Source organism: Chionomys nivalis, chromosome 20, assembly GCF_950005125.1.
Source record: "Chionomys nivalis chromosome 20, mChiNiv1.1, whole genome shotgun sequence".
NCBI classification, from domain to species: domain Eukaryota; kingdom Metazoa; phylum Chordata; class Mammalia; order Rodentia; family Cricetidae; genus Chionomys; species Chionomys nivalis.
The window spans coordinates 6,222,368-6,273,948 of NC_080105.1; the positions used below are offsets into that span (position 1 = coordinate 6,222,368).

A 51,581-nucleotide genomic window follows, 5' to 3' on the forward strand; every position below is an offset into this window, starting at 1 on the left:
CAGCGCAGGGAGACAGACTCACTGCTGTCCAGTCATCCCCAGGGCTGGGTCCGGTGAATGCTGGAGTTGGTCGGAGGGTTGGGCAAGGGCAAAGGCAGCTAGGGCTCGGGAGATCTGCAGGACAGCTGCTGTATACCCCGGGGGAAGCACTGACCCTCTCTGAACTTTGTGGGGTTTTTGTTATTTTGTCATAGACCAGGTTTCTCTGTGTAACAGCCCTGCTGCCCTGAAACTCAGTCTGTAGACCAGGCTGGCTTCAGACTCACAGAGATCCACCTGTCTCTGCCTCCCGAGTGCTGGAATTAAAGGTATGCGCCACTACCGCCTGGCCCTCTCTGAATTCTTAAGGAACTTTGAGAAACAGGTCTTTTGTTTCATAGCCAGCACCTCTAAACATTTTTTTAAAATAAAACCAAAAAAAGTAAGTCCCAGATAAGTCATATACCTGAGACACCTGCCATCCCAACATTGAGAGCTGGATGCAGGAGAATGCGGAGTTGCAGACCAGCTTCAGCTACACGAGCCCCTCCCTCAAAATCCCCCAGTGAGGCACTACATGGGCCATCCCCGCTCTGCTGGCCATGACAGGTGTGTGAGGGCACAGGCCAGCACTATAGGGCAGCCTGCAGGCCCAGCTTTCCTGCCAACTCCTCTTCCACCAGCTCTGAACTCAGCTGTGATGTGCAGAGCTGGCAGTCGGCTGCCGTTGGGAAGCACAGCATGCACTGCCTTGGACACAGGGACCCTACCTGGATCTGTCCTCAGCATCAGCTGCCCCACACCCGTCTCTCCTCGACCAGGGCTGCCAAAGTCCTCCACCTCTTCCCTGTAGAGCCCAGTGCCTCATACATGCCAGACCAGTGACTCCAATGCCTCATACATACTAGACCAGTGACTTTTGAAATCACAGCACCAACCAAGTAAGTGACCCCAGAATCCACACAACCCCAAAAGTACCCAACTTCAGGTAGAGAATGGCCACAATTGAACGCATAGAGCGGGGCTGCGCAGAAGTCCTCTGAAGTGCAGCCTGCACAGCCCTCTGTAAGGCGGCTGTTGTGCTGGGCTGGCTCAGCTGTGACTCACAGGCCTTCTCTGGTCCAGCCTCAGCAGAAGGAGGCTCGGGAAGCAATGGGGTGCGGGGTGAGGCTTTATTTCATTCACTGTGGGGGAGCCTGGACAGGGGGCAGGTAGGCAGGACTAGTAGTAAGGGCTGCCCCAGGCGTAATGAGAGGGAAAAACTGAGGCCAGAGCCCAGAGGGCAGGGATGTGGAACAGAGACAGTTGGGTCTGGAGCAACGGGGCCCCTCCACCTGGGCTGTACCCTATGTACCCCTTCAGGGCCTCAGTCCTTCCTGCTTGTTGGGGTGTGTGACCCGCAATCCTTGCTCCCCCAACCCAGAGGAGGTGGCTCGGCCAGGGAGGGCAGTGGACAGGGAGCCTGGGGGGAGTTGGGGAGCACAGGTCGGGTTCCAGGTGTGCAGGGGGGCAGTCAGTTCCTGGCAGCAATGACCACAGAGAGAGCCACGCCCCCCAGGGCCACAGCAGTCGCCCCAAACAGCCACTTCCATGGGATGGACTGTGGATAAAGGGAGGGGTAAGGAAGGCAGGTTGCACACCAAAGCAACCACCATGACCAACACAGGCCTCCTAGCCAGTGTTTTACCATGTCTAAGATACTCCTACACACGCCCAAACCCAACACCCACTCCTCCAATGTATTTTCTTCCTCTGCATGAGCCTCCAACCCTCACCAAGAGCCTGCAGCTCCAAAGTCCCTCCCTTCTGCCTAGGCAGAAGCCTGTATCCCCAGCACTGCCCTCAGCCCAGCCACACCCTAGCTCACCCAGGCCCCCTTGCCCGGACACTTGGCGGGCAGCCGGCTGGGGTTGCCCAGCATCTTTCGGTACAGGGCGGTCTCTGTGCTCCGCTGTGCAGCACGCTTCTTCACCAGCTTTGAGAGCTCCGCATGGATCGTCTGTGGGAGGCGGGGAGGACTGGCGAACACATGCAGAAGGCGGCAGACCTGCCTGTCATTACTACTGCTGCCTTCTTCTGGTCCCCAGGCTTGTCAGGTGTGGGGGCTCCTGGGACTTGGGGGTTCTAACTGCTCCCATCAGCTCTAACAAAGAGGGAGCTGCTGCCCCAACCCAAAGGCAAGCCAGCAGATATAACAGCAATAATAACTAGAGGCAGACAAATAGGGGGACTTACCAGACAAACCCACCAGAGTTCTGCTTACCTTGTTGGAAGGTTCCAGCTTCAGGGCAGCCCTCAGGATGGGGATGGCCTCACTATATTCTCCTTGCTGAGCCAGCACCTGTGGGATGGGGCATCCACTCTCGGTATTCACCAGAGCCTTGCTGTCCTCAGCCTTGCACTAAGTCCCTGCTCTCGCACATTTGGTGCAGAGACTGACCAAGGTGAGGCACAGCTGGGCAACGGCATCCCTGCTGGGCTGGAACAGGGGACTTGGGGATGTGTACCCTCAGAGTGCAGGGGCCTCAAGTCAGACTCAGCACCCTATAGCCCTAGAAACCCCACCGGACCTGGGGGGAGTTGGAGAGCAGTCCCCCCGATGGGGCAGTTCTTTCTGGCTTTCTCTGCTGTAGCCCAGATGGCCTAGACCTTGTGACAGTCTCCTGGGTGTGGGACTGCTGGCCTATGCTGCCATGCTTGCCTACGATCCCTCTTTAGGCTCTGGCTGTGTGACCACAGGGCCTGACTTCTACACGGCAGGCCCCTAAAACACACACAGCCAGCGCTTCATAAGCAGCAGGTGGCGAGTTTCTCAGATACCCGATGTGTCCCTGCTTTACCTCTGGCCTGTGGGAGGCCCCAGAATTGTACCCTCAACACCATCACAAAACAGAACCAACCGCACTACACCCAAACCCAGGCAGAGGGGACAGCCTGTGCTGAGGAGCTGGCCCAGAAACTAGTGGGGAAAAGAGGCTGTGATCCCAGTGCCACCAGCCCAGGGTGGAGAATCACACAGCCTGGCCACACCACGGCACGGGCTGGCTGCAGCGCACCTTGCCCTTGCGGAACAGTGCCTTGATGTTGTCGGGCTGGTGCTCTAGCACCTGGCTGCAGGAGCGCAGTGCCGCACGGTAGTGGTCCAGCTTCAGCTGCGACGCCGCGAGGTTGTTCAGACACTTGACCTTCAGTTGTAGCAGCTGCTCCTCTTCCTCACAGGTCATGTCCACTGTGGGGGGAGTGGTCACTTCGAGGGAGCCCCACCCTCTTCCCCACATCAGTACTTCAGGATGGCCTCGAACTCATGCCGAGCTGACAGATGCATGCCACTGAGGGTCGTGTGCAAGCACGAGACTGTGATCCCAGGGCTCACTTAGGAGCCAAGGGCAATATGCACGCCTGTGATCTCAGCATGGCGCAGAGGCAGGCTTGACCACCCAACTCTCCCCAAGTCACATGTTCAACGATAGACTGTGTCAGAAAGGAAGGTGGGCAGAGGGTGGGGAAACCCCAGGTGTCCACCTCTGATCTGAACTGGAAGTGAACATACCACTGTGTCTGGTCACTACAGGTCTGGAAAGAGCCACTGACCTGAAGGCTATGGCTAGTAAGGAATCTGTCTATATTCTGGAATATTCTAGAATGTTCTATGACCCCAATGACAGTCAGATGTCTGTCCACCCTGCAGGCTAGCAAGATGGTTCAGTGGGTGAAGTGCTCGCTGCAAAGCCTAAGGAATAGAGTCTGAGTCCCTTCCACACATGGGAGAGCACAACAGCCTCCCTCAATTGTCCTCTGACTTTGACGCACACACACACCCTGGCTGGCCGGTCACCTTTAGCACTGGAGGTGATGGCCTTGATGGCCAAGTCATAGGAGTTGGCAGCCAGCACAAAGTCAGCACGCTGGTAGTGGGCATTGCCACACTCCCGCTTGCGGTTTGCCAGAGCCACACGCTCTTGCCCACTCAGCATCTCTAGGTCAGGTCCATCCTCTGCCATCTTCAGGGTGACTTCCAGACACAGGGCCGCGTGGGGGGGGATGTACGGGCTCCTGCTGGGGAGTTAGCCAACAGGAGACACTCAGACCCAGCCACCCAGCTGCACCCGCCACCGCACCCTCCTTGCCAACCACCACATCCTCCCTACAAGGCCAGGTCTCAGGTCCTGGTGTGCCCCATATCAATCACCCACAGCAATCTGCATCTTGTGAATTCGCCAGCCCAAACCTCGGTTTCCCTTTCTGTGAAACAGGAAGGGTGGTAGGGACAGGTGAATGTGCAGGCCATCTCTCACCTGCCTTGGGGACCGTAGCAGTACTTGGAGTCAGCGGTGACCATGGCTGTCTCGCCCACATCCATGAGCGGGACACTGAGGTCCAAGGCCTGGAGGACAGGCCAGTAAGGGTCACGTGAACCCAGACCCTGTGAGGTGCCACCCACCTGCCCACCCAGTTCCCACCTGGATGACATCACAGTCTCCCAGCGTGAAGGTCAGTTCAGGCTCTTCCTGTACGTGGGTGCCATTTTCTAGGGACATCTGCAGGTGCACGGTCACCACCTGGCCCTTGAGAGGGCGGCTAGAGCCTGGCGGGCCAGGGACCAGTGTCTTCTTCCGCAGCAGTCCGTTCCCTGCAGGGGCCAGGATGTGCTCTGTAGTCTGGTGGCCAGCATGGCTCTCTGCACTGCCAGCCACCCCTCAGGTGCAGTGAACAGCCTATGTTGCTGCTGTCGTGGTGACCTGCACGTTCTAGCCCAGGGCTCGATCACTAGGCTGGGCCCCCCCAACAGCACAGCATTAGGGATATCTGGCCAACGTCTGTCCTGCTTTTTTTTTAAGTTTTTTTTTTTTTTTTTTTTTTTTAATTCCTGTGTCTGGGAATTTTGCCTGCATATACATTTGTGCACTACAGGAACAAAGTGCTAGGAAAGTCCAGGTGAGGGTGTCAGATCCCCAGAAACTGGACTGCAGACACTTAGCAGCCATGTAGGCGCTGAGACTTGAGCCCATGTCCTCCAGGAGAGCAGCCAATACTCTAAATCAGCTCTCCAGTTCCCAAGGTCTGGATTCTAAGAACCCCTTCCTAGAATCTCACAGGGAGCCAGGTAGTGCTGACACACGCCCTTAATCCCCGGGAAGCAGAGGCAGGTGGATCTCTGTGAGTCTGAGGTCAGCCTGGTCTACAGAGAGACAGGACAGCTACAGCTGTTACACAGAAAAACCCTGTCTCAAAAAAACAAAAAAACAAACACACACAGTGGGGACTGGGAGTGAATCCCAGTGGTAGAGTCTTTGCCTGGCATGCAGGGGACCATGGGTTCTATTCCCTAGCACCACTCGTACCAAAAAAAAAAAAAAAAAAAAAAAAACAACCAAAAACTTCTCAAAACATAAAATTCCTCAAGGCACTATCCTGAGACGACGGCATTTTAGGAGAGAGTGCTAAAAGCTGAAAAGGACTGGACACCTCTACTGAGTGTGGCAGTTTCAGAACCTGTCACGTGTCTAGACAAATGCTTAGGAAAGATGCAGTGGGGGTTGGCTTGGAGCTCCTGCACCCAGTGCTAGGGCTGTGTGGCTCCAGAAAGGTGACTCAGCCCCTTGGAGCTGCTGTTACCAGCACGGGGGTAAAAAGCAACCTGTTAAAAATTGTGGGTGCATGCCAAGGTGTGAGCCAACGAACAGAGTTCAAAAACACGCCTGTCTCAAGCAGTCTGGGAAGGCTGCCACAGAGCACAGGCCTGTGAGACCAGCACTCAAGAGGAGGATCCAAAGTTCAAGGCTAGCCTCGGCTTCACAGTAAGTTATCTCAAAATCAATAAATAAAAAACAGCCAGTGAAGTCCTAAAGTCACTTCAGGTACGAATAGAAGGGAAATGAAACTCAGGAGAGGAGACATCCCCAGGTCAGGTGGCCCCCAGCCCTGTACTCTGCTCCCACTCACCCAGGATGTCCAGCCACTCTTCAGGGGCTGGGGCTGGGGCTGGCTCAGGTTCTGTGGCTGCCAGGAACTCCCGAGCCAGGGCTCCTGGCTGCTCAGTCTCCTCCACTGTCAGCTGTCCCATATCCTCTAGTGGCGGCAGCCCACTGAGGTCATCTTCCTCCTCTTCTTCCTCTTCCCCATCTGCATCTTCTACCCCATCAAGCACCTCAAAGTCCTCCAATGGTGGGACCCCAGCAGGTGGCCGAGCAGCGGGCTCAGAGGGCTCGGCCCAGGACGCCATGCTGCTGGGGGGACCAGGAACTGACCCTAGGGGACAGACAGTCAAGCACTACAGTGACAACCCCATCTAGGCAGCCCCTTTAATGCCCTCAGCAACAGTTCTTCCTGCGGGACACCACCACCAGGGCTTGCATTTCTCCTCTACACATTGGGCACCCTACCAACACACAGACCTCAAGTTCCGAGCCACAGGCTGCAGCTGGGCTGGCTGTTATTAGAACTAATTACCATATAATCTTTAAGCCGGGCGGGGTGGCGCACGCCTTTAATCCCAGCACTCGGGAGGCAGAGGCAGGCGGATCTCTGGGAGTTTGAGACCAGCCTGGTCTACAAGAGCTAGTTCCAGGACAGACTCCAAAGCTACAGAGAAACCCTGTCTCGAAAAACCAAAAAAAAAAAAAAAAAAAAAAAAAACAAAAAAAAAACAAAAAAAAAAAAACATATAATCTTTATAAACACCCAAAAAGTAGGGAAAACCTAGCTTACATACTTATACACGCACACACACAGAACAGGTACAGAAAGGCAAAGTCACTTGGCCAAGGTCACACAAGCCAAGACTGAAAAGTAAGGTTATTGGAATGAATAACAAGAAAAAGTTGCTAGGGTTTGGGGATGGTGGGGATACAGCTTCCGGGTCACTTGAGAAAGGTGACTCTTTTAGAGGTTCTTGCCTCTGGCTACCTTGTCTGCTAAAGGCTCCAGGATAAAAGGATCAATGCCAGATGCCGGATGTCTTTGCTCTGTACCCTGTGGATACCTCTAGCAACATCAGGGACCCTGGTTCCAATCTGCCTCTATCATCAAGTCTGCTTCCAGGTTTTAATCACGGTAGGGTACTGGGGAGGTAGGTTAGCCTATAGGGCACTTGTCTATCAAGCACAAAACCCCGAGTTCTATCCCCAGGCACCACAGAAGCCACGCATCAACAAAGGCCTATCATCCCATTGGGAGGCAGAAGCGGGGTGGTCAGAATTCAAGGCCAAAGAATTCAATGACTACGAGAAGCCCCGCCTCGAGAAATCTAAAACGTGCGCTAGGGTGGTAATTCGTTGATAGAGCGCTCTACTATCTACAGGGCACGCTTTAGGCTCAGCACCCCATAAACCTGGTGTGGCAATGCATGCCTGTCACCCCAATTCTTGAAAGGTACAGACAAAAGATCTAGAGTTCAAGGCCAGCCTGAGATACACTGCCACTTTGGAGTCTAGCGTAGAATACGTGAGACTGTCTCAAAAAAATAAAAGCAAGAGTAGTGGGGACCCCAATACGGAATCTTGCAGCGTCTCCCTGGCCCCAGGCCTCTCTCTACGGAGCCCCTCAGCCCGGCAGCAGCACCGACTTACAATCAGGCCCGCTCCCTAAGCCCCAGGAAGCCCCGGAGCCCCGCGGCCCTGCCCAGCGACCCTCACCTGCGGGGCTCCTTCCGGGATCCGGCCGCGACCGGAGACCCTCCCGCCCCGAGCCCCCACAATGCCCCGCGCGCCCCGCACCCCAACGCCGTCCCGCGCCCAGCCGACACCACCGCCCCGTGATGCCGCGGCCCCCGCAGCCCTGGAAGGCCCCGGCCGCAGCCTCGGCTTCCGCGCTGCGCCCCGCCACACGTGCCTGCGGCTCGGGGACCCCGCTTGGGGTCCTGCGCCCCCTCCCCGCCCCCAGCCGCGGCCGCCGCGCCTCGGGAAGCAGCTTCAGACGCGCCGCCCCGCCCCCGGCGCGCCCATTGGCTGGTCACGCCGAGGCCGCCCCGCCCATTGGGTTGTGCGCACATCCGTCTTGCCCTAGTTGCCGCCTCCTTCCTGCTAGGCTCAGCTGGCTGTTGTTTTTGTTGTTGTTTTTTGTTTTGTTTTTTTCCACGAGACAGGATTTCTCTGTGCCCTAGCTGGCCTGGAACTCACAGAGATCTGCCTGCCTATGGGTTAAGGGTGTGCGCCACCACCGCCTGCCTCGGCTGGCTGTTCTTAAAGGGACTCTCAGACTGGGGGTGTTTTGTGCGGAATGGGAGGTTGGGAGCACTCTGACCTCGGTAGGGGAGGGTGGCGGCACTGCCTGGTGAGAGGCCAGTTTGGGAGCTCTCAGGGAGAGTGTTCACTCAATTATACTTATTTCATTTCCTCTCCCTCATTTTCTCCTCTCTCTCTCTCTCTCTCTCTCTCTCTCTCTCTCTCTCTCTCTCTCTCTCTCTCTCTCTCCCCCCTCCTCCCTCCTCCCCCTTCCCCTTTCTCTCCCCCCTCCCTTTCGGTGGGGGGGCCGTGTCTCAGCATATAGACCAGACCAGGCCAGCCTTCTGTTTACAGAGATCCTCCTGCTTAGTGCTGAGATGAAAGTTGTGCACTACCACACCCGGCTCAACTCATTCTTTAGTTTTAGTATTGTGTTTTCTTTCATGTTTTATACTGTATTTTTTATTTTTTTTATTTTTATTTTTTTTTATTTTTTTTTTTTGGTTTTTCGAGACAGGGTTTCTCTGTGGTTTTGGAGCCTGTCCTGGAACTAGTTCTTGTAGACCAGGCTGGTCTCGAACTCACAGAGATCCGTCTGCCTCTGCCTCCCAAGTGCTGGGATTAAAGGCGTGCGCCACCACCGCCCGGCTATACTGTATTTTTTTAATTAGTCAAGGTCTGACCAAGCTGGCAGCAATCATGCTGCCTGGAACTCCATCTGTAGACCAGGCTGGCATCAACACAGAGATCTGCCTGTCTCTACCTTCCGAGTGTTGGGATTAAAAGTGTGCACCGCAGCCGGGCGGTGGTGGCGCACGCCTTTAATCCCAGCACTTGGGAGGCAGAGGCAGGCGGATCTCTGTGAGTTCGAGACCAGCCTGGTCTACAAGAGCTAGTTCCAGGACAGGCTCCAAAACGACAGAGAAACCCTGTCTCGAAAAACCAAAAAAAAAAAAAAGTGTGCACCGCTACTGCCCGGCAGGACTTTTTGTTAAATATTGGAGCAAGGAACATGTACTCTGGCACATATGTGAATGCAAAAGGACAATTTGCAGGAATGAGTTCTTTCATAACTCTCTGGTCCAGGGATTGAACTTAGATTGTCAGACTTGGTGGCAAGCCCTTTCCTTGGTACTCATGTCATTGGCCCAGCACCCAATGCTCTTAGCTGTGCCTTGAGCCCTGGCTTTGGCCCCGCCCTGCTGTGTGCCTCTTTATTGGTGCTCATCTCCTTCACACGTAGTTTCATGATACCATAAAGTCCTTTCTCTTGGATAATTTATTTTTGATTTTTTTTTTCTGACACAGGATTTCTCTGTGTAACAGCCCTCACTGTCGTGGAACTCCCTCTGTAGACCAGGCTGGTCTTGAACTCACAGAGATTACCTGCCTCTGCCTCCCAAGTGCTGGGATCAAAGGTTTATGCTACCACCGCCTGGCTTATGGGAAAGTCTCACTATGTACACAGCCCAGGCTGGCCTTAGGTTTGTGGTGACACCTACCTCGGCCTCTCAGTAGCCAGTAGTGGGTCCCAGGGGTGCTACCACAGTCAGTGCGAAGGCAGCTAGAGCTGACGAAGTCTAGGAACATGACTTGAGCAGCTTTCACACTTGATATTCATCGCTTTGGAGCAGGTCTTTCACACCTAACAACAGAGTGCAGAGTTCAGGGTTAGTGCTCTGCCATACAGACACAGCAACCAGAATCAGGACTCTTTCTAAACAACAAACAGAGGAAGCACACTGCTTGTGGGCTAGAGGTAAAGAGACAGAATGAGAAAGGCAAGGACCAAGAAAAAAGAAAGGGGCTGAAGGGATGGCGCAGAAATTAAGAGCACTGACTGCTCTTGCAGAGGACCAGGGTTTAATTTCCAGTGCCGTGTGGCTGCTCACAACCTGTAACTCCAGTTGGTAAGGTTCTGACCTCCACAGGCACCAGGCACATATATGGTTCATATATGTAGGCAAAACAAATACGATAACAAAAGCATTAAAAACAGACAAAATGCAGGTTACTTGAGAAAGCTAAATTTTCAGGCATCCCGTGCCTCATGGAACTCCTGTGGTACTTGAACTGCAGAAGTATCCAAAAGATAGCTACAGAGCTGCAGGCCTTCACTGCCAGCACCTGCAGGCTGGGGCAGGAGGATGGCCACGAGATCAAGGCCAGCCCTCTACCTATAGTGTAAGAAATTATTTGCATTTTCAGTGTCAGATGAGCTTAGAGACTGTCAGAGTCATGGAGAGCACGAGGCGCTAGGACTAGGACCCTCTTGCCCCAAGCTGGCAGCTTCAGTCTGAGCTTTCTAAATTCAGGATGGTTGAAAAGTTGTAAGCACTCCGCTGTGTAACACATGTCAGAGAAGGGATAGTCAGGCTCAAGCTGCAGAAGATTCATTTGATAAGGCTTTGAGTCACCTGAATAGAATGGGGATTTAAAGGGGATAATGCTAAGAGTATACAAAGACTTAACTCTCTGAGTATCTGGCTGTAGGAAAAAGGAGAGGCTTCTTATGTTCTTATAATCAGGACTTTGAAAACTACTACTTTTGCCAGGCTGTGGTGGCACACACCTTTTATCTCAGCACTCAGGAGGCAAAAGCAAACAGATCTTTTAGTTCCAGGCCAGCCTCGTCTACATAGTGAGTTCCAAGAAAGCCAGGGCTATCAAGAGAAACCCTGTCTGGAGAAACAAACAAAACAAAAAAATAAAACTAAATCAAAACTGCTTCTCTTTCACTAGCTTGTCTTTTTTATTAGAGAGTGGGGTTTGTTTCTCACAATAGTGTGCACCAGGGCAGCCTGTGCTAGAGATGTCTCAAAAACCTGAAAGTCACACATGGGTGCCATACATCTGTCATATCAGGAAGTAGAAGCAGGAGAAGCACAAGTTTAACGGTGACCTTAGCTATATGAAAAGTTGGAAACCAGTCTGGGCTGCATGTCACCTTGTCTTTGAAACAAAAAAACAAAAAGACAAGGAAAAAATTAGGTGCTGGAAGTTGACTCAGTGGTTAAGAGCGCTTGTTCTTGCAGAGAACATGGTTTGATTCCTAGCACCCATAAGGAGACTCCCAATCATTCAGTTCCAGGGAAACCGACTCCCTCTTCGGGACTTCACAGGCACCACTCATGCACCTGGGGCTAAAAGCAAAAGTGGGGCGAATAAGCTCAAAATATTTTATATACACGTGCGAAATTTTAAAAGGATTAATAAAACTTAATAAAAATTAACTCCCCACGTCCAGAAGGCTTAGGAAACCAAGTTCCGAACACTGCGCGTGCACATAAATCATCCTGTGATTGGTTACTCTTTTGACGTTCTGGTAAGCGCCTCTTACCGAGTGGTCCCACCCCTTCCTGCTGCGGGGTCACGCACTCTCGTTGGCGCCTTGACGGAAGGCGCGGAGGACGGCGCGTAGTGACGTAACGCGGCGCAGCGCCATCCCGGAAGCGCGAGCCAGGCCGCCAGATGTGCAGGTGCCGAGGCCGGCGACGCCGGGGCGGGCTAGGGCGGGATTGCGGGGCGGCGGGAGACCGCGGGCTGTGCCGCAGCGGCAAAGGACGGCTATTGTGACTCTGCGGCCGAGCCGGCCTCAGTTTCCTTGACTGCGCAGCGCCGGCACGGGCGGATCCGGATGGGAACCAGGCTGTGTGACCGTCCACAGCCCGGGTCCTGAGCGGCTCGGCGTCCGCGCGTGCCTCAGTTTCCCCTCTTGAAGGGGCGAGGCTTCAATGCATGTTTGAGTGTCACCTTATCCGGTTTGGTTTTCTTTGTTTTTGTTTTTTTCCCCTCTTCGAGTTTGGTTTGCCGAGTCGAGTTCGGTTAGGACTAGGGCGCGAGGGCGCCTTGTGCTCCTTGTTTGTGACCTTGAAGCGCAGAGCCCTTGCTGTCAGCCTTGCATTCCTGGGGGAGATTTGATGTTTTGAGATAATAGTTCAAATTAGCCTCCAATTCCTGGTAATCCTGCTTCAGCCACCCAAGTATTAGGGGAAGTCATTAGTTTTTTTAAGATAGTAACCCAGATTGGCCTTCAGCCCGTTAAAGTGCGCCTCTCGAGAGTGCTGGGATTTACAAACATTGAGTTGCCATGCCTGGCCTGTGTTGTCTTGCTTTAGGTCAGGGACTCATTTGTCCCATGCTGGCCTGGAACTCAAAAAGCAACTTTGATCTTTTGCCTTCCTTACCGCCATACACAGGCATTTCCACACCTGTCTTATTTTTTGAGGCAGTCTTAAGTATCCCAAGCTGGTGTGGAGCTCACTGTGTAGCCCAGATTAGCCTTGAATTTACAACAATCCTTTAGCCACCGAGTGCTAGAGTGACAAACTTGAGCTGTCACGCCAGGCCTGTGGTGTTTTGGTTTTTTTTAAGTTATTATGTATGCAGTGTTCTGCCTGTATGTCTGCCTACAGGCCAGAAGAGGGCACCACATCTCAATTCAGTTGGTTGTGAGCTATCATATGGTTGCTGGAAGTTGAACTCGGGACCTCCAGAAGAGCAGCCAGTATTCTTAATGCTGAGCCATCTCTCCAGCTCCAGGCCTGTGTTTTAAGTTAGGGTTTCATACATCTTAGGGTAACCTAGATCTCAATATGTATAGCCAAAGCTGGCCCTCTGTGTGCCACCATTTCAGCTCCAGCCCAAGACTAATAATTTAAAACAAAATCTCGAATCAAAATTCTGCATCTGAGAGATGCCATTAACTTGTCTGACTCCACCCTTTAACCACAAGTCTTTTTCTTCTGTTTTGGAAATATGTACATATGCCAGGCAGTGGTGGTGTGCGCCTTTAATCCCAGCACTGGCAAGGCAGAGGCAGGTGGATCTCTGGCAGGTCAAGGTCAGCCTGGTCTACAAGAGCTAGTTCCAGGACAAGCTTTGAAACCACACAGAAACCCTGTCTTGAAAAACAAAAAACAATACGTGTGCATGTATGTATATATGTGTATGAATATATATGTGTGTGTGTGTGTATTCTATTTATGGGGAGGGGCATGCACCTTCATGCCTGGAAGTCCGGGACAACTTGCAGGAGTTGGGTTTCCTACTTGAACTGGAACCGTCTGGCTTGATGGCAAGCACCTTTTAGTCACTGCGCCATGTCACAGGCCGTTTTCCACTAGAAACAGGGTCTTCTCGATTGTCCAGTGTGCCTGGGAAGATCTATGAAGTCCTGGTTGGTGTTGAAGGTTGAATCCTTCTGCCTTTACTCTTCTCACCGTGTGTTGGGGTCTACCACCATCTATCTGTCGTAATCCACCTTGGGTGAATAGCAGAGGCCATGCCCTGCCCATAGCTAGTTTCTTCTTTTTCTTTTTTCCCTGAAACCAGGTTTCTCTGTGTGGCCCTGGCTGTCCTGGAACTCTCTGTAGACCAGGCTGTCCTCAGACTCAGAGATCTCCCTGCCTCTGCTACTGTGCCTGGCTTAAATCTGTATATTTTGTTTCTGGTGGAGGTCAGAGAACACCGTTAGGCACCACACTGCTTACCTTCTATTGTATTTGAGACAGCATCTCTTATTCACCTTTCTGTGTGCCAGGCTAACTGGCCTTGGGGCTTCCAGCTGCTTTGTCTCTGCCTCCTGTCTCCCCACAATTGTAGATGGATGCCCGGCTGTGTCTGGCGACCTCACGGCAAGTCATCAGCTCCCCGGGCCAAGTACTTTACATACCCTAACCTCCTCCCCACCATTCCTGTTCCCCCTGCAGCTGGCTGCCACTGTGCCTGGCTGCCTCCCATCATCGTTTGAGACGGCGTCTCCAGGCTGACCTACTCATCTAACAGTCCCTCGTGACTCGTCCATGTAGCTGGGATGGGGCTTGACCTCTTCAGCTCCCGTGTGTGAATCTTGCCTAGTGCTGTGTTGGCCTCTCTCAACGAAGTCTTGTGAGGATCCTAGGCTTTTCCTGAACACCAGAGAAGGGTGGGTGCGGTGACTCCCTCTCTTGGTCTGCTCACTGGGGCACTGCAGAGGTGATCACCTGCCTGCCAGATGCTAAGAGCCGCAGCCACCCAGGTGCCAGGCCAGCAGACCGCTTGTGCTTAGAATGCTTAGCTGTAAGTTGCTGATAAAAATGTAGCCAGCTTTAAAGCTGAATATTGTGTTTCATTTTTGAGGACAAGTCCCACAGCGTAGCCCAGGCTGGCTTGGAACTCACTGGGCTGTTGACTAGGGTGGCCTAGAGCGTGAAGGAATCCTCCTGCTGCCGTCTCCTAAGTGAGTCACCTGGAGCTCAAGAGATCAGGAATTCAAGCTTGTCTTCAGCTGTTCACAAGTCTTAAGCCACCACGGACTTACCTCAGAAACACAAGAAGGGCCGGGCGGTGGTGGTGCACGCCTTTAATCCCAGCACTCGGGATGCAGAGGCAGGCGGATCTCTGTGAGTTCGAGACCAGCCTGGTCTACAAGAGCTAGTTCCAGGACAGGCTCCACAACCACAGAGAAACCCTGTCTCGAAAAAAAAAAAAAAAAAAAAAGAAAGAAAGAAACATAAGAAGGGTGTGGTGGCAAGCAGTCTTTTTTTTTTTTTTTTTTTTTTTTTTTTTTGGTTTTTCGAGACAGGGTTTCTCTGTAGGGTGGCAAGCAGTCTTGACCCCAACACTCAAGAGGCAGAGGCAAGCAGATCTCTGTGAGTTTACTGACAGCCTGGTCTACATAGGGTATTCCAGGACACCCAGGGATATATAGTAAGACCCTGTCTTGAAGGGGGTGTACTTGATGTGATAATGGAGGTGATAATATATTTATGGACCCAGGTTCAGTCCTCTGATTGAACACAAAATGGGAAGCAGATAAGTGTGTAAGCTAGCTGGCCTAGCCACTGAAAGACTGAAGAGATGGCTGAGTTCTGCCATCCCCATCCTCTCTGTCTGGGGGAGAAGAGGTACCTGCAGTCTGTCCCCTACCATCATGCCCACAAACACCAGATACAAAACCCTAACCTGAGCAAACAGGAGCAAATTTGGCGGGAGGTGGGTTGAGGCTTTGCAAAGTCTAGTGAGGACAGTGGGTATTGCCCAGCCTGTCCTGTGAAAAGGTCAGAGTTTTGGGACAGAATGAGCTGTGGAGAATGATGGTCTAACTCTTTAACCCTGGGTATCTTATAACTCTCCATCCTGCCTCAGCTTCCTGAATGTTGGAATCACAGGCATGTTCAGCTCTTCTGGCTTACCTGTTCGTTTGTTTTTCTTTTGATTTTTGTTTTTTTTTTTTTTTTTTTTTGGTTTTTCGAGACAAGGTTTCTCTGTGGTTTTGGAGCCTGTCCTGGAACTAGCTCTTGTAGACCAGGCTGGTCTCGAACTCACAGAGATTCGCCTGCCTCTGCCTCCCGAGTGCTGGGATTAAAGGCGTGCGCCACCACCACCCGGCTTTCTTTTGATTTTTTGAGACAGGGTTTTCCGGTAGCTATGGAACCTGTCCTGGAACTCACTCTGTAGACCAGGCTGGCCTCAAACTCACAGAGATCCACCTGCCTCTGCCTCCTGAGTGCTGGGATTAAAGGTGTGCACCGCCACTGCCTGGTAGATGGCTTACCTGTTTCTTAGGGATGAATCTCTGTTATGGCTCCAAACACCCCAAGTTCCAACCTAAGTATTCTGATGCTTGGATGGTAGCTCTTAGGGCCATGATGGGCTCTTGATATCCTCACCAGCCCTAGTGCGGACTTCACATCCTGTTCTGATCATTTCAGGCATCGGAGGCGGAGGAGAAAGAGATGGACCCCCCAGACTCAGCCTCGAGGGTCTTCTGTGGACGCTTCCTCAGCATGGTGAACACTGATGATGTCAATGCCATAATCCTCGCCCAGAAGAACATGTGAGCAGGCCATGGCAGTATGGGAAGGGACCCCCACCCACCCCCCAGCAAACAGTTGTGATATTTAAAGAAAATGAGCTCCTGGCCCCAGAGCCAGTTCCATCCTGACCTGAAAAATCAGGCCTTGGTATTGGGGTCAGGCCCTGCAGCTGTGCATTGCTGGACAGTGGCCAAAGGGCTCCTGTCCCCAGGCCGGAGGAGTGCAAAGAGCTTCTTCTTTTTGTTTTCTTTTTGTTTTGTTTTTTTGTTTTCTGTTTTCCGAGACAGGGTTTCTCGGTGTAACAGTCCTGACTGTCTTAGAACTTGCTTTGTAGACCAAGGTGGCCTCAAACTCACTGAGATCCGCCTGCCTCTGTCTCCCAAGTGCTGGGGTTAAAGGCGTGTGCTACCAACAACCGGCGCAGGACCTGGAGCCCAGTCTCGTGCGCAAAGTCCCTCACTGGGACAAGCTCACCCTGATTGCAACTGGGCTTGGGGTGAAAGGCAGGTATGGGACTGAATGTGACTTGGCGGATCGGCCTGCCAAGCATGCGGAGGCCTCAGGTTCATAGTGGACAGCCCTCCCAGCAGAGGCCAGAGGCTGTTGGCTGCTGTCTTCCCTTGGGGCTCTCCACCTCATATTATTTACTTAGTTATTTTTTGAGACAGGGTCTCAATATGTAGCCCTTGCAGTCCTGGAACTCACTATGTAGACCAGGCTAGCGTCAGACTCACAGAGACCCACCTGCCTCCCCAGTGCTAGGATTAAAGGTGTGTACCACCAACCAGCTAGCACTGGCTACTCTTTTTTTTTTCTCCCTTCATAGAACTTACTTTGTAGGCTAGGGTGGCCTTGAACTCAGAGAGATCAACCTGCCTCTGCCTCCCCAGTGCTGGGATTAGAGGTGTCTGGCCCGCACTGGCTACTCTTGAGGAGGGCCAAGGTTTTGTTCCCAGCAGCTCACAACTTTAATTCAAGTTCCTGGACACTTGAACCCTGTTGACCTCCACAGGCCCTGCATCCACATTATGCACACGGTATACAGACATACACAGAGGCAAGACACCTGTGTACATGATAAAAATAGTTGTGGGTCTGGCATGGTGGCACACACCTTTAATCCCTGCACTCTTTGAGTTCCAGGCCAGCCGAGACTACATAGCCAGACAACTGTGTCTCAAATCCAAAACAACAAAAAGCCCAAAATTTAAAAGAATGTCAGCCAAGCCAGGTGGTGGTGGTGCATGCCTTTAGTCCCAGCACTCAGGAAACAGTGGCAGGTGGATCTCTGCGTTCAAGGCCAGGTTGGTCTACAGAGTGAGTTCCTGGTCAACTAGGGCTGTTACACAGAGAAACCCTGTCTCAGGGAAAAATAAAATCTCAGCCAAAAATAATAAATAAGTCAATTAAATGAGTAAATAAATAACAAACATGTCAGCCTTGTGTCTGGATATAGTGGCACATGCCTGTAATCCCAGCATTTTTTTTTTTTTTTTTTTTTTTTTTTTGGTTTTGGTTTTTTCAAGACAGGGTTTCTCTGTGGTTTTGGAGCCTGTCCTGGAACTAGCTCTTGTAGACCAGGCTGGTCTCGAACTCACAGAGATCCGACTGCCTCTGCCTCCCAAGTGCTGGGATTAAAGGCGTGCGCCACCACCGCCCGGCCCAGCATTTGTGAGACAGGCAGGCAGCTCTATGGCCAGCGTGGACTACAATAGTGAGTTCTAGGTCAGCCAGGGCTACACAGAGCAACCCTGTCTCAAAAACAAAAAACAAACACAAGGACATGGAATGGGTCACTGGCCAGGCTGTGTAGCAGGAACCTGTCAGAAGAAACTCAGGCACAGAAAAACTCCATGGAAGATTCAGGCTGCAGCAGAAGGGTACCTTTGAATGGGTTTTCAAGGATGAGTAGGAGTTGGGTGACCGGTACAGCCAACAGAAATCTTCAGACTATGGCTCTGTAACTGAATGCAGGGGCTGTGACTCACGGGGCTCCTAGGCCTGATGCAGGGGTTCTGACCCTCTTCCCCCAGGCTGGACCGCTTTGAGAAAACCAATGAGATGCTTCTGAACTTCAACAATCTGTCCAGCGTGCGGCTGCAGCAGATGAGTGAGCGCTTCATGCACCATACTCGCACCTTGGTGGACATGAAACGGGACCTGGACAGCATCTTCCGAAGGATCAGGTGGTCCCGTCCCCCAGAGCTCCCCTGTGGCCCTTCTCATCCTGAGAACATGCCCTGTCTTAGAGCACATCTCCAACCCTTTATCTGGACCCCCACAGTATTGGCCCCTTCCTTGGTCTGTTATCTAGCTCTGCAGATCCCCTGCTCCTCCACTCTGAAGCTCCCCCATTGCCCAGACCCTGTCCCAGAGACTTAGCCGGCCTCTGCACCCTCAGTCCCTTCCTCTCCAAGGTCCCTTCTCTCGCTGTCTGAAGCACCTTGCCTTCCCTCTAATGCCCCTCCCTTCTGCACCTCTTCATTTCCTTCATGATTCTCTCTTCTCCAAAGCCCATGTCTGGGTCCCTCTTTTTTAAGGCCCTCCCCTCCTCTTTCCTTCTCCCCACTAGGACCCTGCACTCTGCCCTCTCCAGCCCTGGGTATTCTGGATGTTTTTACAAGGCGGTTCCGATCTCTGAGGGAGCTATAAGGCAGGAGGGTGACAGCTAGGCCAGGCTCCTGGTGCCGAAGGCCTTCTGGCTGGCTGATGGAGACCAGTCAGGGTTCAGTTTGCTGCTTCTCACAATGGTACAGGCTCCTGCCTCAGGACAAGACAAGAGTACCTGACAGCCTCAGCCATCACGGCAGGTGACAGGACGCTAGAGCACACAGGTAGCCTTTCCTTCAGCCCAAGCCTCTGGCCTGGGGAGCCTCGTGAGAGCCAAGGGGACAAATGAGCTCTACCTACAGTTGAGCTCTAGGTGTTCTGGATCTGTCTTCAAATCCTAAGACTCCCTCTGTAGACCAGACTGGCATGGAACTCAGATCCTGCCTCAAGTGCTGGGATTAAAGGCGTGCACCACCATGCCTGGCTTTAATGCTTTTTATCAATATTCTTTGTTATTTTTGTTTTGCTTTTGAGGCAAGGTCTCACTATATAGGTCTGGCTGTCTTGGAATTCACTCTAGGCCAGGCTGTCCTTGAACTCACAGAGATCTACCTGCCTCTGCCTCCCGAGTGCTGGGATTAAAGGTGTGTGTGACCACACATGGTCTTTTTATTTTTTTATTACAGTCTTGATATTGTTTGAGACAAGGTCTCTTGTAGCCCAAGCTGACTTCAGATTCATCATATAGATGAGGATGACCCTGGACCTCTTATCCTCCTGCCTGCCCCGCTCCCGGTACTTAGTTGTCCTGCTACTCTAGGCTCCTAAGTTTTCCTCTAAGCACACATTTCTAGTAACACCAGGCTGACTCTGCAGGTGGTTTCCCCAGGACATGACATTCAGCTCCGTGCTCGTCCTGACAGCAGAGTGGTTGCTGTGTGCTCTGAAGCCTGGACTGCAGGACTTCAGGGCACAGTGACCAACAACCTCTTCCTAGAGTAGAGCCAGCTGGGTGGCCACACACACCTAACACACAGGAACATGACCCAGAAGGATCTTGAATTCCAGGTCAGTGGGTTACTTGGTGAGTTCAAGGCCAGCCTGAGCTACACAGCAAGACTTTGTCTCAAGAAAGCAAAAAGAGAGGTGACTCAGCAGGTTGAGTACATGCTGAGCAATCATGAGGACCTGAGTTCAAATCCTCAGAACATACTAAACAATCAGGCATAGAGGCTGAGGGATACACAGTGGGAAAGACTGTGTTGTTCCTGGAAGGGATTGGTGCTTGGTTCTGTCAGGTGGCTCTCAACTGCCCATCACTCCGGCTCTGGAGAACTGGAGCCAGCCTTCAGCGCTGCCTGTGTGCTCACCCACACACAGAAGCACATACATACACTAAAGGTAAAATGAGTTTAAGAACATCAGGTGTAGTAGCATCCTCTGGTGCTGGGTGCTGGGGAGGCGGAGACAGACAGCCCAGCTGACACTGTCCAAATAAACAAGGTGGGCGTGGACAGAGCTCTGACCCCAACACCTGGGAGTCAGAAGAGAAAGCAAGATGGTGGTCACCTCCTATCATCTCAGTCCCCGCCTCCCCCAGGGTGCTGCTGGAACCAAGCCTAGAGACAGGAGAGCTATGGGTGCAGCATAGCGGGAGACAGTGAGGTGACTGCTGATGGCTCATCCCTGTCTGTCCCCTTCCCCACAGGACACTGAAGGGGAAGCTGGCCCGGCAGCACCCAGAGGCTTTCAGTCGTAAGTGTGCCCCATCCCACCCTGCTGCTACCAGCACCTTCTGCCTAGGGCTGGCTTCTGAAGGCTGCCTGGACAGCTGTGCCCACCCAGGGCCCCATGAGTGGTGGGTGGAGATGCCTATGCTCTCTCATCTCAAACCCAGGAGCGTGTTTTGTGAGATTTTTTTGTAAAGATTTATTTATTATTTGTGTGGTTTTCTGCCTGCATAAATGTCTGCAGGTCAGAAGAGGACCCCAGATCCCATTGTAGATGGTTGTGAGTCACCATCTGGTTGCTGGGAATTGAACTCAGGACTCCGGAAGAGCAGCCAGTGCTCTTAACCACTGTGCCATCTCTCCAGCCCTGCTTTGTGTTTTTGAGACATGGTCTCATGTAGCCCAAGCTGGCCTCAAATTCTTCATGTAGCTAAAGATGACACTGAGCTCCTGACCCTCCTGTCTCCGCCATAGACTGCTGAGATGAGGCAGGGCAGATGCGGTACATGGCCCAGGGGGCACCTTTTAAATTTTCAGGTCAGCGGGATGGCCTCAAATTCTTTGTATTCCAGAGCTCTGCCTCAGTCTGCCATACCGGATGACAGATGGGCATGCTCATTCTGAGTCGGCCTCACTCTGGAGCATCGATGCCTTCCACCTTCCCGGGCCTGGGCTGAGTCATGCCCCCATGGGTGGGAAAGCGTTTTAGGGGCCACCCTTATAGGAAGACTTGACCAGCATGGGGGTCCCTTCCCCAGACATCCCGGAGGGCTCATTCCTAGAGGATGAAGATGAAGACCCCATCCCACCCAGTATCACCACGACCATTGCCACCTCGGAGCAGAGCTCAGGCTCCTGTGGCTCCAGCCCTGGTACTGTCTCGGCGTCTCTCAGTCCCGGCTTTGAGGACCTGGCACGTACTCCACCTGGGTCTCCTGCCATCAACGGCCACAGCCAGACAGATGACGAGGAAGAGACGCATGGAGAATAGCCCCCTTCCCACCATCCCAGAGCAGCAGTGGTCCTCCTGGGGTCACAGTCGGTCAGCTCTGCTGCTCCTTTTGGTCATAGGCAGGGTCCCTAATTCCTGCGCCTCCTCCTAAGAGCACCCAGCTGGGGCAGTGGGGCTGGCTACAGGTGTATCCTTGAACTCAGCCTGGGCAAGTCCCCAGAGACCAAAGCTAGATGTCCCCGACACCATAGTGGGGCCCCCTGGAGGTAGAAGGTGCCTGCAGGGCTGAGCTTGTCCTATCCTCTGGCAGCTGCTGACTTGACTCTGGTCTCCCTGTCCTTTGTGGAGTACTTTTTTCCCTGTTGTGTTGAATTCTGGGCGAGGAAGAAGGTTCAAGAGAAGCAGCCTTCCCTCTGTGGGCCGCTGTTTCTCAGAACTAGCAGCCATCTTCGGGAGCTGGCCAGTCACCCTGGAAAACAGCTGATTGAATATTTTTGTATTGATGTTTCAGATGCTGTTGGGAAGTTACCAGTAAAGGCTTACTAAATAGGATCATGCACAGCTGTGGTTTGCTTCTGTCTAGGGGTTCACACCCCAGTACTTGGGCAGATTCTGAATGTCACAAGGGAGCCCTGCTGGAGGGGGCTGTCCAAACACCAAAACCTGTGGGGTCTGGTGCGCAGATCCTGGGCCAGCTTTTCTCAGACCACCTTTTCTGAGACATCACTCTCCCTGGCAAGGATACCTGCTTGCTGGGGGAGGGGGGGGTGGGGGGGTCTGTGGAAAGTTGTATCTGATGGCTACTTTGACACCTGCTTGCTGGGGGGGGGTCTGTGGAAAGCTGTATCTGATGGCTACTTGGACACCCGCTTCCACATGCCATGCAGGGTTTTTGTTATTTTTGTTTTGGTTTGGTCTTTCTTTTTTTGAGACAGGATTTCCTCTGTGTAACAGCCCTGGCTGTCCTGAAATTTGCTTTATGTACCAGGCTGAACTCCCACTCACAGAGACCCACCTGCCTCTGCTTCCCAAGTGCTTGGATTAAAGGTGTGTGCCATCACCGCCCGGCTCCTTGGATAGTCTTCCAGGAGATAAACCCTGGTGGTCCTGACAGCAGGCACTAGGTCCCAGGGTCCAGCTCCAGCACTGCCAGATAGCGTTAGTGAGCCTTAGTGGAAGGGAGGAAGGGAGGAAGGGCGGGCCAGGCTGGACCCCCTGAACTGGAGTTGGTTCCAGGGGATCCAGTGCCCTCTGCTGGCCTTTGCAGGTATTGCACACGGGGTACACTACTAGGGAAAAAATTCAAAATTAACTTATTAATTAAAAGCATGACTGGCCCAGAGAGGTGAAGAGGCCAGGCGGTGGTGGCGCACGCCTTTAATCCCAGGAAGGCAGAGGCAGGCGGTTCTCTGTGAGTTCAAGGCCACCAGTCTCTTCCCAGGAGCTAGTCTAGCTGACTGGGAATCCGACCTCAGCAGGTGGGAATGAACAGAAAACCACAGCACAGCAGGACGGAGTGCAGAGTGAAAGACCCTGGGACCCTCAGCCCTCCCCTCAGAACTCAGGGAACCCTTACGAAGAGTGTAAAAATCCTGGAGGACACCAAGGCCGCAAGGTCTCCAAACACAGCGGCGGCGGCATGCACGGGGCCTGCTGGGCCTCAGCTAAGGGGAAGTGGACATCCGCTCCATCCCTACCCCAGAACCATCTCCAGCTGATAATCACTCACAAATGAACAATTAGTTCTCTCTCCTGGAGTCTTGCTGGCATACAAACCACATTTTAAGAGCAAGTCACATAATAAAAATTGTGGTTTTAGAGGTCTTTCTATTAAGTTTTGTCTGTGCATTTTGGCCTTTTAGTTGTATGCTGTGGTTTCCAACTTCGTGTTTTTATGGGATCTCTGTGTGTATGAATGTGTGTGTCTATGTCTGCGATTCTTTGGTTCTTTATTATATGTCTATTTTCTAATGAGAGAGAGGAAAAGAAAGGCTGTGGATTTGGGTGGGTAGGGAGAATCTGGGAGGGCCCGGAGGAGGGAAACCCTGATCAGACTACATTGTACGGGGAAAATGTATTTTCAAAAGGTATCTTCCCAGGTAGTTCCGCATACAGTTGCTTTTTGTCTGATGCCCTGTAGGAACATTCAAGAAAGAAGAGCCACACCACCAAGCTCACAAGAAATTTAAACCCCTCTTTCCAGGGTCTAGTGGTGTATAGTTTTTGAGACAATCTCATTAGGGAGCTCTGGCTGGCTTTGAACTCCCAGAAATGCTCCAGCCTCTGTCTTCCATCTGCTAGCATTAAAGGCGAGGGCCAGCGCAGCTTGGCTCTTGACATTTTTTTCTGTTCTGCCAGGCTGTGGTGGTACCGCATGCAGAAACAGGCAGCTCTCTGAGTTCGAGGCCAACCTGGTCTAGAGAGTGACACCCTGTCTCAAAAAAAAATTTTTTTTTCTTCATTACATTCATTTCTTTTGCATGCGTGCGCGCCTGTCAAAGTCTGAGAACAGTTCAGGAGGGGTTCCCTCCCTCCACCATATGATGGTAAATGCCTTTCCCACTGAGCCCGGCTTTTGACAGTGGCATATTCTGCAACTCTGCTGGCTTGGTAGGTAGCCCAGGCCGCTCGGCTGCAGTGACAGGCGAGCATCACCACGCTGACCACACCTCCTTAAAGAAACAAAAAACGTATCCCGGATGGCTGGGGAACGCGGGCAGGCAGCTCTGGAAGCTCCCTCAGGGGCGTCAATCACTCACGCGTTGGTGGCGCAGCTCCACCCGGAAGCGTCGCCTACCAGTCATGCCGCCGTTCGGCTTCTCTTGCCAGCACCCAACATGGCGCCGGGCGAAGCCTGGGGCGGGAACGACGCGTGGTGTGGATTGTGACGTCGACGCGCAGCGTGCTCAGTGCGCAGGCGCTCTGAGAGGAGATTCGGGGATTTCCGCTTCCGCCGTCCTCTTTCTTTTCAACGCGGCGACCGAGCGGGTTGGTGTGTGAGGCTGCGTCGCTGACGGGCTGATGGTGGCTGGGCCGGGGCGGGGACGCGGCGGGAACCGGCGAGAGGAATGTAGTGGCCCGTGGGCGCCGCTCTGGCCTTGTGCATGCCCGCCGGGGTTCGGCCGGGGGACCTGGGCACGCGGAGACACAGGCTGAAAGTCCAAGAACCGCGGCCTGGGTTTATCCAGAGATATGCTGGGAGTTTGGTTCCACAGGGCTAGCCTGTGCCATGGGTTGGGGGTCTCCCAGGGTACAAAAACTGCCTGGGCTCGCACGCCTTTAAGCCCAGCACTCGGGAGGCAGAGGCAGGAGGATCTCTGTGAGTTCACGGCCAGCCTGGTCTACAAGAGCTAGTTCCAGGACAGGAAAAATAAAACAAAAAATATCGGCGTGATTGTGCATAACTCACGTCAGCGCTTGAGAAGTAGGTTATTGTGATTTGATGTTCGGTCCCTGAGATGGCGGACCGTGGAGAGGCACGTCTATAGGGTGGGATGCTGTTGAGCTGGGCGTCCCGGCCCACCTGGTAGTGGTGACTGGGACAGTTGAGACAGAATGCACGGGGAATACTGACCTTCGGTCCCCAGGATGTTTGGGCTTTGGGGACGCACTTCGGGCAGCTAGACAAGAAATAACCAGCTTCCCGGGGGAAGTGGAAGACTGGTCGGGGCCTGCTCGGGCAGATGCCCCCACACAAGCAACATGTCACACTCCTTCCTCTGCTTAGCAGACGCCAACATGCAGATCTTTGTGAAGACCCTGACGGGCAAGACCATCACTCTTGAGGTCGAGCCCAGTGACACCATCGAGAATGTCAAGGCCAAGATCCAAGACAAGGAAGGTGGGCTGGGCTGCTCGGGGCTCTGTCTTGTGGATAGGGGTGGTGTTGATTGTAGTCCTTACCGGTCTTTGGAAGGTCTTTGGAGTCCTCAGCCTCATTCCTCTGTGATTGTGGTGGTCCCAGCTCATCCAAGAAGGAGCTGCGGCCAGCCTAGTTTCTCCTGTGTGCAGGCATCCCACCTGACCAGCAGAGGCTGATATTTGCCGGCAAGCAGCTGGAGGATGGCCGGACCCTGTCGGACTACAACATCCAGAAAGGTAAGGGGCAGCAACCTGGCTATTTGGCTTTTGGGCGGAGGACTTGACTTGCATTGTAGATGGGCCTTTTTACTGGTAGCACAAGAAAAAGTGTTAGGGGTAGGCTCCAGAAGCGGTGTTGGCGGTCACTTGGCTGTGGAAGTCAGAAGGCAGCTTGATGGAGTCGGTTACGGAGTCGGTTACGTTCCACCTGTGTGCGCTTCAGACTTGAACCCATGTCACCAGGCCCTTCTGTTTTGTGTGCCTTTTCTTGCCAGCCGTTTACTTCTATTTTTATTGGGTTTTTTTTTCCTGTTTTGTTTTGTCTTTAAGCCAAGTCTCAACTTTAGCCCTCGCTGGTCCCACAGTGTTGCCCCAAGAACTGGCGTTGCAGGTGTGACCCATGGTGCCTGTTTACTTTAGTGTTTGATGCAGGGTTTCTCTGTAGCTTTGGAGCCTGTCCAGGAACCCACTCTGTTGACCATGCTGGCCTCAAACTCAGACCATGCTGCCTCTGCCTCTCTAGTGTTGGGATAAAAGGCGTGTGCCGCCACCACCACCCATCCCTGTTGACTTTTTTTTATTACATATAGTCTTCTACCTGCATGTGCACCTGCAGGCCAGTAGAGGGCACCAAATCTCATTACAGATGGTTGTGAGCCATCTTGTGGTTGCTGGGAATTGAACTCAGGACCTTTGGAAAAGCAGGCAAAGGGCCCCTGTTCACTTTTTAAATGATCAAATCTTAATTTGTGTGTTGGTGTATATGTGCCATCATCAGCTCTTTTTCCCTTTGTGTGTATGTTTGAAACAGGGTTTCACAGTGTGGCCCTGGCCTTGAACTCAGAGATCTGCCTCTGTCTCCTGAGTGCTGGCAGCTCTTTTTTTTAATGATTCATTAATTTGTATTTTATGTATTTTCCGTGTTTTGCCTGCTTGTGTGTCAATGCGAGGGTGTCAAGATTCCCGGGAACAGGAATTACAATAGACAGTTGTGAGCTGAACTCTGGTCCTCTGTGAGAGCAGCCATCTCTTCAGGCCGGGAGCTTCTTTTTTCCCCCTCCTTTTTGCTAAGCCTCTGCCTGCCTAGGATTAGGGTGTGTCAGCAGGATTCCGGCTGGCAGAAGGACCTGGCTCTGGTGTCTGCCTCACCATGCTGTTGCTTTGTTGCCTGTGCTCCCGCATGGTGACTCTGCTGCCTGCCGTGTAGTGAGGCCTCTGGACATTACAAAAGTGGTAGAGCTTGGTTCAGTCTTGAGTTTGTTTTTTTTTTTTTTTTTTTTTTTTTTTAATGCACATTGGTATTTTGCCATGGGTGTTAGGTTCCCTGGAAGCGGAATTAAAGACAGTTGTGAGCTATCACATGGGTACTGGGAATTGAATTCAGGTCCTCAAGAGCTCTTAACCACTGAGCCATCTCTCCAGCCCCAGTCCTTTACTAATTAAGGGCAGTCTGGCCTATGGCAGCAATGCCAGAAAACCTCTTTAGAGAATCCCTTGAGATTCTGCGGAGGCCTTCCCTGAGCTCTAGGGGCAGGGCTCAGCTTCTGTCCTTCTCACCAGAGTCCACTTTGCACCTGGTGCTTCGTCTGCGTGGTGGCATCATCGAGCCGTCCCTTCGTCAGCTTGCCCAGAAGTACAACTGTGACAAGATGATCTGCCGCAAGTGCTATGCACGCCTGCACCCCCGTGCAGTCAACTGCCGCAAGAAGAAGTGCGGCCACACCAACAACCTGCGCCCCAAGAAGAAGGTCAAATAAAGCTGGGGCCATAACTGGCCCATGACCTTGGGACCAAATAAAGTCCCCTTCCATCGACTGGAGCAGTAACTGGTGTCTAAGTGACTGTTGTGTTCAGGGAGGGGTGGGAAGGGGTGCTGCCACTGAGAAGGGGATCAGTGTAGCCCAGGCTGCTCTGCAACCTGCCAGTCACAGGCATGTGGGGATGCCACACACAACACACACAACTGGTAGCATGTGGGTTTACACGTGTGTGCCTGAACTGCTGGCCTCTGGTATGGCCGTGAGCGCTGCTTCTGGGCTGGACAGGTGTGTACACAGGACTGGATGGAGGTTCTGCAGCTAGTGTGGAAACCACAGCTGAGGAGGCTTTCAAATGGAGCCCATGCCTGGGGCCCCATTCTGTCCTCGTATCCAGTCTCGGCTGAGATGTGTGGAAAGTTGGCTCACCCGACCCAGTGTTCATATGCCAGTTGTAGGTCATGAGCCTATAGCCTTCCCTCTGTAGGGCGTACCTGGGATCATCAGCCCTCTCCAGTTGCAGTGCACACCTTAGTTGTGCAGCCCTGAGGCTGGCTGGCCCGTCTTTAGGAGACCATCAGTGTTGCTGGGGTTTCTTAGGTCTCCACTTTCATTGGTTAAATTGGCTATTTTAATCATGGCATTTGAAGGGTTCCATGGGTTTGAGCCTGGTGCGCCAACATCCTGCAGGCCCCCATATATGCATCAACCATCGCTGATACTGTTTTGTGAAGACCTCTGCCCCAGGCAGGGTCTTTGCACAGACACAGTTCACACACAGTAGGACCAGCTGTATTCTAAAGGTTTATCTGGATTTTGTGTGTGTGTTGTATGCCTGGTACCCCATGAGATCAGAAACAGACATTGAACTTCAGTTACAGATGTGTGAGTGCTGGCTTTCAGTCCAGCCCTGAAAAAGCGGCCGCTACTCTTAGGTATAGGAACATTTCTTTACTATCACCGTGCAGAACTCCAGTGACCTTGTTTGACCTAGGCGTGTTGCGAGGGTTGGCGGATACTGTCCTAGAACTAGTACTGAGGCAGTCAGGTGCGGTCCTGGGCCTCCCGGTCGGCAGGGGCGCTGCAGCCATTCCCAAGCGCAGCCCGATTGCACAGTCATGCTCACCGCCGCTGCTGAGGTGCCGCCTGCTGCTGACGCCCCCGGATCTGCGGAGCCGCAGTGGGCCTGGGTGAGCCCAGGCGTGGGCAGGACGGTTGGGGGGGCTTTGAGATGGGCTCGGAGATCCGTCTTCATAGCCCCACGCCTTTGTAGAGAGACGCCCCGATCGCCACGTTGGTATGGAGGATCCAGCAGCTGCAGGATGAACGCGCGCAAGCCTTCCGCCGCCTAGACCAGTGAGCCGGCAGGCTGGAGGAGGGGCGGGGCCTGAGGGAGTTCGCCAGAGTGGGACTCAGGGCCGGGACCAAGTTGGTTGTAGGACGTGGGGAGGCGGCGGGGGGTCTGGATCGGGAGTACTCAGAGGCGTGATCTAGGCCGGGCGGGGCAGAGCCGTCGGTGGGTGACTCTGAAATCTCAGACCAGGAGGGCTGGGGGGTGTGGCCGGGACAAGCAAGGCAGAGCAGAACGTGACTGTGGCCGTGGCCGTGGGGGGCGTGACCTGCAGCCAGAGCCCCTCACTTCTGGAGTGCAAAAATGAGCCAGCTCTCGGCTCTCTCCAGTCTGGGGTTCAGGTTTTGCTTCTTCGAGTTGGGTGGATCTTCCAGGTGGCTGGGACAAGGAGAGTGTTCTGTGAGTCAGGGGCGTGGGTTCAGCATCTTCCCCGCCCGCCGCAGAGCTCACCGCCAGTACATGCTCAGCGGCCAGCACCACAACTTCCCGCTTTATCGGAATGTCGTGCACGAGGTGACCCAGGTCTTCGCCGCTGCCTCGCGGGAAGTACTTGCGGTGGAAGCGGAACTAGCGGGACCTCGCGCACAGCCAGTGCTTGCTCGCCACGTGCGCAACCTGCAGGAGCTGGAACAGACGCGCCTGGCCACGGTAAGACCACCTCTTACTTTCGGGGTAACCTCTCTCTCCTTCGGGGCCGGGAATGGGCCACCCCAACCACTACCTCTACACATGCTACACACCTCAGAGCATTTGGTCCCTCTCCCGCTGTCGCCTGTCTGCCTACAGTTCCCTCCCAGATTCTGTTTAATTATTCCAGTCCCTTTTGGCTGGAGAGATGACTGCTCTTCGTGAGTTCAATTCCCAGTATCCACATGGTGGCTCACAACCATCTGTAATGAGATCTGGTGCCCTCTTCTGACCTGCGGGAATTCATGCAGGCAGAACATTCTATATATAATAAATAAGTTTTAAAAAATTCCAGGTTAGGGCTGGAGAGATGGCTCAGAGGTTAAGAGCATTGCCTGCTCTTCCAAAGGTCCTGAGTTCAATTCCCAGCAACCACATGGTGGCTCATAACCATCTGTAATGGGGTCTGGTGCTCTCTTCTGGCCAGCAGGCATATACACAGACAGAATATTGTATACATAATAAATAAATAAATATTTAAAAAAAAAATTCCAGGTTATCTGGAAAGCTCTCTCAAGAACCCAGTGACTCCAATGTCCTGCCCTCTGTGTCTGTTTCTCTCCACCTCTGAGTTATCACTGTTTGGACCCACAAGCTACATCCTCCACAAATACATTCAGACACACAACTTCCTAGCTCCTTGACCAGATCCCAAGGCTACACCTACCATGACTTTACAGCCAATCGTAGTGGGGAAGGGGATCACCACACTCACATTGCTCTTTGGTCTGGAATTCATAGTACAGAACCCCAAACCCTGCCTTGAGTCCCACCTACCATACCTGCCATCCATCCCTGGCTTTCCCAAGATATGTCAATATTCTGTACAGGAGAGCCATAAAAGCAACCCAGAGCCTCCCCCGCCACACACACGCTCAAGCTCCACTGTCCCAGGCTCCACTCATCTGCCTCTGTCTTGATCAATGTGGCTTTTGTCTTGTGACTCCCATTTTCTCCTCCAGGTGGCGCTGCTGCAGGTGATGGGGACACCAGGAGTGTCAGAACAGGGGGACCCTGAAAAGTTGCGCCAGCTGAGAATAAAGTGAGCCTTGTGGGCCTCTTATCCTAACCCCTAGATTAGCACCACACGGCCGTGGTTACCCCAGTGCTGACCCACCCAGCTGCAGAGGGCACTCTGATGGTGTCCTAGACGCATTCATCTGCAGTTTTTGCTGCTTTTGGGAGTTTGAACATGGTCTCAGTCACGCTTGCTCCCCTGTGTGAGCCCCTGCAGTTCTATCCCAGGTCTACAAGAACAGGCAGGCATGCACACACATCCCAATCTCCTGGTGACAAGCGCCCCCCCTCAGCCTTTCCCATGAGCCCACTGTAACCCACCAAGCCAATCCGCCTCCCAGGCCGGGCTTGAGGTTTGGCGGCAGGCAGGAGGGCTCGGGGCTTGCCATAGTCCCCCTCCCCGCTAGCTGTGCGGCTTGGCTAATTCACCCCATCTGGGTTTTATTTATAGTTTCCATCCGCTCTTGTAGGGTAATTAAAACCATGGAGGCGATCAGCGAGGTTCTGCAGGAACTCAGGTTTGATGCCGAATCTGCAGAGTGAGGGCGGCTCCCAAGGGACCAGAGGAAGATGGGAAAAGAGGCCCATGGCGTCTAGCACAGCCCTGACCGCCAGCTGGCTGAGGTCGAGCCCCGCCGGGCTGCCCTCCAATGCGCCTCACAAAATAAAAGAACTTCTCCCTCTGCAGCTTTCCCATCAGCTCTGTATGTGGGATGTGGGGTCCAGCGATTTGGGGGGTGTTCCCCAGGGGAACAGGGAGAGCAGGTGGAAGACTTGCATACCCCGCAAGGAATTTAGGACAGGTATTCTGTGTCCTGGAAAATAGCACTGGTTTGGAGGTAGAGGGTGTCCCACTCCCCTAGAAAACACAAGCCTCAAACACCATCAGAGGACCTGATTTATTTAAAGAGACTCTTGGAGAACCCTGGGTGACCAAAACTCTTACTCCAACCCTACCCACATGGGGTACACCCAAGGTTGACCATCATGCAGACCAAATCTGTGACTGTGGGAGTTCACTGCGCCTACCCCAGCCCCTGGTGGTGTTTCTCCGGTTCCCCCAAAGTGACAGTACTGAGGCCCTCGTTGAGGCGAGCCTCCCTGTCTGCATGTGGCAGGAGAATGGCCTGTCCTTAGAGTTTATCCGGCAGGACCTGAGAGCAGAAAAGAGGCCACACTAAGTCTGGATCACTCTGCACCTTGGGGATCATGCAGCGAAGCGCTTGGGCAGACGCTAGCACGCAGTAGGTGCTCACACATGCTAAGTGAGTGATAAGAAAGCTCCCATTTGAGCAGCCTGAGGGTGGGAAGGCCTCTTCTAGACTGCCCACCCACCAGGACCTCCTTACCTCTCGCCGTGCCCCGTCTGCCCGAGGGCAGGATCCCCTCGTCCTGTGCTTCGAAAGAAGGGCACAGTGTCATGGAGGCTGCACACTCCTCAACTCCCGCACCACCACGCGAGCCTTCCCCACTTTCCTACCTGGTTTCGAGTCTTGTGTGACTTTTGCATCCAAGCACGCCACTGGTCGTACAGGCGGAAGCTGAGGTTCGAACAGTACGCGTGCTTCTTGAGCCAACCGAGGAACTGCTTGAGCTCGCGCCGCACCGGGCCCGAGCTGGGCTCGCCACCCCGCGGCTCGCACACCCCGCCGCCCGGGCCCGGGCGCTCTAAAAAGAGTGAAGCGGCAGTGTCGGGGCGCGGCCGGCAGGGGGCGCACGCGGACGGAACCGCGACCTCCCAGACCACACCGCAGCAGCGGGAAAGTTGGGAAGGGTGTCAGGTGCGGACCCGGGCGTCATCCAGCCGGATGGCAGCCACAGCGATGCAAACGGACAAGGAGGATCAAGTTAGTTGGAAGCAAAACCGGGTATTCGGTCGGAAATGAAAAAAAGAAATGGAAACTTGGTGGGGTTAGACCAGGACAGTAGGAGAAGGTAAAGGTCCTGGGCGGTCCACAATCACTGGGAGAGAGAGCCCCAAGCGTCACGCCAGCACTTGGTAGGCTGAAGCGTGATTGCTGCGAGGTCAAACCCAGTTTAGGTTACCTGTGACTACTGAGAGATAGGGTGGGGGGCGCCGGCGGGATGGCTTAGTTGGTGATTGCGTTTGCCACCAGCTTTGGTCCCGAGAGCCTACTCACAGAAGTTCCCTGATCTTGTGTGCTGTGGCACGCAGGCTCACGAAAGCACACACATTGTACAAAAACAAGTAATTTTAAAAGTTGTTTAATCATACGAAAATGTAAAAAAAAAAAAAGGGCTCTGGGAAAGTGGGTGACAGAGATTGAGAGAGACAGGCAGTAAGCACAGCCCAAGGGGCGGGTCCCCAAAATAAACCTGAGAAAATGATCGGTACGACAAGGAGTGGGCTGGGAGGGCCAGGTGGAGGCCGGCCCCAGGGTCCAACCCGCAGGCACAGCCATCCCCCCCACAGGCCAGCGGATAAGGACATCCGACTTCACGTCATAAATAAAACTGGGGACTCGCTGACAGGCCCTGGCACGGCCTCGGCCCCCACAGCCCCTGCCTGCGCCCCCCCCCCCGGCGCGCACCCTACCCCCGGCCTCCCCAGTCTCCCAGGCGGACACAGCCGCCTCCTGGCTCCCGTGCAAGATTCGCAGGTGCTGGGCACGAGCAAGGGCCAAAGCTCCAAGGCTCCAGCCCCTCCCGACTCCGTTCACTCCCGCCCAGCCCAGAACCTGGAGAGGCCCGGATGGGGGCTGGAGAGCTTGCTGGAGCTGGTTCTGACCCTCTTCCTCTAGGACTTTTTCCAGGACTCAGTTTCCCCATTATATCACCATCATGAAGCTGAGTACACGTCTAAGTGAGTTCAGGTTTTCAGTGTCGTTTTGTGAAAAAAAAATTAATTCTCTCTTGGGGGAACCCATAAAAGAGGGCGGGGGATGGGAGTCTCCTCTACTGCCTGCAAATTCTAACTGGGGAGCACTAGCCTTGGACAGATAGGGAGACCAGACATTTCAGTAAACATGTTTCATAGACAGGAATACATGTCCAGGGGCCAGAAAGTCTGCAGGGAAGTCATCTTCAGGCAGGGACTCAAAAGTGGGGGGCTCATGCCTGGTTTCTGAGCACTCAGGAGGCTGAGGCAAGAAGATTCCAAATATGGCAGCCAAGGCTACTTTATAGCAAGGGTGGGAGGTGTGGCTCAGAAATAGAAACCCCCCCACGTGAGACACATAGGCACGGTGGTCTATCAATGTGGGATCATGCAATCACTGGCTATAATGTTCTATTTCCCAGAGACTCTAGGATATTCGGGTAAGAACCACCTGTTTTCGATTTAGGGCACACTTTTGTTCCCCACCTCTCACCAAGTGACAGGCTAAAGAGAAGCCGGACTAGAAGTGTGACATGGCTGGGCGTGATGGTAGTTGCCTCGCATCCCAGCACACTGTCTGGAAGCAGGGACAGGAAGGTGGGGAGTTCGAGGTCATTCTTGGCTACATAGTGAGTTCAAGGCCAGCCTGGGCTACCTGAGACCCTGTCTCAAAAAAGAAAAAAAAAGGAGACAGGCTGGATTGAGGTTCCCGCGGGGCCAGCCTGCCCTAGAAATGCGCTCACCACTTCGAGGGGTGGACGCAGCGGTGGGGTGGCTCCACTCACTCCAGATTCCCGCCTTTTTCGACCCGTAGATCCCGAACGGGTTACAACGCACTTGGACGAAGTATACAGTGCCGGGCTTCAGGCCCGCGAGGCGGCAGGAGGTCTGGTTGCTGACGTCATCCACCACCTGCACGGTGAGGGAGGAGTCAGATGCGGGGGGCGGGGTCAGGGGCGGGTCCGGGACGGGACGGGCACCTTCCAGTCCACGCTGTCCTCGACGCGGTAGCGGATCTGGTACTTGGCTTGGAAGAGGAAGTCCTTGAGAGCAGGTGGTGAGACCCAGCGGACGCTCAGCTGGTCCTCCAGGCCCCCAACACGGCTCACGTGCACGTCCGGTGGGGGGTCCGTGGTCACTGGGGGCGGAGCAGGCCTGGTCACTGGAGATGCCTTTTTTGTTGTTGGTTTTAAGAAATGGTCTCACTGTGTAGTCCTGGCTGTCCTGGAGCTCTCTATGTGGATCAGGCTGGCCTTGAACTCACAGAGATCTTTCTTTTTCTGCCTCTGCAAACGCTAGGATTAGAGGCTTGCAACAGTGGGCCCAGTCCTGAGGACTATGCTTGGTGAGATTTGTCCAGAGACAGATCCTCCCAGTGGTGTGATCCAGGCTGCAGTGGCTCCTGGGACACCAGACCTGCCTACTCACCAGAGCCTGATAGACTACTGCCACTTACATCCTGGAAACAGCTAACAGCAGTTAATGTGAGCTGATAACACTGTGACTGTCTCTGATAGAAGATACACAATCCTATCCTCAGGGGCACAGAGTTTAGCAGCAGATTCTAAAAAGGAGTGAGCATCGCCCTGCACCTGAGCATCGCCCAGCACTTGAGCACCCAGCACCTGTAAGCATCGCCCAGCACCTGTGAGCATCACCCAGCACCTGTGAGCATCGCCCAGCACCTGTGAGCATCGCCCAGCACTTGTGAGCATCACCCAGCACCTGTAAGCATCGCCCAGCACCTGTGAGCATCACCCTGCACCTGTGAGCATCACCCTGCACCTGTGAGCATCGCCCTGCACCTGTGAGGCCATGTGCTCCACTCCAAGTCACTAGCTGCTATAAGGCTACTGTCTGTATTTTGAGCCAGGATCTCACTATATAGCCCAGGTTGACCTCAACAACTGTGATCTTCCTAGCTGGGCCTCCTGAGCACCAGGACAACATGCGTTATCATATCTCACCCCACCTTATGCCTACTGTTACCCTTCACATTACCAAGAGCCTCAGTGGGGCAGTTCTCCCAGCTACAGGCACAACCGAGGGACAGATGGCACTTCAGGATGCCAAGAAGAGACAGGTGAACGGGGGGTGTGGGGACAAGTCAGGAACACCCAGGAACCCTACTGGGTGACCATGGAGAAGTACAGGCTGACTCAGCGAGGCACTGAAAGGGTTAAATGGCCCAGGCTGCTCTGGGCTGGGAACACCCTAATTAGATTAGGCCCAATTCTGCTCAGGGATCATCCACTTCCTGCCTCCCACCCTCACCCCCCAGCTCCAGGCCTCGGCTTCCTGGGGCGCCTCCCGACCTGGGCGCCCTCTCCTGGATCCCCCAGGACTCCCTCTTGAACACCTGGGCTGCTGAGGGGGAGGGTAATCAGGCCAGGTGTTTTCTGCAGAGTTGGGGATCTTAACTGTCTGGGGTGGGGGCAGGTCTTTGCATTGAATTGTGAAACCCACCGTCCTGCAACTACCATGGGGGTCAGACCCCTAGATGAATCAACAAGCCTGGGGGAAGGCCCGTATTGAACGGCGGCAGGAAGCCAGGTGACACTGGGGCTCACCCACGTCCAGGACGTCCAGTGTGAGGACATCAGATCGCGCTGAGCCCAGACGATTGGTGGCTTCCACCCAGATCTCATACGGGGTGAAGAGGGCCAGGTCTTTCGGGATGTGGCAGGAGTGAGGGCCCACAGTGTGGTACTCCTCACAGGTATTGTCCTGACCGTACCACCTGTGGAGAAGGGAGAGTCCCTTTTTAGTTCTTGGACCTGGCTTCTTCAGCCCCAGGGGTTCAACAGGAACATATTTGATCAGAGAAGGCAAGTATTTGCCTGAAGTCACACAGCTTGCTGGGCTGGGCACCAACCTCAGCTTGTACTTGAGAGAGTAGTTGGTGTGTAGGAACGTCTCCCCGTGTGCGCCCGGGGTCCAGCGGCAAGTGAGGTCCTTCATGTTCCGGGACCAGCAGCTGATGTTGAAAGGCTTCTCGGGAGGAACTGCAAGAAAACTGACAGCTTCTCAGAAGCAGCTAGGAGCACACAGAAGGGTGGGGTCCCAGCTGTGCCCAGAGCTCCAGCGCCTGGCCTGGGTGTGGCCATGCCTGTATGCAAGCTCATTTTTAACCCAGCCTGCCTTGGCCCCCTCCCCACAACAGAAGACCCATGCGCTACTCCCCAAGACCTGGGTGTCCTGGGTCCCCACTTACGGCCAACATAGAGGCAGGAGCCAGCCAGAATGCTGCCGTCCCGGGCGTGACACACCAGGTTGTCCCCGGACTGTTGCCTGGACCCGTTGAGGTTGGCCAGGGCCAGGGCCAGGGTGGAGGTGTTGAGGAGGTGGGACAGCTCCGAGGGCAGGCGGCGCCCATTAAGGGTCCAGTAGAGACCCTCAGCACTGGCCCCAGGTGTATCTCCGTGTATCGAACAGGTAGCTTGCAGGGAGGAACCAATGAGAAGAGTGGGGTCCTGGGGGCTGATTACAGCTGTGTCTAGGGTCAAAGAGAGATTCCTGTCAGGCATTGGATGGACCAACCACAAGTCCCTCATCTTGGGATCAGGAATTCTTGAGGAGGTGCTAATAGTTACCCATTTTACAGATAAACAGAAGAAAGGAGGGAGGCCTAGGTGCCCATTGCAGCCAAGGCAGTGAAGTCAAGGCCAAAGCCAGCTCTGAGATGCCACAGCCCAGCACCTTCCCAGTCAGCCAAGAGAGGTGCCAATGCCCATCACTGCAGCTCTTGGAGGTGAAGGCAGGAGAATCAGAAGTTCAAGATAGCTCTTGGGTTCACAGTGAGTTTGTGCCCACTAGAGCGTCAGAAGACCCTATCTCAAAAATCAATCTACCAATCAATCAGGGGTCGGTGAAAAGGCTCAGTGGGTAAAGGTGATTGCTACTAAGCCTGAGGACCTGAGTTTGAAGCTGGAGCTTATGTTGTAGAGGAAGAGAACCATCCCACAAGTTGTCCTCGGGTTTTTACATGGTGCGACACACACACAAGCGCGAAACACATTTTGGGATTTTTTTGGGGGGAGGGCAAGAACAGGGTTTCACTGTGCATCGTAGGCTGGTCTGAAACTAGAACTCACTATGTAGAGCAGGCTAGCTTTGAACTCACGGACGTCTGTCCGCCTCTGCATCTCGAGTGTTAGGGTTAAAAGTGGATACTTTTGCAGGTCAGTGGTGGCACACACCTTTAATCCCAGCACTCAGGAGGCAGAGACAGGCAGATCTCTGAGTTCAAGACCAGCCTCGGCTACAGAGAGAGCTCCAGGACAGAGAAACCCTGTCTTGAAAAACAAAAAACAAACAAATAATGAACTTCAACGCCAAGATGTCAAAATAAATAAATTGAAAAAAAGTCATAAATGCCTACTCAGAGGTGCATCTTTTCTATTAATCCATGACAACCCCATGTGTGTGTGTGTGTGTGTGTGTGTGTGCAGAACAGCGCAAGGTGGCTTCCACGTGCAGCCACAGGGATGAAAGGCACTCCTGGTTGCCTTTCCCTCTGAGCCCTGTCACCAGCCCACAAGATTCTTTTCTCTTTTTCTTTTGGAGAGAAGGCCTTACTGTGCACACTAGGCTATCTTACTGTGCACACTAGGCTATCTTGAAACTCTCCATCCTCCTCATCTTCCTGCCTCAGTCTCCAGAATTCTGGGGTCACATGAACACCCAAGTATGGCCTGTCCCTTCCTCCTCGCTCTTCTCTCTGAAACCCTAACCCTCACATGCGTGGCAGTGGAAAGCAGGCATGTCTAAACAGGAAAGCCCGACTCTGGCAAGTGTCCGGGGATCACAAATCTACAGCTAGTACACGCCACCTATGCTATGCTGCAGAGTGAGACCTTGTCTCACTGGAGTAGAGGTGAGCTGGGCAACCCTTGGGGGGCAAGCTCTGTGCCTGGCTCAGGTCCCAGCACACGTGCTGAAGCTGTGGCAAACCCAATCCTCTGTGTTCTGGGGCAGCCATGAGAGAAGGGACCACCACAGAAGCCCACATGTGAGGCTGCACCACTCTGCCAGTCACTGCACTGGAGCTGGCCCACCCCACTCTCCACACCTCCCCTTTCCAGTCTTCCTAATCCAGAAGACAGAGACCCGCTCCCCAGGGCCACTGTGATGCCACTCGGGAAGTGACCTCAACCATGTTGTGACCAACCCTGAGACCCCCCATCCTGCCTGCCCTCCCTTGGGGAGAACCCTAGCTCCTTATAGGCTGGGACCTCAGCAAGAAGAGCAAAACCTCGGGGATGGAGAGGGGAAACATACCAAGCCCCTCTTACTCAGTTTCCCCACCTGCCAGTGGCCATCCTGATCACAGATCCACCACACAGAATGGTTGGAGGCCTGTGGGAGGTTTCCCAGGGAGCCTCGAGGCTCGGAAGCCAGGCTATGCTATGGTTCAAACATTCCCAATTTGTCTGGAAACCTAACTTCATTTGCTTCTGATACCTCTCCTTCACCCAGGATGGGCAGACTCAAGCTTCATTCATTCATTCATTCATTCATTTATTCATTCATAGCCTGCAGTGTGCCAAGAACTGAGGTCACCTTGGGAATAAAGATACAACAAAATGCTTGTCTTTGCTGGGTGTGGTGGCTGCACCTTTCATCCCAGCAGAGGCAGGCAATCTCTTGAGTTTGAGGCCAGCCTGGTCTATAGAGTGAGTTCTGGGACAGCCAGGGCTACACAGAGAAACCTTGTCTTGAAAAACTCAAAAGTTAATATTAATAAAATAACAAAAATAAAAATCAGAGAGGGAAGGAAGGAGGAAAAGGAGGTGAAGGAGGAAGAGAAGAAAATCCAAGAGTGAGCTGGGGCTGTAGCCTTGTGTGCTTGAGGCTCTGGGACCAGAGAGAACCAAGAGGCAAAAGTGGGTGAGTCACGGCTCAGCAAGGAGGCTTGCGTGTGCAAAGGCCCTGGGGCAGAAGTGAAGGACAAGGTCAGGAAAGGTTGCAGGACTGACCCCTGGGTAGGGAGTGGGTGGGATCAGAGGGAATAAGACTTGTATTTTTGAAAAGGATTCCCCAAGTGGCTGGGAGAAAGGGGTTGCACCGACCACCATCACCCCTACTCCAACCCCAGGCTCCATCGAAGGAAAGCTGAAGCCCTGTATGGTCCTTCATGCCACAGATGGGTGAGGTGACACCAACGTGGTTCTGGGCCCGGCTCTGCAGGGCTCTCCCGGGCAAACTTGGCCTTGCGAGGAGGCGGTTCTTGCTGGAGCCTGTGAGCGCAGTTGCTTTTGGGGCTTGGCCCAGGGCTCGGCGGAGGTCTCGGCGTCCGTGCGAAGGAGCCAGCAGGCCAGAGTGGAGGAGGCGTGGGCCAGGGGGCCGCCCCGGAGGTCCCAGGCAGCCAACCGCCCGCTAATTCAGAATTCCTTCGGCATGAACTGGGGCGTGCCAGCGTCTCTACCCTGGCCCACCCACCGCTTCCTGCCTGGGCGCCCCCCTCAGCAGGGTGGGAAGTCCTGCTCCGACCCGGGACCCCACTGTCTGCACTCCTGGGCAATGCTCACACCACCCCTCTGTTCCTCCCTGACCTTTGTCTGGCCAGAAAGGGGACTCTCTGGGGGGGGGGGGTACTGCCCTTTTACCACACCCGCCTGGCCTGGATTCGCCGGCAGCTGCTGCTGCCCTTCGGGCTGGGGGGGAAGAAGAGGAGCAAGGTTATACCAGCCTGAACAGGACAGCCTAAGCTTTCTTCTTAGGGCAACCGGGTGTAGGCCCGCAGCAGTGCTCAGGACACCTGGCACCCCCTTCCCGGATCCCGCCATAAAACAGGGAAGACGTTCTTGGGGCTGGGAACAGGCCTGGCACCCTGGAACACCAGGGCAGTAAGACTCCAGCTTCCTTCTTGGCTTCCACGAACAATGGGCCAAAGCCACTGGGGACTGGAGCATACACATGCCCACCTTGGCAGAGGAGCAGCTGACAAGAGCCCCCTAACCCTGGAGAGGGAGACCCCCCTTCCTTCCTTCCCTCTTCCGCTCCTTCCCCTCACAAAGCTGGGGCCTAAACAAGTTTCTTTCCCCCTTTCCCAATGCGAAGTTGCTGCCGTTATTAAAAAGAACACCATGTGTTTTAAAAGGGAAAAGTGTGAGATTCCCTGAAAGGCCAGCGGGAAGGTGGCCTCCATCCCAGCCATCCCCCAGGGGGCTCCATCTCCTGGCCCACTGGTACCTGCACACACTTTTACGACCCACCGGGCAGCCGGTCAGGTGCTAAGGCACACGGTAAGTACAAACAGATTGCAGAGGTGTCAGAACCCCTTATTTAATTTCTCTCCCCCTTAAAGGAAAAAACACACGCGCCACCCCCAGCCCGCCACCTTCGCCTGTTGCTCTGCAGCCCGCCCAGAAACAAAGCTTAGCGCTACTGGTGGCATTCAAAGACTACCCACGGCCTGGCAGAGATACCAGCTCCTTAGAAAGATCAAGGGTAGTCACTCCGTCACCTGCCAGATGCCTTGGGCAAGCTGGAGTGAGGGTTTGTGTGTGTGTGTGTGTGTGGGGGTTGTCCACAGCCAAATAGCACAGGCTACTAGCCTCGGAGCAGCAGCGCAACGTGGTGCCCCAGCGATGTGGCCTGTGTCCTCCTATGGGGTTCAGAGAGTAAAGTCCTCCAGCGGACTCGGCCAAATGCATGCCCCGGTGTTGACTCCCCTGTGGAATGAATGTGGGACCACGAGTGCGTGCGTGCGTGAGTATGATTGTGTGTCGAGGATGGAATGCGAGCGCCGCGATGGTGTGCGAATACGCATCTGGGCTGCAGCGCACATCGGAGGGCAGGGTGACGGGACACAAGCCAGTGGGGCTCTTTTGTGTGTCTTTGGGTGTGTCCCAGAGAGGGTCTGGATGTGGAGACCGTATCCTGGAGGATGTGTGTGCGTTGGGTGATGGGGACCAAGGCCAGGAGTTCCTCCAGCTGATGGCAGCTGATCCCTTCTGGGTGCCCCTTACACAATAAAGTCTGGGCCCGCGGTGCCCCGACACGCTGGCTCTCGCTCCTCTCACTGAGATTTCAGTCGCTGAAGACTTTCAACCGAGTGCACCCTGAATGAGACTGGTTGTGAGCCCCACCGGTGGAAGGGACTTTAGAAGATCCCAAAGCGTGGGGTCCGCTGCAGGGGGGAGGGGCGGCGCCGGCCCCGCTGAGAGGCACGTCCCGGGGGACCCCCCTCCGGGCCGCACGCCAGGCGGTCAGAGCAGGGGGGCCCCGATACGGCCCCACCCTCCCCGCGAGGCTCATCACTTCATGGGGGAGGGGACACCACTCCGTGCCAGCACCCAACCCAACACACCCAAGCGTGCGCCCCCGGCCCGGGAGGCGTCCCTTCCCCTGTGATCCAGGACTCAGACGTGTGCGCCTCGAGGCGTCCCAGCACCCTGAAGAGGGTTCCTGGACACTACGATGTTCCTCAAAACGAACCTGGCCGGACGGCCTTGCAAAAGCGAGTCAGGTAAGAAGGCCTTGGGCACATAACCGGGTATTCTTGGGCCGCTGGGTAGTGGCACCGTGCGCCTCGCAGGTGAGGGCGCCCCGAGGGCCGCCTTCCTTTGTTCCCGGGCCGTCCAGGTGGCGCTCGCGCCCCCTCTTTCCTCCCCCGCGGCTGCCCCCCGGGGCGCCCGATCCTGTCTTCCCTGGGGAGGTGAAGAGCAGGGTGCATGGTACTCACGGGCTCCAGATCCGCCCCGAGGCACCCCGAGGACACAGAGCAACAGAGGCGACCACAGCGAGGACAGCGGCCTCGGCTGCCGCCGCGCAGATTGGGCGGCGGGGCCCGGGCGACCGGCGGGCATGGGGGTGGCGCGCAGCGGGCGGTGACTGCAACGCCGGGATGGGGTGGGGGCGTCTCTGCGGGATGCAGATTGGGGTTCGGGGCTGCCCGCACGTCGCTGGGCGCGGACTGACTGCGAGGCCGGAGCAAGTCTGAGCAGCCGAAATTGACAAGGCGCTAATGCGCCGCTCGCCCCGCCCGGCCCCGCCCCCAGCCCGGCCCCGGGGGGGGGGATGATCGCGGGCCCCCGCACCGGTCTTCCCACCGCCCGCGGGCACCGCGCGCCCCACCCGGCCGGTCTCCGCCCCGCCACCATCCCTGAGCACCTCATTCTTCCGCGCGAAGCCCCCGACTCCTTCCCCACCCGCTCATGGGACCTCCCTCTCCGGCCCCGCCCGTTCCAGGCTTCCCACCGCGTCATCTGGGACCGTGTGCCCCTAACTCCGTGTTGGTCCCTAGTTCGCAGCCCTGATGCCTTTCCAGCGTCCCCCAGTCTAGCCCAGACTTCCCCGCGCCGCCCTCTTACTGGGAGCACCCATAAGCTCTAGGGTTCGTGTCCCACATACACACCGAGCGATCCCTGAACCCGTCCTTTTCAGCCCTTCTTCCTTCCGCACAGGTTTTGAAAGCTGCCCCCAGTCCCACCGGTCCCCACCCATTCCGTCTCTCTTCCATCCTCGGTGCACAGCCTCGGCCCGGGCAGGGAAAAAATAGAAGTCAGAAAGCATCAAGTTCTCAGCCTTCCGTCCAACCTCGCCTGTCCTCTGCGCGTGCTGGGTTTGGGGATGTCCGGTAGCGTGAGTAGGGAACCCCTATGCATGGGCACAAGGTAGGTGTGTCCCTTGGGGAAGTAGGACCGAACCCCGCATTCCTAGTTCCCAGAAGGGCATCGGTACAAAGGGGTTCTCCCTAGACTTCTTCACATCCCCCCCACGGAAAAATCCACTCAGCGGCCCGCGGGTGGGGTGCGCCACGAGGTGAGTAATCGTTGTACGGCCGCCGCCCGCCAGCCTCAGGTAAGGCGGGCAGCCGCGAGCGACGCATAGTTATCTCCGATTGAGCGCCCAGTTCTCTCTTTGGTTATTTTTGTTGGCCACTGTTGGGGTTTAGGGACCCCTCCCGGGCCGGCCCAGCCCTGGCATCTCATCTCCTTGATCTCCTCTTCGGTCTCCACTCTATCCGGATGCCCACAAAAGAGAAGGTCCCTGGCTTGCAAGGTTTCTGTGGTGAGGTGCCGCTTGAAATCGAGTTCCCGGGAATCTCACCCCACAGATTGGGTAACAGTTCCCAGCCACAGCTCAACTCTTCCTATCCAGCGGTTCCCTTGGAGGCTCAACCCCTTCCTTAAAGGTCCCCTAAACAGCCTCAAATGGCAAAGGAGGGGAACACAAACTAAGGAAACCACTGCCATTCGCTGGGGGCAAACCAGGTCTTGTGTACCTCAGTTTCTTCTTTCGCAAAATGAATAATTTGGGGGACAACTATAAAGTTTACATGGCAAGAATCAAGTACGGAGGGAATATCCAAAACAAGCAAACCTTAACCCTGACAAGCATAATAGGGTGCAGAAGTGGCCCATTGGCCTGTAGGTCCTCTCTGAGAACTGTGGCCAGGTGGCCTATAGGGTTATGTGGGAGGTAGTGGGTCTTGGCTATGTTTCCAGGATCATTGCTGCCCCTCCCCCACAGTGCCGGCCACACTCCAGTTCCCCTGTATAGGTAGGGAGGTCGAACCTCGGCTCCTGGGAGGCTTTTGGAGCAAAGATCTTTATTTTTTTCCTGAACGCTCCTCCTCCCCCATTCCCGAGTGGAAAGGGCTAGCTTCCCATGTACCCAGGTGCTGCAGGCAGCGACCTGGGAGTTGCGTGACTGAGCGCTTTTCCCCCTTCCCACACGGACAATCCATCAGCAATCCGGTTGGCCCTGATTCCAAAACACACCCCCATTCTGAGGTTCTGAGCCCCCTCCCCAATCCTGGTCCAGGCCTTTCGTCCTCTGTCCTCTCGGAGATGCGGAGAGGGCCTCCTTGGGATGCTTCCGCCATCCTGCCTTTGTTTTAATTACAGGCAGAGAGGACTTTGAAAGAAGTGAGAGCCAGCTCTGGCCTGCCACCCGGTCCAGCCCACTGGCTGTTTGGGCAGGAGCCCAGCTCATTGCTTTCAGGGGCCTTGGCCTTCTGACTGTGTCTTCGGGAAGACTTCTGTCAACCTTCCATCATGAGTGATGCTTTTGAGTCCCCACTTCTCCAGCCCGCACCTTCACTGTCTTTTATTGTCTTTGTAGCATGGGCCATCAAAGTGACAGCTCTCTACAGTCACTTAAGTTCTGAATACGGAGTCCAGTGAGGGCAGAAACGTTAAATGCTCACAAAAATGAAAGTCCCTCCAAGTAGCCAAACAACACCACCAACAACAAAACAAGCAGCTCCAGCAAGTGATGTGGCCCAGGATTTCAGGGTAGGCCAAACATACCACTTTGCTGCATGACCCAAACTGGCAGACATTCCTCTCTGGTCTTTGACCTCTGCCCCTTAGATGACCTTTATTCTTTGGGCCAAGGGAGTTGACCTTAAGGTGCACCATTCTGTCCTCATGTTCCCATGGAATTAACTCTTTCCTCCCCGGTTCAACCCCTCCTTGCTTAGGAAAGGAAGGTAGTCTTGGTGGACCTTCTGGCAAATATTGACCTAAGTCATTGAAGGTGGCTGGGAATGTAAGAAGGGGTGGGTGGAAGTGTTCTTTGTTAGTCCTGAACTCTTCACCCGGGGTCCGGGAGACTCCACCAGCCTTGGATTCCTAGTTGAAATGCACTCATTGAGGTCGAGGGACAGGACCAGTGGAAGCCAAAGCCTGTCTGAGGAGGGCAGAGCTGTTACCCATGCCCTTCCCTGTGACCTGACCACTCCTCCAGGGTCCCCTCCCCCTCCTGTACTGGTGGTGCTCTGAGTGATGAGTAGTGAAAGTCTGATTACCTGGTTTGGGGCTTGTGGGTGCCTCATACACTCGGGATGCCACGCCTACATTTTATAGTGTGCTGCAACGTAAGTACTAGAGATGGGTGTGGGGCCACCAAGCCTGGGGTCCTTGTTCCTCTACACCCTCAAACTGGTGCTGGATGGTCAGCTGTTTGGGGGAGCATCGCACCCTCCTCTCATAGTTTTCCCCGTGTCAGCAAACGGCGCCACCCAGCCTTGGACTCGGCTTGGGGGTGGGGGTCAGTAGGGTCGTGCTGAGGGCGGCCAGGGACAAAGGGCGCTTGTCTGAGGCCCGCCCTGACCCGGGTAGCTGCTTCCCGGACGCCGGGAGGACGCTGATTCACGCGGACAGCGCCCCCCGCCCCCGGCCGCGCCGCCCCGGGGGGTAGGAAGTGGGGGGGGGGGGACGCGGGGCGGCGGCGAGTCAACTTTCCCTCTTAAGCCCCGAAGGAATGTCGGCGGATTTCCTGAAATCCGACCCCGGCAGCCCGCCGGCCGCCCGCCCCTCACCTGGACCAGCTCCCCCGGGAACGCCAGGAGGGGCGCCCGGGCTCACCTGGGGGGCCGAGGTCAAGTCCTCTTCCGCTTCCCCCCAGCGGCCTCAAAGAGCGGAAAAGCGGAGGAGGCTGGAACCAACAAACTCTACTTTCAGCCCTAAGGCGCTCCAGACTGCGACCCAACCCCTCATGCCTCAGTTTCTCCTTTTGCGAAAAAAGTACGGAATGTTCTTTTGCATAAGTCTCCACGACCCCCGCCCCCAACAAGGTCTCGTGTACCCCAAACTGGCCTCCAACTTTTGGCCATCCTCCTGTCTCAGCCTTTCTTGTGATTGTCAGACCCGGCTTCTCTTAAGCCCCTACCCTCCACACCTTGGCAGCCTCTCCTGTATCCTGTCATAGAGACCCATCCCCGGTGCCATTCCGAGTTCCAATGACCTAATTTGGAAGGGGAACAGCCCTACCCTATAGGGTTTTTGCAAAGAAAAAAAAAATAGTCGTGGCAAGAAAATCTTTGTTGAAAAGGGTGTTTGTTTGAAATGAATGAAGGACCATAATTGCGGAAGGGTTAAGTGCCCGCGACTCTGCAAATGACAAGTGTGAACTTGAATTCAGGCTCTGCCCAGGCATTCGGATGCCAGGTTTCCCACCTGTAAATTGGGGAAACAAGCTTTGTGTTTTGTTTATTGAGCCAGGGTCTCTCTCTGTGGGCCAGGCTGACTTAAAATTCACTTCGTAACCCAGGTTGGCCTTCACCTCGCGGCGATCCTCCTGCCTCAGCCTTTCCGCGTGCTGAGATGATGGACATGTGCCAAGGCATACGTCTTGGGGAGCCAGTTGGGGTCCCAGCGCGCAGGGACTGCCCAGGGTGCGCTGATGGGAGGGAGGCCCAGCCTGGGAGGGGCGGGGGAGGGGCCGCGCCAGGATCCAGATGTTCAGGTCCGCCAGGCACAGCCGCGCCTGATTAAGCCACGTGGGGGCCGGCCGGGGCCGCCGAGATGAAAGCGAGCGGCCGGCGGGGAACGGGGCGCGCCAGCCCCTCCTCCCGGCCGGAACCTGCGGCTCCCTGTGACCCGACGACCCTGCAAGCGGCCTCCTCGTCTGCTGGGGCGGAGCGACGCGGCTGGAGGACCGCTGGCACCTGTGCTGTGCAGGCCAGTGGGGCTCAGAGCCCCCGCCTGGGCTCCTGAAGAGAGAAAGCTGGGAGACCTCGGAAGCCACAGTGTTCCTGCTTGCCTCAAGTTTTCCCATCAGATTGGAAAAGTGAGCGGCTCAGAGGCCTTGCTCCCTAGGGTGGTAGGGTTCCCTCAGGTCTGTTTCTGCGCTGGAATGGAGGGAGGCCACCCTAGTATTGCTCCCTGAAGGTACCCGAGAACTTCCTGGAGAAGGCAGATGCCAGGAGGGTATCTCCCAAGAGTCTTAATCTGATTGCTTCTAGGACTCTTAATGACTGGTGTTCGTCTGGGTTCCGCGTCCCTGTGATCCTCCTGTCCTCCCTTCTCCTTCTCACTTCCTTTCTCTCAATTCCAAAGTCTTTGTTCTACCCTTCCTCATCCTGGTCCTCACCACCTCATGCTCCCCCTCCTCCCTCACTATCTTCCCTCTCCCCTTCTAAGTCTCTTTCTCATCCTATCTTCCCCTCTTCCTAGGCCTCCATCCTTTTCATCTTTCTGGTCCCCTTCCTTCTCCCTTCACCTCATTCTTCTTGCTCTCCCCCCACTTTTTTTTTTTTTTTTTTCAATTCCTTGGTTAAGGATCCTATCTGTTTCCTGCTCTGGTTGTTCTTGGTCTCCATTCTTGGGTGGGTGACCTGAGTGTCACCCTATCTGGCCAGGCTCTCCTTGGTATCCCCTGGTCAGCAGGTCCAAGTCGGTGCAGAGACGCCGGGCCAGGGTGGGAATTCACCTGCCCGCCCCGCTAGCCGCAGCCCCCCCCCTTCCCAGGCTGCCTCGCTCAGTGACGTCAACACCCGGTCCCGCATCTCGACGCCCGCACTCGAGGCCCGAGCTGCGCACGCACGCTCGGCCATGGCTGCGGTAGCGTTGCTGCTGCTGCTGCTGCTGGTGTCGCCGGCCGCCTCAGCGCCAGCGCGGGACCCCTTCGCCCCGCAGCTCGGTGACACGCAGAGGTGCCAGCAGCGTTGTCACCAGCGCCACTCTATCCCGCCACCCGCTCAGGTAAGAGACCCCGAAACCCAGTCCCTGGAAACGGGGAGTGGCCTGAGTGGCGGACCTTCGGGTGGGGGGAGGGGATACGAGTTTTGGAATGCTAGTGCTGGAGAGTGGGGTCCCTGGAAAGGGGAGGGGCCTGGATGGGGGAACCTTGGGAGGGGAAGAGGTCCGTGTCAGGAGGAGAGACCTGGGATGGGAGTTCCTTAAGTAGGGAAGGGATGCGGGGCCCTTGGATAGGAGCCAGAGAGCCCCTAGAAGAGGTGAGGAGTGTGGATGAAGGCTCTTTAGGAGGGGGAGGAGCTGGGGTGCTTCAATGAGGGTGGCTTGAAGGGGGGAGGGGTGTCTCAGAATTGTCCTTCGGTACAGGAAGGGCTGAATTGACGCCTGGGATGAACGTATTGTATGTGCGTGTGTGCGCGTGCGCACACTTGTAGAAGGACATGGCGAAGGATGCTGAGACCTGCTCCTAAGAAGCCTAGAGCTTACCTCCCCCTGCAATGTGCAAGAATTACTGGGTGCCCCTGCTCTGTTTTCTCTCTACATTCATCTCATCTCACTGCCTTTCCCTTTGAGCCAGCTCCGCTCCATCTGTCCCCACCAGCACAAGCTGTCCGCTTCTCTCCGAGAAGCCCTCCCTCCCTGCCAGCTTTCACCCGGAGATTGTGGGGTCCACTCCTCCTTGCACCAGGTCCTCCACAGTTCAGTCTTAGAAAGCAAGTTTCTGTTTCTCAGAGACTCCCATGATGATCCTGCCTCTCCTCAACCTCACTTCAGACCCTGGATTTTTAGGAGACCCCATCCTTCTCTGAAGTCCTTTGCCTGAGTCCCTATCTCCCTTCCCAGCCTGAACCAGAGAGCCCCTCAGAGTCCCCGAATAACAAGGCCGTCCTTGTCAGTGCTTGTGAGCGTGGCTGTCGACTTTTCTCCATCTGCCGCTTCGTGGCCAGGAGCTCCAGGACCAACGCCACAGAGACAGAATGCAAAGCGGGTGAGTCCTCCAGGGCAGGGTGCTCCTGGGCTTACGGCAGAGGTGCCCTGGAAAGCAGCCCCAGTGACTCCATTGTTTGGTCCACAGCCTGCACTGAGGCTTATGTGGAGGCAGCAGAGCAACGGGCCTGCAGTGACGGATGCTGGGGCCAGACCCCTGAACCTGAGACTCGTCTGGAGCTGAAGGTGAACCCCCACCAGCTAACCCACTGCAGGGCAGCATCTCTGTTGAGAATTGAGCTTGCTTATCCCAAACCGGTAGTCAGATTCCACCTGTACTGGTTTCCCAATGAGTTTGTTGACATTTCTGTCTTGGGGCTTCCCCTTCCCAGAAAACAGCTTTGGAACCACCCAGCGGATCTCTGTCCCTGCTGGAATGGTTTTCCATACTCTGCAGTGACCTCATGAGTTCCGCCCAGGGCCTCGTGTCCTCTACCTGGACATACTCCCTTCAGACAGACAACCGGAAGGTGGTGGTGTTCCAGGTGAGACGGTTGCAACAGGGTAAACTGTCAGTGGCCACCTTGTGGCTTGTGAGGTCCTAGTGACATCTCTGGGCAGAGCTCTGCTCCTGGGGGTCAGCACCAGCACCTGTGCTCCCTGAGTCATCTCACCGCCCTCCCTGTGGGGTTTTATCTGAGTAGGGGTTTGCTGTGCTTCCACTGGTTGGGTCACATGACCATCTTAGCCCATCTATAACTGTGTCCTTCGCCTGGGTGTCTTCCTGTTTCTGAGGTTAGCAGAGGACTTAAGGCCCATGGGGCAGTGCTTCTTGCCTGACACCTAGGAGACCTAGGGCTCCTTCAACATCTGCACAAGAAGTGCTAGCTCAATTGGGTCTCTCTGTGACATCTTGTTCCCTCCTCAGACTCAACCTGTGGTAGAGAGCTTTGCATTCCAAAGGAGCCGTCTTAAGCGAATGGAGGTGACCTGGAAGGGGTCCCACCCCGAGGCCCTGGAGGGGCGCATGGGTAAGATTGCAACAGTTTGATGACCAGTCTCTTCGGCTCCACTGACTCCCAGGATCCCTTGCACCTCCACTCCAGCCCTAAACATCCTCCTGCCCAAGTCCTGGTTTCCCTTTCCCACTCCTAACCAGGTTGGCCTCTTAGCTGAGGTGGGGGGGGGGGCTGAGTGCCCCCACCTTCTAGACCCTTTAGGCCCCTTGGACAAAGTGAGGAGAACTAAGACCCGGGTGAAGACCAGCAAGGCCAAGGTGGAGTCTGAGGACCAACAAGAGAATGACTTCCTCAGTTGCATGTCCCGGTGGGTACCAGTGGGCCGGGCTGGGCTGAGTGCTGCTGTTTGAGGCTCAGACAGCTAAGCGGTGCCTGTCCTTGGGACAGGCGCTCGGGGCTGCCTCGGTGGGTATTGTTCTGCTGCTTCTTCCTCTCCGTCCTGGTCTTGCTGTGGCTGAGTTGCTGTACCCTGGTCACCACACCTGGCCAGTCCCTCAAACTCCAAGTGAGTAGCTCATGGCGGATAGCGGCTAGGGGTGGGACAGGAAGCCTGGGGCTGCCTTCTGGGGATTCCTCCTTGCCCTGGTAAGCCAGACAAGGGTCTTTTTTCCCCCTTCCTACAGCCTCTGGTGGCGGAGCAGCATAAGAGTCTCCTGCTGGAGTCATACTGGCCTTTGTTCCCGCCCCCACCGCCTGCCTATGAGGACAGCCCCCCGCCCTACAAGTTGAAGCTAGATTTGACCACGCTGTAATCCTCGACCTGTTGCCAAGTGGATGGGGGCCTCTCCACAGTCATTTCTCTCTGCACCCTGAAGTCCAAGGTCAGGGTGGGGAACCAGCCTTGGGCCTCATCTATTCTCCAGTCCTATTTCCCTCTCTTCCAGCAAACCCACCCCACTGTCCTGCTTCCTCTGGGGCTAGCTTTTGGCTTTTCTCACATGCTCTGGCAATGAATCTGGTTTGTGTTGCCTTTCTTTTTCTTTCTCTGTGTCCTCACTTGGGGGCTGAGGTCTCCGGTTCCCCTTCGTTATGCCTGGTGATGCAGTCCCCCACGAGGGAGCAGTGGAGACTCCCTGCTGGGAGGGGATGAGAAGGAGTAAACCTTTAAATAAAGTGAATAAAAGATAGGGTGGCTAAGCCTGGTTCAGTCTTTGCCTGCCCCAGGGAAGTGGATTGAGCAAAGGACAAGAGAACTTTCACCCCAGCCCCTCACTGGGGGAGTCTAGGCTGGGGCTCCACCTGAGCCACGCCCCCAGCCCCTCACTATCTAGGCTGGTGTTCTACACCAGCCACACCCTGGCCTCTCCCTGGGAGATCGTAGACAGTCTTTCAGTCATTGAATTATACCCCCTACTATATTGTATTGCTTTTTTGTTGTTCTTGGTTTTTGGTTATGTAGTCCAAGCTGGCTTACAATTGTGAATATTCCTCCTCAGTCTGAGTGCTTAGATAACTGGGCTGTGCCATTGTGCTCTCTCTCAATGACTTTCAGGAGTGTGTCCTCGGCAGTGTGAACTGTGTGCACAGGCAGGAGTGTGTCCTTGCAGCGTGAACTGTGTGCACAGGCAGGAGTGTGTCCTCGGCAGTGTGAACTGTATTCAGAGGCAGGAGTGTGTCATCAGCAGTGTGAACTGTGTGCACAGGCAGGAGTGTGTCCTTGCAGCGTGAACTGTGTGCACAGGCAGGAGAGGGCCACACTGAGGAGTACTGGACTGGCGATCAAAACACCCGGTCACTCCGTAGCACTAGGAAACAACGATTGTCCTTACCAGCTGCTACTGTAACCAGTTAGCCCAGTTCTAGTCTTCCAGCTTCTCTCACCAAAGGGACCACTATGTACCCTCCATTCTTCCAGGGTTCTTTGCCTCTTTCCATCCCCATGCTTCTTCCCTATTCTCCTGAGCTTAATTGGTTTCCATGACAACTCCAGATCCTCTTGCTCTTACATTCTGGTCCTCTCCAACTTCTTACTCTTTTCTGGTAAAGAATAAGTTCGATGAGTCATGGATGTCTCCTGTATTGTCACACAGCACCCCCAAATCCAGCAAGGTTCCCATGATCTAATCTAGGATTATCTCCAGTCAGCTCTATGGAGAAGAGACATCAACCCTGGCTCACTGTAACCTGGCCAGAAAATGACAGATCTTTGTCTCTGTCTTTCTGTAACCCAGGCTGGCTTGGAGTCTTGAACCTCCTGCCTCAGCCTCAGTGCTGAGATGGGTTTCTTCTCATCCATCCACCCTTTTTTAATAAGGCAGTGTCTCGTGGGGCCCAGGCTAGTTTCTAATTTAAGTATGTGA

The 51,581-nt window shown here is 54.7% G+C and overlaps 6 protein-coding genes across 19 annotated transcripts; 4 read left to right on the forward strand and 2 right to left on the reverse strand.

Moving 5' to 3' along the window:
- Nucleotides 1-1,093: 1,093 nt before the first annotated feature.
- Fkbp8 (FKBP prolyl isomerase 8) lies at nt 1,094-7,904 on the reverse strand. Of its 7 annotated transcripts, none has more exons than XM_057752900.1 (9): nt 7,614-7,740; nt 5,923-6,228; nt 4,440-4,609; nt 4,275-4,363; nt 3,815-4,032; nt 3,036-3,208; nt 2,243-2,320; nt 1,847-1,997; nt 1,094-1,579 (listed from the first exon to the last, which is right to left on the reverse strand). In XM_057752900.1, the coding sequence occupies exons 2-9, from the start codon at nt 6,200-6,202 to the stop codon at nt 1,338-1,340; spliced, it is 1,401 nt and encodes a 466-aa protein (XP_057608883.1). In that variant the 5' UTR covers nt 6,203-6,228; nt 7,614-7,740; the 3' UTR covers nt 1,094-1,337. The 7 variants fall into 7 exon arrangements, with proteins under 7 accessions (XP_057608883.1, XP_057608882.1, XP_057608881.1 ...); XM_057752899.1 differs by lacking the exon at nt 7,614-7,740 and adding an exon at nt 6,430-6,514 and having other exon boundaries at nt 1,095-1,579; nt 3,815-4,035; XM_057752898.1 differs by having other exon boundaries at nt 1,096-1,579; nt 3,815-4,035; nt 7,548-7,625.
- Nucleotides 7,905-11,549: 3,645 nt separating this feature from the next.
- Nucleotides 11,550-21,724, forward strand: Kxd1 (KxDL motif containing 1). Of its 5 annotated transcripts, none has more exons than XM_057752951.1 (6): nt 11,558-11,620; nt 13,853-14,067; nt 15,836-15,960; nt 17,974-18,126; nt 20,199-20,245; nt 20,793-20,971. In XM_057752951.1, the coding sequence occupies exons 3-6, from the start codon at nt 15,860-15,862 to the stop codon at nt 20,927-20,929; spliced, it is 438 nt and encodes a 145-aa protein (XP_057608934.1). In that variant the 5' UTR covers nt 11,558-11,620; nt 13,853-14,067; nt 15,836-15,859; the 3' UTR covers nt 20,930-20,971. The 5 variants fall into 5 exon arrangements, with proteins under 5 accessions (XP_057608931.1, XP_057608934.1, XP_057608930.1 ...); XM_057752947.1 differs by lacking the exon at nt 20,793-20,971 and adding an exon at nt 20,979-21,724 and having other exon boundaries at nt 11,565-11,620; XM_057752948.1 differs by lacking the exons at nt 13,853-14,067; nt 20,793-20,971 and adding an exon at nt 20,979-21,724 and having other exon boundaries at nt 11,550-11,620.
- Nucleotides 21,725-24,094: 2,370 nt separating this feature from the next.
- On the forward strand, nt 24,095-27,071 carry Uba52 (ubiquitin A-52 residue ribosomal protein fusion product 1). 2 transcript variants are annotated; one of them, XM_057752572.1, is made up of 4 exons: nt 24,095-24,160; nt 24,903-25,013; nt 25,184-25,270; nt 26,813-27,071. In XM_057752572.1, the coding sequence occupies exons 2-4, from the start codon at nt 24,911-24,913 to the stop codon at nt 27,007-27,009; spliced, it is 387 nt and encodes a 128-aa protein (XP_057608555.1). In that variant the 5' UTR covers nt 24,095-24,160; nt 24,903-24,910; the 3' UTR covers nt 27,010-27,071. The 2 variants fall into 2 exon arrangements, with proteins under 2 accessions (XP_057608555.1, XP_057608556.1); XM_057752573.1 differs by having other exon boundaries at nt 24,096-24,164; nt 24,900-25,013.
- A 971-nt stretch (nt 27,072-28,042) lies between these two features.
- On the forward strand, nt 28,043-30,748 carry Rex1bd (required for excision 1-B domain containing). The gene is made up of 5 exons (XM_057752681.1): nt 28,043-28,199; nt 28,283-28,365; nt 28,804-29,008; nt 30,010-30,089; nt 30,535-30,748. The coding sequence occupies exons 1-5, from the start codon at nt 28,128-28,130 to the stop codon at nt 30,605-30,607; spliced, it is 513 nt and encodes a 170-aa protein (XP_057608664.1). The 5' UTR covers nt 28,043-28,127; the 3' UTR covers nt 30,608-30,748.
- A 207-nt stretch (nt 30,749-30,955) lies between these two features.
- Nucleotides 30,956-42,033, reverse strand: Crlf1 (cytokine receptor like factor 1). Of its 2 annotated transcripts, none has more exons than XM_057752272.1 (9): nt 41,593-42,033; nt 36,118-36,399; nt 35,779-35,908; nt 35,474-35,643; nt 33,884-34,041; nt 33,647-33,815; nt 31,545-31,732; nt 31,414-31,461; nt 30,956-31,218 (listed from the first exon to the last, which is right to left on the reverse strand). In XM_057752272.1, the coding sequence occupies exons 1-9, from the start codon at nt 42,023-42,025 to the stop codon at nt 31,198-31,200; spliced, it is 1,599 nt and encodes a 532-aa protein (XP_057608255.1). In that variant the 5' UTR covers nt 42,026-42,033; the 3' UTR covers nt 30,956-31,197. The 2 variants fall into 2 exon arrangements, with proteins under 2 accessions (XP_057608255.1, XP_057608256.1); XM_057752273.1 differs by having other exon boundaries at nt 31,414-31,456; nt 41,593-42,031.
- Nucleotides 42,034-46,152: 4,119 nt separating this feature from the next.
- Nucleotides 46,153-50,408, forward strand: Tmem59l (transmembrane protein 59 like). Of its 2 annotated transcripts, XM_057752274.1 has the most exons (9): nt 46,153-46,427; nt 47,108-47,341; nt 48,179-48,323; nt 48,411-48,508; nt 48,655-48,807; nt 49,191-49,293; nt 49,474-49,588; nt 49,669-49,786; nt 49,905-50,408. In XM_057752274.1, exons 2-9 carry the CDS (start codon nt 47,192-47,194, stop codon nt 50,031-50,033), a joined length of 1,011 nt encoding a protein of 336 aa, XP_057608257.1. In that variant the 5' UTR covers nt 46,153-46,427; nt 47,108-47,191; the 3' UTR covers nt 50,034-50,408. The 2 variants fall into 2 exon arrangements, with proteins under 2 accessions (XP_057608257.1, XP_057608258.1); XM_057752275.1 differs by lacking the exon at nt 46,153-46,427 and having other exon boundaries at nt 47,102-47,341.
- The last annotated feature ends 1,173 nt before the right edge of the window (nt 50,409-51,581 follow it).

Coding starts and splice junctions, on each gene's coding strand:
- Tmem59l (XM_057752274.1), top strand. CDS start 47,192: ATGGCTGCGGTAGCGTTGCTGCTGCTGCTGCTGCTGGTGTCGCCGGCC. Junction 47,342..48,178: donor CTATCCCGCCACCCGCTCAG/GTAAGAGACCCC, acceptor CTCCCTTCCCAG/CCTGAACCAGAGAGCCCCTC. Junction 49,787..49,904: donor GCCAGTCCCTCAAACTCCAA/GTGAGTAGCTCA, acceptor CCCTTCCTACAG/CCTCTGGTGGCGGAGCAGCA.
- Kxd1 (XM_057752948.1), top strand. CDS start 15,860: ATGGACCCCCCAGACTCAGCCTCGAGGGTCTTCTGTGGACGCTTCCTC. Junction 15,961..17,973: donor ATCCTCGCCCAGAAGAACAT/GTGAGCAGGCCA, acceptor CTCTTCCCCCAG/GCTGGACCGCTTTGAGAAAA. Junction 18,127..20,198: donor AGCATCTTCCGAAGGATCAG/GTGGTCCCGTCC, acceptor CCTTCCCCACAG/GACACTGAAGGGGAAGCTGG.
- Rex1bd (XM_057752681.1), top strand. CDS start 28,128: ATGCTCACCGCCGCTGCTGAGGTGCCGCCTGCTGCTGACGCCCCCGGA. Junction 28,366..28,803: donor GCCTTCCGCCGCCTAGACCA/GTGAGCCGGCAG, acceptor CGCCCGCCGCAG/AGCTCACCGCCAGTACATGC. Junction 30,090..30,534: donor TTGCGCCAGCTGAGAATAAA/GTGAGCCTTGTG, acceptor CCGCTCTTGTAG/GGTAATTAAAACCATGGAGG.
- Crlf1 (XM_057752272.1), bottom strand. CDS start 42,025: ATGAGGTGCTCAGGGATGGTGGCGGGGCGGAGACCGGCCGGGTGGGGC. Junction 35,909..36,117: donor CTCCTGCCTCTATGTTGGCC/GTAAGTGGGGAC, acceptor GTTTTCTTGCAG/TTCCTCCCGAGAAGCCTTTC. Junction 33,816..33,883: donor AGGACAGCGTGGACTGGAAG/GTGCCCGTCCCG, acceptor CTCACCGTGCAG/GTGGTGGATGACGTCAGCAA.
- Uba52 (XM_057752572.1), top strand. CDS start 24,911: ATGCAGATCTTTGTGAAGACCCTGACGGGCAAGACCATCACTCTTGAG. Junction 25,014..25,183: donor CAAGATCCAAGACAAGGAAG/GTGGGCTGGGCT, acceptor TCCTGTGTGCAG/GCATCCCACCTGACCAGCAG. Junction 25,271..26,812: donor GGACTACAACATCCAGAAAG/GTAAGGGGCAGC, acceptor CCTTCTCACCAG/AGTCCACTTTGCACCTGGTG.
- Fkbp8 (XM_057752899.1), bottom strand. CDS start 6,202: ATGGCGTCCTGGGCCGAGCCCTCTGAGCCCGCTGCTCGGCCACCTGCT. Junction 1,998..2,242: donor AGCTGGAACCTTCCAACAAG/GTAAGCAGAACT, acceptor TGTGTTCGCCAG/TCCTCCCCGCCTCCCACAGA. Junction 1,580..1,846: donor GTCCGGGCAAGGGGGCCTGG/GTGAGCTAGGGT, acceptor CTTTATCCACAG/TCCATCCCATGGAAGTGGCT.